This window comes from Nicotiana tabacum, chromosome 8 (genome assembly GCF_000715075.1).
Source record: "Nicotiana tabacum cultivar K326 chromosome 8, ASM71507v2, whole genome shotgun sequence".
Taxonomy (NCBI): domain Eukaryota; kingdom Viridiplantae; phylum Streptophyta; class Magnoliopsida; order Solanales; family Solanaceae; genus Nicotiana; species Nicotiana tabacum.
In genome coordinates this window covers 142,726,229-142,798,317 of record NC_134087.1, presented here as the reverse complement: position 1 = coordinate 142,798,317, position 72,089 = coordinate 142,726,229, and the positions used below count along the sequence as shown (strand labels likewise).

General features: G+C 39.1%; 2 protein-coding genes across 4 annotated transcripts; both read left to right on the top strand.

Moving 5' to 3' along the window:
- Positions 1-42,574: 42,574 nt before the first annotated feature.
- On the top strand, positions 42,575-44,858 carry LOC107786261 (uncharacterized). Of its 3 annotated transcripts, none has more exons than XM_016607707.2 (4): positions 42,575-43,120; positions 43,253-43,571; positions 44,278-44,336; positions 44,499-44,858. In XM_016607707.2, the coding sequence occupies exons 2-4, from the start codon at positions 43,309-43,311 to the stop codon at positions 44,528-44,530; spliced, it is 354 nt and encodes a 117-aa protein (XP_016463193.1). In that variant the 5' UTR covers positions 42,575-43,120; positions 43,253-43,308; the 3' UTR covers positions 44,531-44,858. The 3 variants fall into 3 exon arrangements, with proteins under 3 accessions (XP_016463193.1, XP_075076989.1, XP_016463195.1); XM_016607709.2 differs by having other exon boundaries at positions 42,590-42,676; XM_075220888.1 differs by having other exon boundaries at positions 42,575-43,571.
- A 24,410-nt stretch (positions 44,859-69,268) lies between these two features.
- On the top strand, positions 69,269-70,874 carry LOC107761944 (uncharacterized). Its single transcript, XM_016580242.2, has 4 exons — positions 69,269-69,895; positions 69,965-70,097; positions 70,176-70,451; positions 70,852-70,874. The coding sequence occupies exons 1-4, from the start codon at positions 69,269-69,271 to the stop codon at positions 70,872-70,874; spliced, it is 1,059 nt and encodes a 352-aa protein (XP_016435728.2).
- The last annotated feature ends 1,215 nt before the right edge of the window (positions 70,875-72,089 follow it).

Here is a 72,089-nt window from a genome sequence, read left to right as displayed (position 1 = left end):
CCTAAAACTAACAGTGATTAAAAAGAAAATAGAAAGAAAAAATTGAAAATGGGATTGTAGAATAGATAAGATGAAGAAGAAGAAGATAAAGAAAAGAGAAGTAGAAGAGAGGAGTAGATGAGAGCCAAGTCACCTGTATGATCTTGTGCTTGAGAATTTTGAGTGTGAGCAGTTGTGTGAAGAGCAATAGCGTGATAGAGGAGAGGGAATTTTTGAGATTTGGGGATAAAGGTCAGAGAATACCTGATGGATTGAGAGATTAATTCATTAACTTGCCCGATTTTTCCGCACATGTGGTTGAGGAAATGATTCTGCACAGTCGCTTTTGCGACAACTTTATCGCACCTGTGGTTGGTTGCGTATCTGCGCATAGAAACACACTTCTGCGGAAGCGCACCTGCGTGATTTGCTCCGCAGGTGCGGTTACACCAGTGTTCAGTAGTCCAGTTTTGGGCAGCTTCTGCTTTGGGTTGTTCCAACATCCTGAACTCCTTAATTCAACTCCAAATAATCTGAAACTTGGCAGATTAGTCAAAAATAATATTCTAAGCTATTCTAAAAAAGAGAAAATTTCAAAAATGACTAAAGTTTTTGAAAACGATGGGTTGCCTCCTACCAAGTGCCGCATTTAACGTCATGGCACGACGTGAATCAATTTTACCACTTTTCTCGCCACTTGGACGAAATGAATTGGGCACCAAACTTGGAATCAAGCTTATGACCACGAGTAGTGGGGGTGGTAAATAAATGATCAAGCCAAGCATTAATTTCTTCATTTTGCTCTTCTTGGCTTTCATGTGAGGAATGTCATTTTGCCTTCTTGTTCCCTCAAATTGTAAGATGTATGGCATTTGCCTTTCCTTCTCGCAATCTCTTATTGACTCGTGTAGTTCAATTCCCATATCATCACAATTCCAATGTTGAAAAATTCTTGGAATGTGACATCAAACCTCCAAATTGCAATTCTTCCCGAATTTTGACATCCTCTTTTTACCACGAACTAGAGTCAATCTCAATCAAATTTTCATTTACATTGGTTGGCTCTAATTCCATATTTTTCTTGGCATCACTAACAAGCATGGAGTTAGTTGGCAGATGTTCAATTCTTGATTCCTCAAAGTAAATCTCACTTTCTTCCTCGTAGTCAGACTCTTTTTGACTTTTTTCCACACTCTCAAGTTGGTGGGCATAGTGAGCCTCAACCAATATTTTCATTTGATCTTCCAAAGTGCGGATATGTTCATCATTTTGAGTCAAGCCTTGTTTCAAGTCCTCGAATGCAAAGTTGCGCTTCTCCTCATTTTCAAGAATGGTCTCCAATATGAGCATCATTTTCTCATTTTGATCAAAACCAAGTTTCACACTACTCGAGTAACCTTTTCACACCTATTCCCTATGGGATTCGACCCCAACCTTATTGGGTTATTATATTTGACACTGACCGCCTTACATTATTTAACTAAAGTGTGTTTGGAATTGCATAACAAGTGATAATTCTCTTACATTCCTAATAGCCTACATATTGTTCTCTATGGGATTCGACCCCAACTCATAGTTGGGTAAATTATATTGCATGCGACTGTGTCCATTTTCTTTTTAGTAGTGAATTTGGACGTCATCAAAATAGGTGCCATTGCCGGGGAACAATTTGGCGTAATTTGGGTTGTTTGAGAACTAAACGTAAGTGCTTTTGTCCAAACTCGTGAATATTTGTGTAATCAATTTTTCTTACCTTGTTCTATTTTTCTTATTTGTTTCTTGTTTATTTTCTTAATTTTTGAAAAAATGGCATCATATAATGAAAATTGGTCGGATGGTAGTTGTTCATACTTTGATGACCCTTGTCCTTATTGTGGAGGACCACACTCGTAAAACAATTGTTTAAATTCTCTCGGTGGCAGATTGTGCGCACAATATCAAACCCATGAGTGGAGTATTTGTGATAAGTGTGGTTGTCAAAATGGTCATTGGGAGTATTGTGCTTATTTGTCCTTCCCTTCCATGATTCTACTTTTTGTGATGAAATTTAAAGGGATATGGAGGTGGAAGAAATTAAGCATGGTCAAAATGGAGAGTTCAAGCTCATGTTAAAATGCCTAATTGAAGGAGGAAACAAAGAGCAAAGTGCCTTGGGGGAGCTTTTAGAAAATATTCTCCAAAATGACCTGGCGGTTGAAAGGTTGCACTCACAAATGGGAGAAATGCTTTAAGCTTTAGAGGTCCAAAAAGCCTCGGAAGTTAATGATAGCCAAGAATCTTCCTTAGATGTGGAAGCCGAAAATCCTTCATTGGCACTTTATTCCGTTAGCGTAACAAGAGAATGATATAATTGTGATTTAAAAAGATAACTAATTTTGCTGTAAGAATATGATTAATTTGATTAAAGAAACCAAGGTTGTATCCCCATCAATGAAATTTAATGCTATTGGTGTTAATATGATATATTTCTAATGGAAGGTCCTTTGATATGCAAATGGTTTTTAAATGACTACCCAATATTTTTCAATGGTTGGGTAGTATTTTCTCTTTATGATTTTTCCAAATATAAAAGATTTGCAATTTAAGAACAACCAATTTATGCCAAGTAAGACTCACTTATTCCTAAGTGATTCTATTAAACAAGATTTAAAGTCTTGAGTTTTTTATATTCATTTGGACCAAACCCTACCCACTTTTCCAAGTAAAGAAAGAGTAAAATGGAATAAGTTAATGTTTGCAACCACCAACCATAAATAAAACACAAGAAATGAATAAATATCAACCAACCATTATATATATATTCAATGTTAAATATCCATTAATATTACACCCATTTAGGGTCCACAACCATATTATTTAAAACTAGCTACTCATGCTAGAAAACAAGAATAAAGCAATTAATAAAGTCATAAAGCTTACAAAAGTGCAAGATTCTCTCTTCACAAGCTTCAAAATTAATGCAATATTCAATAATTTACCACTCCGTTTCCTCCATTTCTACTTCTTTATATCTTGTTTAGCTGAATTATGTGGTATCGGGTCGGTTGGTTCAGGTTCGGAGTGGTTTTGTAGAGGAATGAGACATTTAGTCTCTTAAGTTGGTCATTTAGTTGGAAAAGTCAACCGGATGTTGACTTGTGAGTAAACGATCTCAAAATTTGATTATTATGATTCGGATAGCTTCGTGAGGTGATTTGGGACTTAGGAGCGTGTTCGGAATGTAATTTGGAGGTCCGTGATAGTCTTGAATTGGCAAAACTAGAATTTTGGTGTTTTCGGGTTGGTAGTAGAAATTTTGATATTGGGGTCAGAATAGAATTCCGAAAATTGCAATAGGTTCATTGTATCATTTGAGACGTGTGTGCAAAATTTCAGGTCATTCGGACGAGGTTTGATAGACCTTTTGATTGAATTCGTAATTTGGAAGTTTTTGGAATACTTAGGCTTGAATCCAATGTTTTGGTGTTGTTTTGAGCATTCTGAAGGCTGGAACAAGTTTGAACGATATTATGGGATGTGTTGGAATGTTTGGTTAAGGTCTCGAGGGCCTCGGGTGAGTTTTGGGAGGCTATCGGACCAAGTTTGTGGTTTTGAGAGTTGCAGATTTTCCCTTCAGTTCTGTTACAGAGGTTCCTTCTTAGCGATCGCATAGAGCATTTGTGGAGGAAGTCAAGTTTGTTCTTCGCGTTTGTGTATTAAGGGCTGCGATCGAGAGAGTTGATCAGGTAAAGCATCGGGAATGCGTAGGTTAAGTCGTGTTCACGTAAGGTTAAGTGGACCAAAGCTGGACCACGCATTTGTTCATCGCGAACGTGGTCCCTGGTCCGCGATCACGTAGGAGTAAGGGAGTTGTGTATCGCGTTCGCGTGAAGAGCGACACATTCACATAGGGTTATTTCTGAGCTAGGAAAAGTTGTTCTTTGCGATCGCGATAGTCTTCCTACGATCGCGATTAAGGAAATTATACCTGGGCAGAAGGTTTAAATAGAGGTCTTCGCGATTATTAGCCATTTTTCACCATTGTTGAGCGGTTTTGAAGCTTTTTGAGAGGGATTGAAGAAGGATTTGAAGGTAAACACTTGGAGGTAAGATTTTGGACTCAATACACGAATCTATGGTAATTTCGAACTAATTAGACATGAAATTAGTGGGATTTAAAGCCTAAAATTGGGGAATTAGGGCTTTAAATTGGAGAGTTTAAATTGGGGATTTGAGGGGCCATTTTTTGGTCCGATTTTGATGTTATTGGTATGTATGAACTCGTGGGAGGATAAGTATTCCATTGATGTGATTTTTATCGGATTCTGAGACATGGGCCTGGGGGTCGGGTTTGACCAATTTCGAGATTTGTGATGTAATTTGATTATTTTGCGGTGGGCTTTGCTCCCTTAGAATATATTGATGTTATGGTTCTAATTTTGGTTAGATTCGGGGTATTTAGAGGCCTAATCGAGAGGCAAAGGCACCGCGGGCTAGAGTTTGGCTTGGCTTGAGGTAAGTAACGGTTCCAAACTTGATTCTGTGGGTTCGAAACCAGAACTATGTGTTCTATGATTACTATTGAGGTAACGCAAATACCAAGTGACGGGCTTGTGGGCGTGCACCATGAGAATTGTGGCCTGGATCATTCCATGGCACCGCTTAGTAAATCTTTCTTGTTGATATCCATGTTTCTATCATGTGAATAAGTAAATGTGCTATGAAATCATGTTAGATATCTTGTTAAGGATTCACGCCAATACTGTTAAGACCCCAGAGGTCATTTTCTTGCTATCATATCATTGGTTTCATTGATATTTTATACTCAGTCTTATTCATGCATATTATATCTTGTCTCAGTCTTAGTTATAATTATTTGACACATCATATCATTGCTCGGGCTAGATTCATGACATTGTGAGCCCGTGAGTGTGAGAGTGGAGAGTGTTGACTGAGTGAGGCTGAAAGCCTGATTATGAGTGATATTTATGGGATTGGGCTACACGTCGCAGCGGTTATATTGATTATTATGATTGCGCTTGGGCTATAGGAGCCCCTCCGGAATCTGTAACACACCTCTAGTGAGCGTAATTGATGATATTGAGGGATGGATCTTCCCTGGACATGGATCTTGTCCGAAGTATTTATAGCTGGAGATGGATCTTCTCCATAGGGCTAGAATGGCCTTCCTCGGTACTGGATGACTGCGGTTAGTGACGTATATATTTCGGGATGGATCTTCCCTAGGCCGGATGGCCATATACAGTACCGAGTGGTTGAGCACTTGTGAGTGGAGGTACATGGAACATTGATCATGCTAGTTGTGCATTGGTATATAGAGAGTTCCTAAGTTTTATACTCCGTACTATTCAGACTGCATTTATTTATTGTTGAGTTCTTACTTGAACTGCAAGCATGTCTACTTTTCTATACAGTTAATGATATTACCTATTGAGGTTTAGTTCGCCACTACCTATCAGCCCATAGTTTGGACTTGTTGCTTACTGAGTTGGTGTACTCACGTTACCCCCTGCACCTTGTGTGCAGATCCAGTTATTTCGGGCTATAGTAGCAGTTGTTGATCATATCGGTTGGAGACTTTTTCTTGGAGATTGCGAGGTAGCTGCCTGGCGATCGCAGTTCAGCCTTTTCCTTCCTTATCTTCCTCTTAGTACATTTGTTGGATATTCTCAGACTATGTTAGTTTTATCTATTTCGAACAGTTGTAGTATTTTGCTCATGACTTAGTGACACTCGAGGACGGGCTTGTATTTCTTTTCGCTTGTTTGATTTCTACTTTTACCTTTTATCGGATTTCTGTTAAAAATATTATTTTTCTTAAGTTTTAAATGAAATATGGAGTATTCGGAAATAAGTTGGTTGGCCTAGTTTCACGACCGGGTCAGTTTTTGGGTCGTGACATGTTGGTATCAGAGCCTAGGTTACATAGGTCTCATGAGTCATGAGCAGGTTTAGTAGAGTCTCGCGGATGGGTACGGAGATGTCTGTACTTATCCTCGGGAGGTTGCAGAACCTTTAGAAAAAAAACTTCACACTCTTGAATTTTTGTCGTGCGAATCTGTTGATTCTTGAACTAAACTTCTGTTATTATATTCTCTCATAAATGGTGAGGACACGTGCTACCGATCAGGATGGACGACCACCAGTTGGGGCCACTAGCGGTTGAGGTCGCGGTCGAGGCCGTGGTAGGGGCAGGGGTGTAGCCCGTAAAGCAGATAGGGCAGCACCTGCAGATCTACCAACCGCCCCAGTTCATAATCAGGCTCTAGCGGGGGATGCTCCAGCAGCACCAGCTCAGGCACCGTCTGTGCCTATTGTTATTCCGGGTGTCCAGGAGACCTTGGCTCATATTCTAACTGTGTGCACCAGTCTTGCTCAGACGGTCGCCGTTACTACCACAACAGCTACTTCTCAGGCCGAGAGAGGCACTCAAACTCCTGCCGCCCGTACACCCGAGTGGGTTGTGCAGGGACTGTAGACACCGAAGACACCACTAGCCCAGCCGGTTGCACCTGCTCAGGATTATGTAGTTCCAGTTATACCTGATGACGAGCAACGTCGATTGGAAAGGTTTGGTAGACTTCAGCATTCGACTTTTAGTGTGTAGAGGGCGAGGATGCCCAGGGCTTCTTAGACAAGTGTCAGAGGATATTACGTACATCAGGTATTCTAGAGACTAGTGGGGTCTCATTTACTACTTTTTAGTTTTCTGGAGCTGCCTTTACTTGGTGGGAAACTTATGAGAGGCGTAGGCCTGTTGGTGCAATGCCCCTTACCTGGCAGCAGTTCTCCGCTGTTCGAGTAGTTGCGTCAGGATGATATGACTGTGATGCAGTATGAGATGAGGTTTTTTGAGTTAGCCCGTCATGCTGTTTGGTTGGTTCCCACAGACAGGGAGAGGATCAGGAAATTTATGGATGGCCTCTCTTATGAGTTACAGATTTTTATGACCAGAGAGAGGGTGTCTGGTGCTTCTTTTGAGGAGGTGGTTGACATTTCTCAGGAGATAAAGTCGGTTCGCCGCCAAGAGAGAGTTGACAGGGAGGACAAGAGGCCTCGAGGATCTGGTAGTTTTGGTGGTGTCCCTTTGGGGGGTCAGTTTCAGCACGGCAGAGGCCATCCATTCAGACATGCTCAGCCAGCCCATTCTGGCCACCGTGGTGGATAATCTGGTCATGGTTCTCACAGTTCATAGCAGGGTCACTCATCTCTCAGTGCCCTTCCAGCTCAGAGTTCGACTTAGGCACCATCAGTTCAGGGCTCATATATGCCTGGTTCTTTTAGTGGGCATCCCGGTGCGCGGGGCTCCCTTTAATCCCTACCACTATTTGTCGGGAGAGGTTGCTTCAAGTGTGGATATTTGGGTCTTATTAAGAGGTTTTGTCCCCGTCACACGGGAGGTTCATCTCAGCAGAGGAGTCAGCCTTTGACTTTAGCACCAATTACTTCCCCACCCGCTCAGTCAGCTCGGGGTGGAGGTCAGTTAGCTAGGGGCTGCCCTAGAGGGGGAGGCCGATCAGGTAGTGGTCAGGCCCATCTCTATGCCCTCCTAGCCAGACCAGATGCTATTACTTCAGATGCTGTGATTACAAGTATTGTCTCAGTATGCTACAGAGATGCCTCTGTATTATTTAATCCTGGTTCCACTTTTTCATATGTGTCATCATATTTTGCTCATTATCTGGATACGCCCCGCGAGTCCCTTGTTTCATCCGTTCATGTATCTACTCCGGTGGGCGATACTATTATTGTGGACAGTGTATATTGATCGTATGTGGTGACTATTGGGGATTTGGATACCCGAGTGGACCTCTTGTTGCTTAGTATGGTTGAATTCAATATGATATTGGGCATGGATTGGTTATCTCCATGTCATGCTATTCTGGACTGTCATGCTAAGACAATGACACTAGCTATGTTGGGGTTGCCATGGATTAAATGGCGAGGTTCGACAGATTATGTTCTCAGTAGAGTGATTTCATTTTTGAAGGTCCAGCAAATGGATGGGAAGGGTTTTTTTTCTTATGTGGCCTTCGTAACAGATGTTAGTGCAAAGACTCCTACCATTGATTCAGTTAAGGTAGTAAGGGACTTTCCGGATGTGTTTCCTGCAGACCTGCTGGTCATGCCACCGGGCAGGGATATTGATTTTGGTATTGATTTGGTGCCGGACACTCAGCCCATTTATATTCCACCGTATCGTATGGCACCAGTGGAGTTGAAGAAATTGAAGGAGCAGCTTCAGGAACTCCTTGATAAGGGATTTATTCGGCCTAGTGTGTCGCCTTGGGGTGCGTCTGTTCTAATTGTGAAGAAGAAGGATGGCACTATGAGGATATGCATTGACTACAGGAAGTTGAACAAGGTCACAATCATGAACAAGTATCCTTTGCCTCGTATTGATGATTTATTTGACTGGCTTCAAGGAGCGAGGGTTTTCTCCAAGATTGATCTCCATTCAGGGTATCACCAGTTGAAGTTCAGGGACTCGGACATTCTTAAGATAGCTTTCAGGACCCGATATGGTCATTCTGAGTTTCTTGTGATGTCTTTTGGGCTAACCAATGTCCCAGCAGCGTTCATGCATTTGATAAACAGCGTGTTTTGGTCTTATCTCAACTCGTTTTTCATTGTATTTATTGATGATATTCTGGTGTACTCGCGTAGTTAGGAGGAGCACGAGGAGCATTTGGGAGTTGTGTTGCAATGATTGAGGGAAGAGAAGCTTTATGCAAAGTTCTCCAAGTGTGAGTTTTGGCTCAGTTCAGTGGCTTTCTTTGGACATGTGGTGTCTAGTGAGGGTATTCAGGTTGATCCTAAGAAGATAGAGGCAATTCAGAGTTGGCCCAGACCGTCCTCAGCTACAGAGATTCGAAGTTTTATTGGTTTGGTGGGCTATTACCGTCGGTTCGTCCAGGGATTTTCATCTATAGCATCACCCTTGACCAAATTGACTCAGAAGAGTTCTCCTTTCATGTGGTCGGATGAGTGTGAGGCGAGCTTTCAGAAGCTCAAGACTGCCTTGACCACAGCTCTAGTGTTAGTTTTGCCATCAGTTTCAGGTTCATATACGGTGTATTGTGATGCTTCGAGAGTAGGTATTTGGTGTGTGTTGATGTAGGAGGGTAGAGTTATTGCTTATGCTTCTCGTGAGTTGAAAAACCATGAGAAGAATGTATACGGTGGAAATCGACGGCTCAATTTCGTGGCATCTCGAGGTTTTCCAGTAATCAACTCCGAGAATTCTCGACAATTCCACTTCGAGACAGTATGAGTAACGACCGGACCCGAGGCAATAAAATTAACGGTCTCGGGGGATCAGGGTGAAGTTCCCAAGGCATGTGCATACAGTTGGCTAGGTCTAGTGGTCTAGTCGGAAAAGCGAATCAAGGCATTAAATGGTTGTACCAGCCCATATCTTTGCAATTAATGTATTTGTACTATGTTGGGATCTCCCCTCCTATATAAAGGGGATCCTTGTCATTTTGTAAGGTTCTATTACTCCACACTAAATATACAAGAACATTCTCTCTATCTAACATATTCTCTTGATCTGGTTACTTCATTTATTGCTCGTATTTATTGTGATTCTATTCATCATTCATCATTTATTGCTTATTATTGGCCATAAAGAGCCGCCCCAGATCTATTTGTAACTGTTATTCGCCATCGACCGCTTTCGATATCTCCCCGCCAAGCTTCGGACTCGACCCTGAGGCCCTCGAATAGGCAAGATCGAGGCCCCGATTGGCAGCGATTCGGTTTGATTCACCTCGTTCTTAAGATCTTATTTCATTTCTAAGTCTTTCGCAGAGCATCTATTGCCTAACAACTAGCATAAAAATAGATCGCGTATTTTTAGAACCACTAAATCAAAATTAATTGTTATTACCATTTTCACGGTAAACAGTTTGGCGCCCACCGTTGGGCAAAAAATAATAGTGATTATTTTCTTGTTGGTTTAACTACATAACGCAAGTTATCTTTCACGCTTTTTCTTGTCCAAGATCTTTGATTTCAGGTAAAAAAGTCCGACTCAGTGAACAACAATCTTGAGAACGACGGAGAAAATGGCGTAGACGTTCCAGGTGCTGGTGTACCGCCGTGAAACCCTGAGAACACTCCAGAACCGATCCTCGTGGATGCGGTCTCACAAGATGCTCAACACATCGATGTAAGCTCCCACACTAACTGGAGCGCGCACTAAGGAGACCAACAAAAAGCTCGAAAAACCCCGGCTAGGGGAGAACGGGAGGTGAGCCTTCACATTATTTTTGAAATGTTGAAGGCACAACAACTAGCAATTGCTTAGCTGCATAGTCACCAGAAAACTTTGAGCATGATAGCTCCGGGGACGGCTCCCCCGGTCGAGCAAGTACTGTGAAGGTCAAGTAATAACGGGTCAGTAGCCGACCCCGCCATCGTAAAAATGCTCGAGGACCTCATAAAGAGGATCTAATCGGGCGAGATAAGGATAGACGTCAATGACAAAAAGGTCAAAACCTACAACACCAGGGTCGACCAAATTCCGAGTGCACCCTCGATCCTGAAAGGTGTGGATTCGAAGAAGTCCATACAAAGGCCGTTCCAAGAGGAAGCGGCTCCAAAAACCATTCCAAAGAAGTTCATAATGCCATACCTTCCAAAATACAATGGGACCTCAGACCCCAATGAGCACGTTACTGCTTACACTTGCGCAGTGAAGGGAAACGACATAAAGGACGACGAGATTGAGTCCGTCTTACTAAATAAGTTCGGGGAAACACTCTCGAAGGGGGTCATGATGTGGTATCCCAACCTAGATCCTAACTCCATAGACTCATTTTCCATGCTGGTAGATTCCTTTATAAAGGCACATGTCGGTGCCATCAAAGTAGCAACAAGGAAATCTGACGTCTTCAAGATCAAGCAGAGGGGGAGAACGAAATGCTGCGAGAATTCGTATCTCGCTTTCAAATGGAACGGATAGAACTACCGCCAGTCTTTGAGGACTGGGCAGTACATGCCTTCACTCAAGGTCTGAATGAGTGAAGCTCGGTGGCTTCGAAGCAACTGAAATAGAACCAGGTCAAATATACCACCGTGACTTGGTCGGACATTCACAATCGATATCAATCAAAAATGAGGGTCCAGGATGACCAACTAGGAGCCCCTTCGGGCTCGGTATACCCAAACTGGCTACCGACGAAGGAGCCAAATCCAAGCAAAGAAAGGTACCAACCATACCCCGAAGACAAGAGGAACGCCCCAAGGCGCAACATATCCTGCAACGATCGAAGGATGGACCGAGGTCAGAATCCTCGGGGACTCATTAGCAGAGCTGGCTTTGATAGGTAGACAGGGTCGGCGGAGGCACCTCGTTTGTCAAAATACAACTTCAACATCGAAGTATCAAACATTGTGTTCGCCATCAGTAAAATCAGAGACACCACATAGCTGAGGACCGCACAATCAGATCCTTCACAAAGGAAACATAACTTAGTGTGTGAATTTCACAACACGTACGGTCACAAGACCGAAGATTAATGACAACTCCGGGAAGAGGTAGCCCAACTACTCGACAAAGATCACCTTTGAGAATTCCTCAGTGATCGAGCCAAAAATCAATTCCGGGAAAGAGAGGCGACCAAAAAGAACGAAGCAAATGAGCCGCAACATGTTACCCATAAGATCTTTTAAGGTGTCGATGCCTTGTAGGAACCCACGGTCAAGAGAACGAAAACTTCCCTCACCAGGAAGAGGCAAACTCGAGACTCTATCTCGGCCTCGTAACGGCGCACTGGGAACTTGTTTTCCTGTGGATACATTTCAAATTAAACTTGTACTTGTGGATCCAAACAGCTCGTCCAACATTATCAGGTTGAGGGTGGTAGAGCAGATCAGAAGCGAGCGAAACAACAAAAGGGGAAATCACCCTTCCAGTTAACGTGGCCGGCACAATCCAAAATGCCAAACTCCATGTCATTGAGGGAGACATGAGGTACAACGCCTTGCTCGGAAGGCCGTGGATACACTACATGAGAGCAGTACCTTCCACCCTCCATTAGATAATGAAATTCCCCACAAGGATGGGATTAAGACCGTCTACGGGGAATAATATACGGTAAAAGAAATGTCTGCGGTACACGATGTGGCTCCAACACCGGCACCTCCACCTTCGAGGGAGTCAAAGGATAAGCAAATAGTAAAATAACAATAACAAAATACACTCCCGGCTATCCCGACTGAACAAAGTAGGGGATCATACCGCGTCCTCATCACAAGCAACTAAAACATATCAGGGCTCGAAATATCGTCGGCGCATCGTTCGCTAAGGTATGACTGTTTCCTTTCTTTTTCAATTATATTCTACGCTGACCCGAGTGCAGGTACCCGATCGAAATGGCCTAAGCACTCTCCAAGTCGAAGGCCTTAGGTTTCAAAAGCATGTGTTGCACTCTTTTCCTTCGACCGGGATCCCGAAGAGGGTTTTTACCGGCAATGTTTTTAACGAGGCAACATCCATATGCTACCTAAGAAAGACTCAACAAGTATTCAAGGCTTCCTTTTGCAATCAACCTCGAATACTGGGAGGCATCCCCCTGGGAGGTCACCTACACGGAGAAAGCCAAGACACATCAAGTGGGGTCTTGATAGGAAGATAATGTACCAGGCCAAACGGTCGAACGAACCGTGTCCGTATAGAACAACTGAGCCCTCAAACAGCAAAGATATGTATACTTACACCAAGTAATCAAAGAATACTTCACAAAAGTATTTTGCGTGTCAAGAAAGCTCGACATTTTTTAAAACAATGGCTCCAAAGCCGAAAGATGACCCGAACACTCGGGAACTGGTGTCAAAAACTCAAATGACCTTCGGGTTCGAAATTCCGAAATTGTAAGCCCTCAATGAGGCAATACCAAGTTTACAAGTAATGGCTCACGAGTTAAGAAACCCTCGACGACTTGGGGACTGCCGTCAAGCGCCATCTCCATCAACCTATCAAAACCCGAGACTGTAAGGCCTCATGCGAGTAGCCTCGGTCTTGTAAGACCTAGATAAGGAAACAACAATACCTGTAAGACCTCAAACAAGGCATGAACCATACTTGTACCAAGTATCCAAAACTGTAAGACCTTAAAGGCATGAAAAACTTGTAAGACATTACTAAAGGCTTCAACCTGATCTCAAAGTTTCGGCTATATATCGAACTTGTAAAACCCCTAAAAAGGCATACCCTCGATATAGATGCCAAAACTATTTCACTCGGGACTTAAAAGGCTCCGGCCAAACACAAATGACTCCGGTCACAAGGCTGTACCAGCTAAACTAATGCGACTCGGGGACGCCCGATCGTCGCTATAAATCTCAGGCCTTCAATTACTCTGAATATACTTCGGAAAGAACCGGTTAAATAGGCTACCCTCGATATAGGCAAAAGAGCTTCGACCATGTCAGCTCCTAAACACTGGCTTCGAGATACTCAGCCTCCGAGCCAAACCTCCGAGGTGCTCGATCATTGCCATATAACGACTCACAATCGAGGTTTTCATTAAACCGTCGAAGAGTCAAGCAAACACTATTTCAAAAAATCCTTATCGAGTGAAAAATAAAACCTACATAAAAGGTCGCATCAACCCAAGGCATAAGAGCCACTATCGCCAGCCCACATATATAAAACGTCGTACCGACCCTACGCATAACAGCCTAAGGGACAGCTTGCAATTTAAAAACTTAAGGGTCGAATGAGCTCGAGTCGTAACCCAATTCGGAGACCGAACCCAAAACAGTTAACTAAATTTGTTTAAAGGCAAAGGCGTAAGACCATTGTCGCCAGACCACATATATAAAAGGTCATACCCACCCAATGCATAAGAGCCTAAGGGCCAGCTTGCAATTCAAAAACTTGAGGGTCGAATGAGCTCGAGTCATAACCTAATTCGGAGACTGAACCCAAAACAGTTAACTAAATATTCCTAAGGTCAAAGGCGTAGGAGCCATTGTAGCCAACCCACATATATAAAAGGTCGTACCGACCCAATGCGTAAGAGCCTAAGGGCCACCTTGCAATTCAAAAATCTTGAGGGTCAAACAAGCTCGAGTCGATGCCCGACTCGGGGACTGAGCCCAAAATAGTTGGCCTAAATATGCCTAAGAGCAAAAGCGCGTAAGGGCCTATGGGCCAGCCCAATGAGCCTCAAGGCCATACCATGAATCTAAGGATTCCCTTCAACTCAAAGACAAGTTTATATGGCTAAAATCAAAACAAAAAGAAATGCAGGAGAAACAAAACCGCGATGTTTTCCTCTTTATACATACACGCAAAAAAATACAAGCTCCATTTACAACATACTTCAAAAGTACTATGTATAGAATTAGAAAAGGAAATCTACGTCCCCCTTGGGGACTATGGCTCGTCGGCCTAATCCTTGCTATCCTTGGCATTGGACAGAAGGAATTTAGCATCGTGTTCTTCCACCCTAGCTTTCTTGATCTCTTCCGATAGGTCGAAACCCCTGACATGAATTTCCTCGAGGGTCTCCCTTTGAGATTTACACTTCACATACTCTTTACTATTGTCCTCACGATCAAGAGATTCCCTCATCTCAGCTCTAGCATAGGCAGCGCCCTTCAAATAGGCCGCCACTTTTTGGTCAGCCCTAGGGCGGCTTATTACGGCCTCAGCTCGGGCATTCACCACCTCAGCCTTCTCCTTCAAAAGCTCAGACTCGAGCCTTGTGATCATATTCGCTCGGGCAGAATCATTTGCAGGAGCGTTCTGGATCTGCACCTCAAGGGCAGAAGCCTTAGACAAAGCATCCTCCTTAGCCGCAACTTGGGCATCTACTTGAGCCTTCAACACGTTAAGCTCACGTTTGGCCTGGCCAACTTCGCCCCAAAGATGTTCCAGCTCCTCCGCTTTGCTCTCCAACTGAAATATCAAAACATTAATCTCTGAAAATGAATGGGGGGCATACATTAACCTGAAATACATGTTACATGTCTTTTGAGACGGCTTTAGCAATTCCGACTTCTATCCGCCTCACACCGCAGGTATACTAGCTCACCTTCCTTTCTCTCACAAAGGATTCTAAGGTATATCTCCTTATCTAAAGCTTTCTGCATCCTGGCTTCATGGCGAAGCAGCTCGCACTTAAGTTTGTGAAAGATCTGCAAAGTAAAATTCAATAAGAAAGGAATGGCGCAAAAATGAGATAAGCATATACCGGCTACCGAAGCCTACTATAAAGCCAAGCCGCTGAGCCTCACTAAAGGCTGAGCCAATGTCTGACGGCCAAGTACCCCCCGAATCGTCCTTGGTAGAAAAATAGGAAGGCGTCACATGACCCTCACTCCTTAAAATACCTTCGATGGGAACGGGAAATGATCTTTCAGAAAAATAGGCTTCCGAAGCTGAAAGATCGACCTAATCGCCTCTTTTGAACCTCAGAAAAGGACTCGGCCCACCGTGAGCATCCTCACACCTCAGAGACCCTTTCCATTTATTGTTAACCCTCTACCCCAAGGTTGTCAGTCTCTCCTCCTCCTCCAGGGGGCATGATCACATTTCGGTAAAATCTCCAACACTTGCGGCGATAGAGTTTGTGCGTTAAAAGGGAAGGTACCTTTCTAAGGAAATAAGCCACTAAACGCCTACCGTGATGCTTTACCTCCCATCTCCCCTTGGACAGATCTCACCACCTGCGCTTATCATAGGTCGAACAAGCTGCCAGCTTGGGGGACCATTCGACCAGATCAGGGATCTCGTTCGGCAACCAAGGAATCGCTACAAAGAATAAAATAGAAAGATGCATTCATGGAGTCCGCCCCCTCCATGGATAAAGCGATAAATATACATGTATGCCACATACGTGCAAAATTCCATTTCTTAGGAATGGCAAGAACTTTCCAAGGATAATGTCGATTGTCCGTGCTCGAACAAACCAGCTCATCCACCCACAGTCCTCGTCCTCTTCGTCTCTAATGGAAGGGGACCGAGTGGATCGACATCGCAGGGTAATTAAGCCCCGGTAATGCAGTGGCCGATGTAACCTAACGAGATGGCTGAGGGTGAATTCATGCCCGACCTTATTTGCAAAGTACCTTATCATCAGCACGACCCTGTTAGGGGGAACCGACATAAAAGGATGCATATACACACTCAAAAATCCCTCGACATGGGTCATGATATTGTCCTCTGGGGAAGGTACCTATAGTACCACTCCTTATCCCCATCCGCAATCTTTTCTAATCACCTCGAGGTGTTCCACCCTTATTGATGAGATAAACCTCGATACGTGCACCCGATGCCCCTGAACATTGGGAGGTTTGTCCAATGTAGAGTCTCTCCTCGAAACAAAGCACCTCGAGGCTCGTTCACCGAGTACCGGCAGTGTACCATCGACCGGACACGGAATAGAGGCAAAACTCCCCTCTCTTTGATGGGCGGATGTCGATGTAGCATCCATGGCTACGGTAAAATAGGAAGAGGAGGATGAAGGTTTGGGCCAAGGCTTTAAGATGAAACAGCGAGAGAACTATCACAAAGAACAATGCTCTATGGAAGAAATAGTTACTCTGAATAGCAGAATCTCCATTTGAGAAGTAAGCAAGCAAATATATAAAGGCAGGCAACGACTACTCACCTACCCAAAGGACCAATTAATTCTGGCCATGGCAGCATCACCTTTTGTGGGAAATGTATTGGCAGGACCACCCCGGGGGTCCCACTATTAGGTCACATGAAGGTTACTATCGCGCAAAGTTCGGGAGGTATCGAGACCCCGTAGGTTTTCCTATTATCACAAGCATTAACCCAAAGGAGCTGTCGACCTAATTTCGACACAGAATTCGATCTCGGGAGCCCCAATTGCCCCGAGCACGAGCTCCAAATAGCCAACATCGAAATTCAAAGGCTAATTCCGCATGAACGATGGAATATAAAAAATGGAAAAACTTGAAGCAAAAAGATTCTCTTGCATTGCCTAAAATCATTTACATGGGGCGTCTTTATAAGACTCATTTCCCCGGGAGTACATACACAAAAAGAAAGTTGAAAATCTAAAACGATGCAGGCTTACTCTTCATTGCCACTACCCTCCAAACCATCGGACCTTCGTCCAAAGCACTTAAAAGCTCCCAATTTTCCTCCGATTCTCGGGCCTTCTCGACCTCAGTTGAGAGATCGACACCTTTGGCACTGGCTTCCTCTAAGGCTTCCCTCCTCGCCTTTGCACCAGCATGATTGACAGTCCGAATCAGTTTTTGCTCGTCCTTCTCCAATATAAGTGGCAATATTTCCTTCAACTTGGACTTGGCCACGGATAGCATGGCGATCTCTTTTCGAGCATTTTGGAGAAGGCCCTAACTCGACATCAATTCCAAGGTCACTGCCTCATTTTGTTTCCTCAGCTTGAGGATCTCCCCATTCTTCTGCCCGATTTGTAAAAGAAAAGGTAAGTCAGCAAACCTTGAAATTGTGGGAACAACGAATGGGTTTACGAGTAACGAATTACCTGTTCCACAAGGCCAGCCTTTTCTCTAAGTACTCCCTCCAAACTCGCCCGAAGTACTCCCAGCTCTTTCTCCTTTCGGGAGAAGAGGCCTCCGACTCCTGGAGTTCCGAGGTAAGCCTCTCGAGCTCCTTTTCACGGCATGAAAGCTCCTCTCGGAGCCTAGAAAGGGCATGGTCATACATCTCCTTAGACTACGGTAAAATAGAAGAGTTATACAAACGAGGAATAATGCTCAGGACTGAGGAGATATACAAAAACAACTATCACCTGCCGTTGTATTACGCCCCGCAATATTACATCGATATTACGTTCGACAGTATTATATTATAACAATATTATGCTCTGCAGTAATATATTACGATGATGTTACCCTCTGCAGTAATATATTATGATGATGTTACGTCCTTGTAGTAATATATTACGATTGATGTTGTGTCCTACAGTATTAAGTTACGACAGTGTTGTACCTAGCAGTATTACATTATGGTGATGTTATACTTTATAATAATAAGTTACGACAATGTTGCACCCTGCAGTAATGTACCTTGAATTCGTCGTAAGGCAATTGACATCAGTCCAAGGAAAAGATTATTTGGGGATTATAAGTATTATAAGTGATGAGTAAATTCGTGAAGGTAAGAGGGTAAGTAATATCAAAAAAATTGAATTTTGCCGAAGTTTGGCATGTTGGGATAAAATACGGCCCGAGCTAAAATACCTGGTATCTATGAACTAGTGTTATACAAGGTACTACATGGCCATGATAGTAAGGTGTATAAAGAGTATTAAAAGTGAGTAGAATTTATGGAATTTGAGATAGTTTTTAATTATGTGGGTAATTGATTAATTAATGGATAATGAAATATTACCTAGTTAATTAATAATTAGTGGTGGATTAATAAAAGTATTGGGATAAAGACTAAAGCAAAAAAAAGAGATCATTAATATTGGATGACTCTTGATCTTTGTTGAATTAACGTGGCAACTTTTGAAATTATGTTGGCCTAATCACCAACTTTGGAAAGCTTAGTCATTGATATCTCTTTTTTTTAAAAGGATGTAAAGTTGTTTAGCAAAAATAACGTACAAGAATCCTTTACAAAGTCTTAAAAAGGAAACATTTATCTTCTTCAGCAAACTTTTACATTGTAAGTAAATAATTTCAAAATGGACATCAGCTTCAATCCATCAAGATCTCAACGAGATTTAATGAAACCAAAAAACATTCCAACGAGATTTCCTAGCACTTTAGCAACGTGAGATTTTGCGATTCTAAAGGAGTACGGTGCAACCTTTTCCAAGAATATCATACGGATTTTTTCCTACTCCAGGTATGTTAAGGCTATCCCTTCTTTCTTTTGGCATGATCCATACGATACGAACGAAATGTGCAAATGCACAAATTCCATGAATGACTCTATTCATAGAAGTATTAGAGATATCTATGTTCTTGAATTTCCGTGTGTCATAATATTTTATCATCTGTTCATGGGTCTCAGAAAAAAATACGAAAGATGAAAAGAGTTTACTTTATGATATTACACAAAGGCAAAATGGTCTTATGAAGCTCTGAAAGATTTTATTAACGTACTTTTCATGAATTGCATTCATGTGCATTGACCCATGACCAGATAGCATTATATACGTGTATATATGTATATATATATATATATATATATATATATATATATATATATATATATATATATATATATATATATATATATATATATATATATATATATATATCTGTGTGTGTGTGTGTGTGTGTGTGTGGAAAGGTTATGGCGTTATATACGCACGACCACCTGATCAGCTGGTATATGATGATGATGTTGCTCACAGTGGCTGAAATATGATTCAAATGGCATTATATACGCGTATATATGTATATATATATATATATATATATATATATATATATATATATATATATATATATATATATATATATATATATATATGTGGGATATGGGAAAGGTTATGGCGTTATATATGCACCACCACCTGATCAGCTGGTATACGATGATGATTTTGCCCACAGTGGACGATATGATATGATGGGATGCCATCAGAGGCTGATGATGTTATGAAATATGTACCTATGCATGATATGACATTCATACGCATATGCATGATGCTAGAAGTAACTTATGGTTTACAAAGTTATTCAGACTTACAGGTTGAGTCATGTACTCCATATTCCTTCCATGTCTCTTATGTATTTATTTATGTGCCTTACATACTCGATACATTATTCGTACTGACGTCCCTTTTGCTTGGAGACGCTGCATTTCATGCCTGTAGATCCCGATAGACAGGTGGAGAGCCCTCTAAGTAGGCTATCAGCTCAGCGGAAGATGTTGGTGCGCTTCATTTGCTTCGAAGTTGCTCGTTTGATTATTATGATTTAGACGTGTATTGTTTGGTAAGGCGGGACTCTGTCCCAACCTTTATGACATTTATGTACTCTTAGAGGCTTGTCGGCATATGTCATGTATATAAAAGATTGTACGGCCTGGTCGGCCTATGTTTTGAGTTTATAAAGGATCATGTTGGCCTATTAGGCCCGTATGTCATGTATATATATTGATGTAATAAGAAAGATACGTTACGTTGGTACTCGGTTGAGTAAGGTACCAGGTTCCCGTCGCGGCCCATCGGTTTGGGTCGTGACAGAAGTGGTATCAGAGCAGTTCTGTCCTATGGGTCTACAAGCCATGTCTAGTAGAGTCTTGTTTATGGGTGTGTTGTGCACTACACTTATAAGCAGGAGGCTACAGGGCATTTAAGACTATCACTCTTTCTTCTTACTCTAAATCATGTGGTAGAGCTCACTTATAAAAATTCAAGTCCCGAGCTTCTACTTTTATTCGTAATAAGATGATGCCTACGTTCAGAAAGATGATCGATAAGAGATATAGTTGTAGAATTGTTGAATTAGAGGAACTCGACTTTGTATCATGTTTATGATAAGTAAATGTGAGGTCTTCAGCAGATCATGTGCGTACTGAAAGGTGTAAGCCTCTTGATAAGGAGCCTTAAGGCAAGAATGCCTATCCACCTTTATGGCGAAAGACAATGAGAGATAAAGAAGATAAATACAAGTTTCAACAAGCAAAAAAAGCAACATGAAAAAGGGTACGAGGCGCCAGTTAATGAAGGTTAACATCGTTTATAATTGAGGCAGAGGAACATAAGCTTTTTGAGTTATATTCAACAGTAACAGAGGTATGTATAATTGGCTGCACCCATTTCAATTATGCCCTATGGGGGCTAACAGGTATAGTTAAGAGAAGGATGGGATATCAAGATCCGAGTGGGGTTAGAGTAACCCAAATTGGTAAACGGATTACTTTCATTTGTTGACATTTTCGAAGGATATTGCAAATGCGCTAATAGATCTCTTTATGAAACACCTAGATGGTGCACTCTAAAATAGTACAGCTAGATATGAGTGCTACAAAGACATGCACAATAAGCCTTGAAGGGATAAATATTACCTTAGTGTTGCTCATGCCCCTAGTAAAGCGAGAACGTTAAGCAACTTGAAGAGCCACTAGATGGAGCAAAGGAAAGCTAAAAGCGAAAGAATGTCGTATTGAAGTTTTCACAAGAAAAGGGATATGCAGAAATATTAGCAGAATAATAAGAAGAGGGATAACAAAGCATTATGAATAAGGTGTGATACATGGATGAAAATGGTAGAGTGTTACAAAACCTATAGTCAAATGAAGGAAGAGACGAAAGGTGATGGGCCTTAAGACAACGAAAGAGTATAGGCCATAAGGTTATATACTCATTTCGAGAAATAAGTTCGTGACTCCAACGCGACTACCAGAAGGGAGTGTTAATCCCTAGAGTAACAAAAATTAGTATGGACTGGTAAACAAGATAAACTAAATATGAATTAGGGACTGAATGATTGGAAAGTACTCGGCATCATGGGAATTTCATATTTCATTTCAGCGGTAATAGAATGGACCACAGAAGAAGATTCATGATGAATTCAGAGAATAGTCATTCAGGGAGACGCTTCCCTAGAGCAAGCAATGTGAGCAAAGTTAAGCTTAAGAGACTGTATGTGCCAGTTACGCTATGTGTCACCCTCGCGAATAAGGGAATTTTTCATCCTTGGTACAGAAGAATTGCCACAAGGCAAGTAAGGATCATTGATGTTGAGAAACGACGCCAAATATGAAGAGGTAAAACATTTATAGGTAGATCCTCATGGTTTCATATTTTAGTATACCCCTAAAGGGGGGAATATAGAGTAATGTGGCATTAAGTCAGAATTAAGTGGTTCTAGTGACTATGGAATGGTAAATGAAGAATTTGATAAATGAAAGAGGAATGAGATGGCACTTATCCAAATCTTATAGATACACTACGATTCAAGAATATTGTGCAAGCACGACGTCAAGGAGAGGAAGTAAAGGTTCCTGCCCGAGCTATTATTAATAAATAAGGAGCCAGTACGAGACGTAAGTTAAAACAAAGTAAATAACCAAAGAAAGATTACGAGGAATATTGATATAAGAATGGGCCAATAAGTAGTTAGTAATTGGTCAGGAAGATCTCAGTTATGGCTAAACAGGAGGTTACAGACGAGTCATCAGATCGTATAAGATAAACATAGTAGAACCCAACATGGAGAATTCAGCCTCGGGGAATATCATTATAATACTTGAGATATATTCAAACAAGAGTCGAGGTAGTTAAAGGTACTATATGAGTGTTATGGGGATAAAAGAAAGTGTCACTGGGAAGGCAGTCAAAATATCATTTCAGAAGCAACCATATAAGCATAAGGGATGGATGTAAGCAACTACAGATGATTATAGGCAAGTAAGGACATCAGAAAAGGTCCTTAATAAGCTCACAGCTTTACGAGAGTCAAGGGTTCTCCCTAAGTACTACAACGAAAGACTAGTTGAGGAGATAAGAAAGAAGACTTCAACCTAAGCACAACGAACTAAAGAGGAAATGGTCATGTAACAACAATCTCGCAACAACATTGTAAGCATTCCAAAGGAAAGTAACACCTACCATGGCTAATGAACGGGAAGTAAGAGTTAAAAGTAATATTCGAGATCATATGAGTACTATAAAAACTCTGGCAAGTGTGGGCACTAAGATAAGCTAAGTATGGACGCAACGAGGGCGCAGAAAGACCAGGAAAAGTAATAGCTTACGTTGAAAGAAAGATAAGATGGAACAAAAGAATTATTTGATCAATGATCCAAAGTTAGTACGTTATGGATACACTCAAGATTTTGGAGCATTATCCAGGCAGCATATTTGTTGACAATCATACAACCATAGAAGACTCCGGTATAAGTTAGAAGAAAAAATTAAGCTCAGGGCATAGATAAAGGATTGAACTATTAGAAGATTGTATCATGGATATTCCATAACGCCCATGAAAGGATAAGGTAATAACTGATACCATGAGCCACAAATTGGAAAATAGATTAAGCCTATGTAAAGGTTGATCAGAAGGAAGAAGAAACTAAAGAATTACATCACCAAAGTAAATCAGGAGTCTGATTATTGGACCTAGAAAAATTATAGAAGTTGTGCTGAATCACTCTTAATATTAGATGTTCAAGAGAAATAACACAAACACCATAATCTATAATGACTCTACAAGGAAGCTAGTTAGAAGAAGTACCAGCCTCATAAGAAGTCAGTACGAAGCTCCCACTAGATTGTGCATGTACCAGAGGTGTGAGTATTATAATAGAGCTTCAAGTTATGGATGTGAATTACGCCTAGGTGGAAGGGAGGTTATGAAGGAGATAAAAGATATGATACGAGATTTTAAGTAAGTAAGGTAAAAGTGAACAACATACGAGATACTCAAACACAGAAAGTTGTGAATAGTCCATACTCCGGATAGAAGGTTATAAGCACGGGGATCCAATAACCGGGAATGATAGCGGCATCGTCAGTGGCATGTCTTCCAACCTATGGTTTCTAAGTACTAAGAGATCTAGTTAATTGAGTAGAGAAGAGTTGGAGACGATGTGATCTATCATTTGACATTCCAGAATAACATAAGGAAATTTATAGTGCAAGCAAGTTGAAGGAAAGTTGCGAGTATTATAAATGGATATTTATAGGTCGCAAGCTTAAGTATGGTAGAGCGACAAAGTTTTAAGAAAACATGAATAAGAATGAGGAAAGGCAAGTGAAAAGGTGATGAGAATGGATAAGTCCTAAGGATTAAGTTCATGAAAATAAGAGAGATAATGGTTTCTCTAAGTTATTGAAAGTTCAGTATAGTCTAAATGAACTCAAAGGATTCTAAGAATAATAGCATTTAGAAAGAATGAAATGTTGACCTAGTAATAAAATGAAGGGATAATTGACAGATAAAGGATGACGTTTGGGCCTTCATTTGAATAATGATTTGAAAAAAAAAAGAGAAAATAGATGAAGAGAAGGAGAAAAAGATTTCGCTGGCGACACAAAATCAAGATACCCCCATAAGGTGAATTACATTGAGATACTATAAAATATAATTATGGAAATCACTTCAAATATTCCTCAATACAACGTAAGCCATAGTTGTAATGTATTACGTAAGAAGTTTCAAGTCTTCAAGTAAAGGATTATAGATCAACATTGAGGCAAATCAACAATGGTCAGATATAAGTTACAAAGTATGACATTAGATTAGTCCATGATTCTTAAGACGAACAGTAATGAAAGGGGCATTAAAGGACTGAGATTTATACCTAAAGGGTAGGCAATAAAAGTAACTGGGAACTGGGTAAGCATACCTCAGTAAAGGTAGATTGAAGCAAAAATTATGGTATAGTATAACCCATGTAAATGCAATAAAGTCATGTGAATGGGTAACCAGATCTATGAAATAAGATATCGCCATATTCGCAAGTTCTACAAAGTATCGAGCAAAGGACTTCAGTATACCTATAGAGGCCCAGAGAGGTATCCTATTAAGCTTTGTATATAAAAAGTAAGGCCTAGAGATTGACTAAAAGATAAAAGGAAAAAGGAAAGATGAATTGCATAAGTGCACCTATAAAGCCAAGGTCATATAGGCTGCATGACAAGAGGTAACAGAAGTTGCAAGATTTGGAAGATTTCGACCACATGTCATGATATGAGAAAAAAGACTAAAGGGGGAAATACACTAGACTTTAGATTTGTTCACAGAGCAACTGCTTAAATGGCAACAAGAGTATTAAGGTATTCACAAGAGTTATAAGTTATGAAAATGATAAGAGCATCAATCAACATTCGAGGACGAATGTTCCAAAGGAGGGAATGATGTTACGCCCTGCAATATTACATCGATATTACATTCAGCAGTATTATATTACGACAATATTATGCTCTGCAGTAATATATTATGATGATGTTACCCTCTACAGTAATATATTACAATGGTGTTACGTCCTACAGTAATATATTACGATTGATGTTGCGTCATGCAGTATTAAATTACGACAGTGTTGTACCCAGCAGTATTACATTACGGTGATGTTACACTTCGCAGTAATAAGTTACGACAATATTGCACCCTGCAGTAATGTACATTGAATTTGTCGTAAGGTAATTTACATCAGTCCAAGAAAAAGATTGTTTGGGGATTATAAGTATTATAAGTGATGAGTAAATTCGTGAAGGTAAGAGGGTAAGTAATATCGAAGAAAACAAATTTTGTCGAAGTTTGGCATGTTGGGGTAAAATACGGCTCGAGCTAAAATACCCAGTATTTATGGACAAGTGTCATACAAGGTACTACATGGTCATGATAGTAAGGTGTATAAAGAGTATTAAAAGTGAGTAGAATTTATGTAATTTGATATATTTCTTAATTATGTGGGTAATTGGTTAATTATTAGATAATGGAATATTCCCTAGTTAATTAATAATTAGTGATGGATTAATTAAAGTATTGGGATAAAGACTAAAGCAAAAAGAGATCATTAATATTGGCTGAATCTTGATCTTTGTTGAATTAACGTGGCAACTTTTGAAATTATGTTGGCTTAATCACCAACTTTGGAAAGCTTAGTCATTGATATCTCATTTTTTTTAAAATGGATGTAAAGTTGTTCAGCAAAAATAACGTGCAAGAATCCTTTACAAAGTCTTAAAAAGGAAACATTTATCTTCTTCAGCAAACTTTTACATTGAAAGTAAATAATTTCAAAATGGAAAACAGCTTCATTCCATCAAGATCTCAACGAGATTTCTTAGCACTTTAGCAACTTGAGATTTTGCGATTCTAAAGGAGTACGGTGCAACCTTTTCCAAGAATATCATACGAATTTTTCCTTAATCCAGGTATGTTAAGGCTATCCCTTCTTTATTTTGGCATGATCCATACGATACGAACGAAACGTGCAAATGCACAAATTTCATGAATGACTCTATTCATAGAAGTATTAGAGATATCTATGTTCTTGAATTTTCGTGTGTCATAATATTTTATCATCTGTTCATGGGACTCAGAAAAAAATACGAAAGTTGAAAAGAGTTTACTTTATGATATTACTCAAAGGCAAAATGGTCTTATGAAGCTCCGAAAGATTTTATTAACGTACTTTTCATGCATTGCATTCATGTACATTGACCCATGATCATATGGTGTTATATACACGTATATATGTATATACACGTATATATGTATGTATATGTATATATATATATATATATATATATATATATATGTGTGTGTGTGTGTGTGTGTGTGTGTGTGTGTCTGTGTGTGTGTGTATATGGGATATGGGAAAGGTTATGGCATTATATACGCACCACCACCTGATCAGCTGGTATATAATGATGATGTTGCCCACATTGGCTGAAATATGATTCAAACGGCGTTATATACGTGTATATATGTATGTATATATATGTATATGGGATATGGGAAAGGTTATGGCATTATATATGCACCACCACCTGATCAGCTTGTATATGATGATGATTTTGCCCACAGTAGCCGATATGATATGATGGGATGCCCTCAGAGGCTGATGATGTTATGAAACATGTACATATGCACGACATGACATTCATATGCATATGTATGACGCTAAAAGTAATTTATGATTTACAAAGTTATTTAGACTTACAGGTTGAGTCATGTACTTCATATTCCTTCCATGTCTCTTATGTATTTATTTATGTGCCTTACATACTCGGTATATTATTCGTACTGACATCCATTTTGCCTGGGGACGTCGCATTTCATGCCTGTAGGTCCCAATAGACAGGTCGAGAGCCCTCCAAGTAGGCTATCAGCTCAGCGGAAGATGTTGGTGCACTTAATTTGCTTCGGAGTTACTCATTTGATTAGTATGATTTAGACGTGTATTGTTTGGTAAGGCGGGACAGAGTCCCTACCTTTATGACATTTATGTACTCTTAGAGGCTTATAGGTATATGTCGTGTATATAAAAGATTGTACAGCCTGGTCGGCCTATGTTTTGAGTTTATAAAGGATCATCATATGCATATAATGATGTAATAACAAAGATACGTTACGTTGGTACTCGGTTGAGTAAGTTACCGAGTGCCCATCGCGGCCCATCGGTTTGGGTCGTGACACATTGGAACCTCTCCGCTGCCTTGATGGCACCGGAGGTGTTAAGGTCGATGTCCTTGCTGACATCATCAATATCATCGAAAATGTTGCCAAGTGTACCTCCCCCTTAAGAGGAACCCCCCACGTTGACAGTATTCGGGTCCTAAGCATCTCTTAACTCCCCAGAAGAGAACTGAGGGCCCAAATTAAGACCACCCAGGGAATCAATGTCGCCAAGGGGCAACTCCTGCTCCCTAAAAGCTTCGAGACCAGCCGCTATTGTCTCCCCAGCAAGAATCGCACCACACTCGGTCACAAGATTAGGGACCACATTCACACCCTCCTCGAGTGTCTCCACCCTACGAAACTGATCCAAATCGGTCGTTCCTAATTTAGTGGCCTCCAGTCGGGGCACATGCGGAACTCTCGCGCCCGACCTTATTCTTTATACCAAACAGCACTGACCCTCATCATCATCTTCATCCCTAGTATCGGGACATGCTCCAGAAGCTGAAGTCGAGGTCCCGATGGCATCTCGAGGCCTGCATGACATAGGTTTCTTTGCCTCAAGGGAATCAGCAGTCGCCTTGTTCTTCCTTTTCTTGCCCTTAGCAGGCTTAGAAGCCTCCATCTCACCACCGGAAGGTGGTATCATCCATACACCTTCGCCAAGGCCTGCACAAACACATCGGCCGACGTTTATTAGCACAAAAGATATTGGGGAGAAGCATAAGATTAAGACACAAGTGTTGAGAAGAACTTTACTATGATTCTTGGCCACCCATCGTGTCTTAGCCAGGTCGGGCCAAGACTGGATGAGATATGGGAATGAAGAATCCAACCGCCCGATCCATCTCGGCAGATCGTGAATCGCTTCGGGGTACCAAGCGGCAGCTGCAAAGACCAAAGGGAAATCATTTTTTAAAAGAGGGGTAAGAGGGTCACAGAGCATGTTCGAAGGAAAAGTACTTACGCTGTGTATTCCAGTTCTCCGGGAATGGCATCCTCCCAGCCGGGATGATGTCCTAGGTCCTCACTCAAACGAACCTACTCATCCACCCTCGATCCTTGTCCTTATCGGGGCTCAAGAAAAATGATTTTTTGGATCGGTGAGCTTAATCAAACCTCGATAAAATTGAGGGCTATATAATCTGATCAGATGGTCGAGGATAAAGGTCTTGCCCTTGATCCCATCGGAGAAGTGACGAAGCATGTAGACTATCCTCCAGAAAGACAGATAGATTTGACCGAGCGTCACTTGGTACTTGTCACAGAAATCGAGAATCACCGGATCTATCTCCATGGAAGGAGAGTTAGAGGAATCGACTATACCTAGAGTGAACGCGTAAGTATATACATAGAGTAAACCAGTTGTGTGGTCTATTATGCTCTCATTAGAACAGGGAATCTCAACCAGTGTTTCCTTCCCCCAACTACAGTCTTTTTTCACCCTCTCAATGTCGGTCACAACGCTAATGTACCGGGACACATATTTGCACCGGCCCGGTATAGATGATGTTTTGTCGACGGAAAAGTACATTGTTCAGCGGTGGGTATCACTTTGGGCTTTCCTTTGGATGTTCAGGATGAAGAGGCAACCTCATCTTTCTGAGGAACTGTCTTGGAAGTTTTAGCCATGATAGTGGCAAACCGTTTCTGAGAAAGTGGGCAAAGGATCAAGAATGGAGGAAGAAAGGGTGCGAAAGGGAATGGCTTTAGCCTTGGAAATATGAAGATATTGTAAAAGTATGGATTGTCAAACGGTTGATGCATTTATAGGAAACGTGTGGGCAACAGAAATAACAAACCAATAGTGGTTTGTGGAATTCTCGATAGTCGTGTTTGACAGCAACCCTTGTGCGGCTTTTTGAGTATGGCATTTAATAATCTGATGGACTAACATCATGGCGATAATGCTTATGGAGTAGGGGCTCATGATCGTTTCCTATCACTTTGTTCTAGGAAACGCATGGACTATCTGTATACGGTGGAAATCGATGACTCGATTTCATGGCATCTCGAGGGTTTCCAGTAATTGACTCTAAGAATTCTCGATAATTCCACTTCGAGACAATATGAGTAACGACCAGCCTCGAGGCAATAAAATTAACGATCTCGGGGGATCAGGGTGAGGTTCCCAAGGCACGTGCATACAGTTGGCTAGGTCTGGTGGTCTAGGGGAAAAGCGAATCAAGGCATTAAATGGTTGTACCAGCCCATATCTTTGCAATTAATGTATTTGTGCTATGTTGGAATCTCCCCTCCTATATAAAGGGGATCCTTGTCATTTTGTAAGGTTTTGTTTCTCCACACTAAATATATAAGAACATTCTCTTTTCTCTCTAACATATTCTTTTGATCTTGTTACTTCATTTATTGCTCGTATTTATTATGATTCTATTCATCATTTATTGCTTATTATTGGCCATAAAGAGCCACCCCTGATCTATTTGTAACTGTTATTCGCCATCAACCTCTTTCGATAGCTCTCAGCCGAGCTTCGAACTCGACTCTGAGGCCCTTGAATAGGCAAGCTCGAGGTCCCGATTGGCAGCGATTCGATTTGATTATCACCTCGTTCTTAAGCTCTTATTTCGTTACTAAGTCTTTTGCATAGCATCTAATGCCTAACAACTAGCTTAAAAATAGATCAAGTATTTTTAGAACCACTAAATCAAATTTAATTGTTATTACCATCTTCATGGTAAATAAAGAACTACCTCGTTCATGATCTAGAGTTGGCTACCAATGTTCACACGTTGAAGATTTGGAGGCATTATTTGTATGGTGTGTCTTGTGAGGTGTTTACTGATCATCGTAGCCTCCAGCACTTGTTCAAGTAGAAGGACCTCAATTTGAGGCAGCGGAGACGGTTGGAGATGCTAAAGGATTATGATATCATTATCTTGTACCATCTGGGGAAGGCCAATGTAGTGGTTGATGCCTTGAGTAGGAAGGCGGTGAGTATGGGCAGTTTGGCATATATTCCTGTTGGGGAGAAACCTCTCGCAGTTGATGTTCAGGCCTTGGCCAATTGTAAGCACGTGATTTTTGACCCTCCCCGAGGATTTTCACATTTTTTTAGCATAAATATGTAATTAGGTCTAATATAGCCATTTTAACTATTTTTACTTTATTTCGTTGCAAAAAGAAAAATCACAAAAATACATATATAAATTTTAGTTTATGTATTTCTCATAAACTTGAAAAAATACAAAAATTGCACTTTATTTTGTAATTTATATAAATTCGAAAATTACAAAAAATATATAGTTCTATTAATGTTTGCAGTCATTATAATTTTGAAAAATACAAAAAATATTACTTCATATTTTATCTTTATATATAAAAACGAAAATTACAAAAATAGTTTTATTAATATTTTGTAGCTATTTTAAATCTTGAAAAAATATTCAAAAAAGAAGATATAGTTTTGTTTAAATATTAGTCTTATTTTTGGTAGTTATTTTGCTTGCATAGGACTACTAGTTGAGCAACGTCGTGTTCCTATTTCTCGGGTCCGGGCAAAAGAATAATATTCGGGTTCAAACTACCCGGTTTTAGGCCTAATTTTCGGACCTAGCCCATAATAAACCGAGTCCACGACACGTGGGGAACCCCACCACGCGTGGGGGACATATGCCTTGAACCCCACCACGCGTGGGCTCATATTTCTTGGCACACACGGACATTTTGCTGAACAAAAGAGGAGGACTTTGAAAAATTTGGAGGGAGGTACTGTAGACCTTCTTCTTCCTAAAGAAGAAGAAGAAAACCTACTGTGAGAGGCTACCAGCCCAACTCCATCACCACCGTCCAAACACCACCCCGTCTCCTCCCAACTCCGTCACCCTCTTGTCCGAAACCACCGTCGACCACTACCCACGACGACCCCCGTCGACAAACACCCAAAACCCTACAAAAGAAAAAACGGAACCTTACCCTCGCACCCACTGTGAAACCACCATCAACAAACCACCATTCCCTCCGTCACCTTCACCAACGCCTGAAACCACATGCGTCCACGTCCAACCAACGACCAAACGACCACCTCCATCGACGCGCCAACCACTGCTCGTCGCCACCACCAAACGACCACCCTCGTTCCACCTCCAAACCCTCCCCAGCTGACCCCTCTCAGTCACGACCCCTCCAGCTTCCAACCAGCACCACGACCAACAGCTTCCCCCCTTGTCGTCAAATAACCAGCTCCCCGCCATCACCAAACACCAAAACCAAAATAGACCCTTCCACCACAACACAGTAAACCCGTCACTGACCATAACCTGCTGCCCAACCCGTCGTCAAACACCACCGCCCTCACGTCCAAGAACCAGAAAAAACCTACTCGTCGCCATTGCCCAAACGACCCCTCCCTCCTTGCCACGACTGACCGGAAAAAAAAAAACACACGCACACGCCAGCTGAAACTTAACCAAAAACATTCGAAAAGTAGCCCAGAAGTTCTGTCCAGGGTGAGGTCGTTGAGGTCGTCTTTGGTTAGTCGAGGTCCGGTACGTCGAGGTTGTTGTCCGAGGTTTCGTCGCAGGTCCAACGCATCGGACGACAATATCAAGTAGGTCATCTCTATCCGTGTCCTTCATATTTGCTGTTTCAGTAGTATGTACATGTGTTAGTTGAAATACAATCCTAGTTCATGCGAATAGTATGCAAGTAAGCGAGACATATACATATGATGTTTGTAAATTGCTATTTCTTGTTAATTAACTCTGTGTGGCATTGAAATTTGGCCGTGAATGTCTTTTCCTTTGTTTCGTTATTTTAAGCAGTTATCCGACATTTTGTTTCTTCATGCTCAGATTATTGTTATCCAAATATTTGCCACAATAGGCGTTTGTACACATTCTGTAAGATGTTAGTTATTTTAGTTTGGCTTAATAATTGTTTGCACATGTAGTAGTAATGTTAAAATTATAGTAGTGATTTTAATTCCGCGAAAAATACTCGTTTCATCAAATAAGTTCAATTTATAACCCATGATCTCGCGAAGTACCTAAAAACGTAGTTATTTTAGTCTTGTCCTTTTTCTAAAAAAAACAAATAAATAAATAAAAATGAGACGAGCCTCGCCAAATAAAAATACAAGCTGCGGGGCCCTCCAAATGTATATACTAAATACTTAGATTCCGGGACGGGCCGTTTTAGCAAATTCACGGCCCTACCCAAAATAATAATGCTCTAGTTGCTTTAGGCGCGCCTTTAATAATTTAATTTTCCTAAACTCGGGTGCACATTTATGTGACCCAAATCTGAATCTCAACGGAATTGAAACGTGTCTCTAAATCGTGTGTACATTGATTGTAACGTGGTTCGAGATGCATGTCCACGACGTTGCAAATTCTTTTAAAAAATAAGAATGAGATGAGCCTCGCCGAATAAAAATACAAATTGCGGGGCCCTCAATAAATACTTGTTTTAAAATTACTTAGAATTCAGGAGGGTCGTCTAGCGAAGTTCACGGCTTTCCCAAAATAATAACACGATAGTCTCTTTAGGCGCGTGTTTAATAATCTACTTTCTTAAACTTGGGTGTGCATTTCATGCGACCCGAATCCAAATCTCAAAACATCGAATAAAACGTGTTCCGGATTGTGGGTGCATTTCATGTGACGCAGTCCAAAGACGTGTTTTAAGCGATGTTCACATTTCTTTTAAAAACAATAATAACAAAGCAGTTAAAAGATAAAATTTGCACATAAGTTCATATTTGTATAAAATCAGATAATCAAGCCGAATATAACAGTTGAGCGACCGTGCTAGAACCACGGAACTCGAGAATGCCTAACACCTTCTCCCGGGTTAACAGAATTCCTTATCCGGATTTCTGGTACGCAGACTGTAATATGGAGTCATTCTTTTGCTCGATTCGGGATTAAAATTGGTGACTTGGGACACCCTAAATCTCCCAAGTGGCGACTCTGAAATAAATAAATAAATCTCGTTTCGATTGTCCTTTAATTGGAAAAAACTCCCTTGCGCCCTCGCGGGTGCGGAAAAAGGAGGTGTGACAACTCTGGCGACTCTGCTGGGGATAAGCCCAGAACCACTGGTTCAGGGTTAAGAATTCGAGCTTAAAATAATTGTTATTATTTGGCTTTATTTATTATCTGATTATTATATGTTTAGAGCCTAATGTGCTAAATGCTGCTTTTACCACTTTGATATTATTTGAACTGTATATAAACTGTGCCGAAACCTTTCTCTTGTTACCTCCGGGGATGTGCTTACTGGTTGAGACTCCCTATTCTGTTAGTGTCATACCCTGAATAAAAGAGGCTCGGAAAGTTTCTAAGTCGGCTGGCCTTTTGGTTCCCGGAAAGGAGCTCCTTCCTCAGCTCGAGTTGTCCGCTCGGGTACACTGTCTAGAACACCTACCCAGGTTTTTGAACCTAGTATAACAAAGCCACATGCCGGATCCCTAGTAGGAACGTTTATTTGCATCATGTGCATTTGACTTAGGGGACTCAACATAGGGGTTGGGTCCGTCTAGGACAAGCAACCTGAAAATAATAGACCATCTTATGGCATCCTATGTGCTACATGTTGTATTTATTCAAGGGTGAATGGGTCATTTGGCGGATCAATGATATTTGCGGACAAATGACACTCCTTATCATGCTGATCACGTCAAATAAGAAAGTTGCACGATTTTTTAGATAAGCATGTTATTATGTTAATTAAGCACATGGGGAACATTGTGGAATTCAAAAAACCTTGGAATTCCCTATGTCCCCCATGCTTCACATGTTGGGAAAAGCGCACGGGGAACATTTGCGAAATCCAAGATGTCTTGGAAATCCTTATGTTTCCCATGCCACATTTTTGAAAATAATAATAAATATAAAAAAATAAAAATACATATAAAAACAAAGCATGAAAATTCAAAAGATTTTGTATGTTTCTATCATTTTCCACGGATTAAAAAAAACGTGAAAAAAAAATGAGAAAACAACAGTGTAGAGATATAACTACTTATTTTTATAAGAAAAAAAAAACGAATGTCCGAGTAGTATTGAAACTCTGCCGAAATTTTGAAAATGAAAAAAAAATGTCTTATTAGTTTGTTATATTAAAAGCAAAGGAAAAATAGAAAAAAAATCATCATTGTTCTGTCAAAAAATATAGAAAAGAAAATAGTTTGTTTTGCCATGAAAATGAAAATGAAAAAGAGTCTGGTTTTTAAAAAATGTTTTATTTTATTTTATTTGTCTATGAAAATGCCAAAAATAAAATAAAAAGAGTCAGGCGTTGAACGTGATTTTATTATTTGTTCCAAAATAAATATGTATATAATCCAAAAAAAAATTCAAAAAAATTTTGATTCTTCTTTAAAAATTCAAGCATTTCTTTTATTAAAGGAAAAATTCCAAAAAAAAAACATTTTCTTTAGAATAGGAAAAACAAATGAAAAAAGAAGGAATGTTGTTTACGTTAGTTAGTTTGTTTGTTATGAATGAAAAATAATAGTTTGTTTGTTTGTTATATAAAAAAAAAGAATAGAAAATGGAAAAGGGTCATCTCAAAAATAGTTTATTTGCCTGAGCTACGCGGGTTTGATTCTCACCGGATGTGAGATACGTAGGCAACCCTCATCGGGTCCAACCCCCCTTTTTTGCTAAAATAGGCAAACACAAATAAATAATAATAATAACAAAAAAAATATGTCAAATTTTAATTTTGTCAGAAAGAAGTCGGGTGACGCTGTTTTGTCAAAACATAGCCGAATGTTCTCGAAAGGCACGTCGGAAGGCTGACTTTGCATAAACAGCCACCTTCGGGTCATTTTTTATTTTGATCCAGTTGACCCACTCAGCCTTAAAAAATCTTTGTCCCCGAGGCGCTGAAGGGCCGTGTTTGCAACACCAGGTTTTTATTATAATTTGAAAAAAAAAACAAAGAGTCGGCGGTCAGGTGAATACCGTTTGAATTTTGTCATAATAAGCCGAGCCAACTTCGGCCGCGTCTTAAACCATTCTTGCCGAAATAGCCTTAGAGTATCTTTCAGTTGTCGAAAGGTTATTTTCGTAAAAGAAGGGACAAGTTTGTAAAGCGTTATAAAATAATCCTCCTCGGCCTCAAAATTCATGTGAAAGTTGGAAAGGGCCACGTTTGCAAAAGCAACCATTTGGTTAAAATTAGCAAATGGAGGAAGCAAGTTGGCCATTTGTTTTTGAAGTTTGTAAACCTTTTGATTAAAATAGGCGGGTTGTTTGATTTTCAAGTTTGTAGGTCATCTTTAAACCTTTGAAACCCAGTTTGTTTTAATATGAAAAGTGAAAAAAAATGTTCATTATTGTTTCTCTTTTATTGGTCCGAACTACGCAAGGTCTGATTCATGCGGGACATGATACATAGGCAATCTCCATAAGATTCGACCACCACAAAAAAAAATTAATAATAATAATAATAACAATAAAAAAAAGAATAAATAAATAAAGGAAAGTGTGAGAAATTTTCAGAGGGGCACAATTGTCTGACTGCTTAGGTGCATTGTATCTCTGATATATGATTGTCTGTCAAATGCCCTAACACTAACGTTGATGGCTTCCCTTTGCTTTGTTCATATATAGAAAAGTGGTTGGTTGTGGTAACTCCTCTCTGCAAATCAAAATCAAAGGACAATGGCCTAGAACCGCAGAACCGAGTGGGTCGGTACTGATGACCGACAACAATTGATCGAACGGAACAGCGGGTTGGTAAAAGAAGTGAAAATGCTGAGACAGCATGTGGCAGACATGTATCAGGCATGGATAACAGGAAAAGCACCACCCCCTCCACCGCCAAGTCTCTTGAGCTCGGTCATTTCCCAAGCACCCAACACCATAATGGAAGATCCCCCATACTCTCCATCCCAACCCACTTATGGTAGCTTTCCCAGCTACCCGAGTAGCTCCATCACTCCTCAATGCTTCTCCGCTCCCCAACACCACTTCTTTCCCCGCCATACTTCACTTTCCAGGCACCCGGCTCCACAAAATGCCTACCCACCTACACAAGCCTACCAAAAGCCACCTGGATTAGGTTTCCGGCCCTGTCAACATGCAAGAATGAAGAGGCTATTGAAACGAGGAAAGACTCTCACCCCTATCGGAGTATCTTATACCAGTCTGTTTGGAAGGCTAAGGCATGCTGGCTTGATTGAGCCACTCCCCGCATGTACTCCAGATCCACTTGCAAGGAACTTTGATCCGGCAGCGCGATGCGCATACCACTCCAATTTCGTAGGGCACAACGTTGAGGGTTGTCGTACTTTGAAAAGGGAAGTGGAAAGAATGATCCAAGAAGGGCGGATTGTGATCAATAACAGTGACATGGAGCACTCGAACCCTATCGAGAACTTGTTGACAGAGGGTGACGATGTTGAAGCGGGTAATGGTCTTGGCAGTATTGATGCAAAGCTCAGTGGCTACGATGCCAAGTTTGGTAAAAGGGGAGGACGCTCCGTTCCTTGGTTAGCAAAAGAGAAGCTGGTTGTGGCTTATTTTGTTGTCATTTTTGTTGTCCGGATTATTCTTAGGGTTGTAATCCGAATATTTTCTTGTGTCAAACCTTCCTATCTTTCCATTTTGGCATATCAGTTTGTTTAAGTTTTGTCGAGTCTGTGTTAGGATTTTATTCTGGTTGTTTTGTTTGTTTTTATTATTCAAACCATTTCGCCGGTAGTCTAATACAAAGCCGGTCTTTTATTATTTCCAGTCATCTCTTTGTTTAGTCCTTTTGTCATTTTGTTCAGCGCCGATTCTAGTAACATGACATGCGCACACAGTTTGGGCCTAATCTTAAAAGTTAATCATAAAACCCCGGAAAGGCGATCAGACCATTTAAAGAAAATAAGGACGGTTTGAGATTATTCAGAGCTCGAGTCATGTGGAACTGGGGCAAGTTAAGCACAAAGAAAACCGTTAAATGCAAGATTCGCCAAATTGGCATGAGGGTCGGTCATGATAATGAGAGTGTCGCCCAACGGTGCTTAGAAATGACAAAGGAAAAATAAAATGTTTAACATAATTGTCAAGTCCAGCACCATCAGAAGAGACTACAAATTTAAAGTGTGTTGTTTGCACTTGGCATGTTTTGAAGACTGAAATGACGAAGGCATTTTGTTCTGCTACCTAAACACTTTATCCTTCGTTACCCCTTTTGAGCCTTATTTATTTTCTTTCATACCCCTCGTTCGGAATCAGTAGCAACGACTAGAAAACACAAGCGTGACAGGTAAATAAAAAAAAGAGAAGAAAGAAAAGAAAAACAACAAAATGAAAAAAAGAGAAAAAGAGAAAAGAAGAGAAAAATGATAACAAAAAAAAACAAAGGAAAGTCAAATGAAAAAGAAGAGGGGAATTGGGAACTACGTTTGACCTGATTCCTCAAAGAGGATACGTAGGCGCTTCACGGCTCGGTCATAGTTTTGGAAAATGAAAAAAAAATCAATTAAAATATCCCCAAGCAAGAAACTGGGGCAAAAGTTGCGTTTGTTGTAAATAAATCTAATTCCGAAGGTTGTAATTAATAACCCAAAATTAATGCATTTTTTGAGCCTTTAATACCCTTTTTTTTCTAGCCCTATCCAAAACCCACATTACGGTCCAAAGAAAGACCTTCCGATCAGTCTTCAAAAGATGTCAAGTCAGACAAATGAAGAGTCTTACCGGCGAACATAACATTATGTTCCACAGCAGAAAAGGGCTCTAATCTCCAACAGAAAGAGTCATGCCGGCGACACTCCAAATCCCCAGCTGGAAAGTGATACAAATGAGAGAGTCTTATCGGTGAAAACCTTCACAGGCACCATAAGGCGATGAAAGCTGAGAGAAAACCCAAAAATGAGAGAGGCTTGATAGTGAAAACCCTGCGGGCACTACAAGTCGAATAGGATTGGGAATCTGATGGGGAATGGCCAATTTAAGGTCTCGAAAGATGACTAACGGTGGAGGATAGGCCACATATGCATGTCATGACCATTAGAGTCGGTATCTGCGTTTGATAGGTTTTTATTTATAGTTTCTTTTGTTAAAAGGTCATCTTTTTCCTTTTGTCCTTTTATTTTGTTCCCTTTTATCTTTTTTCCTTTCATAGAAAAATCCCCAATAGAGTCTGTTTGGTCAGAACAAGTGTGAAATGACTTCAAATATGCCATCAGCTTTGCAAGATGAGATCTGACTAGTACATCCAAATGGTATAGTCAGCAAGGAACAAGCGCGGGGCCAGTATCAAAAAAGATATCCCTAGCAAAAGGGAATTGACAAAAGGATTGACGAGTGTCAAGAGGGATATCCTTGCCAAAACCAAGGTTATAAACCTCAAAGACAAGGCCCGTGAACAAAGCAAGGAGAGCAGTGAGCATGATTTGGCGAAATCCATACTAGACTAAAAGGTCGGGGAAATGCCAGTTTCCAAGCTATGCCACAAAAGAAGAGGGATATCCCCAGCAGGAAGAGATTATCCCCAGCACATAATATCATCCCCAACAAGTCGCTGAATGCAGAGCAAGGAAGGAGAAAAGGAAAAGCCATCCCAGTAGGAGTATCACAACCAACCACCATGTTTTAAACTAACAAATTTTGTTTGATTTGAAGCAGGTAAAGGAAATGGCATTGATGCCAGAACTGCATGCCACAAGGGATATTATCAAACTGGGGCAGAAAATTTTCCTTCCATTTAGAAAATTTTCTGGAAGTCAGGTACCCCCAGCTGATAACATTTTACCCAACAGTGTTATCCCTAGCAGGTAAGTAAATAATTCCCCAACAGTGTTATCCCTAGTAGTTTCAAGGAGTCCAACATAAGTTTGGTGAAAATCGGTATCCTCAGCGGTTAGTCTTCGAAGGAAGAAGTTAATAATAATAATAATAATAAAAAAAAAAGAATAATAATAAAATTAAAAAAAAATGGGGAAGGTAGAAAGGGAAAATTCATCCCAATCCCCAGCAAGTATTCGAGGTAAGACATTTTCAAGTCTTAAGGATATTTTGGGTTCATCCGCCCTCGAATAGGATATTTTGGGTTCATCCGACCTCGAATAGGATATTTTGGGTTCATCCGCCCTCGAATAGGATTTTATTTTTTCTAAGTTGTTTGTTTGAAGACAGGCACCCACCTGAATAACGAGAGGAATACTTTTTGTCTGTTCATTTCATATTTTAGGCGCCCACCTGTATAACAAGGGAATACATTTCACGTCTTTTCCAATAGGAGACGCACTTCCTAATTTGAAATCATTAAAGTTTTTACCCATAGGAGATGCATTTCCTCCTAAGTTTGTTTCACTTTTACCCATAGGAGACGCATTTCCTCCTAAGTTTATGTTTTACCCATAGGAGATGCATTTCCTCCTAAGTGGTTGTTAAAGATATAAAAAAAACAACAAAAAATGACCTAGTCTGATGAACCTTCTCCTAGGATCAAAATTTTAGTCTGACGAATTTTTCTCCTAAGATAGAGACCTAGTCTGACGAACCTTCTCCTAGGATCAAAATCTTAGTCCGACGAATTTTTCTCCTAAGATAGAGACCTAGTCTGACGAACCTTCTCCTAGGATCAAAATCTTAGTCCGATGAATCTTTCTCCTAAGATAGGGACCTAGTCTGACGAACCTTCTCCTAGGATCAAAATCTTAGTCTGATGAATCTTTCTCCTAAGATACCAAAAAGAAAAGACCTAGTCTGATGAACTTTCTCCTAGGATCAAAATCTTAGTCCGATGAATTTTTCTCCTAAGATAGAGACCTAGTCTGACGAACCTTCTCCTAGGATCAAAATCTTAGTCTGATGAATCTTTCTCCTAAGATAACCAAAAAACAAAAAATGACCTAGTCTGATGAACCTTCTCCTAGGATCGAAATCTTAGTCTGACAAATTTTCTCCTAAGATAGAGACCTAGTCTGACGAACCTTCTCCTAGGATCAAAATCTTAGTCCGATGAATCTTTCTCCTAAGATAACCAAAAAACAAGAAAAGACCTAGTCTGATGAACCTTCTCCTAGGATCAAAATCTTAGTCTGACGAATTTTTCTCCTAAGATAGAGACCTAGTCTGATGAACCTTCTCCTAGGATCAAAATCTTAGTCTGACGAATCTTTCTCCTAAGATGCCAAAAAACAAGACCTAGTCTGATAAACCTTCTCCTAGGATCAAAATCTTAGTGCGATGAATTTTTCTCCTAAGATAGAGACCTAGTCTGACGAACCTTCTCCTAGGATCAAAATCTTAGTCTGATGAATCTTTCTCCTAAGATATCAAAAAACAAAAAAAAACAAAAAAAAAGAAAAGAAAAACGTTTGAAAAAAATGAGTCATTTTCCTAAACCCAGGCGCCCACCTGTATAACGAGAGGAATACATTTCAGTATTTGCATTTCATGTTCCAGGCGCCCACCTGTATAATGAGAGGAATACATTCCAGTCTTTACATTCAAGTGTTGAAATTGGGAGCCCGCCCATAGAACAGAGGCATACATTCCAGTCTTTACTTTCAAGTGTTGAAGTTGGGAGCCCGCCCAGATAACAGAGGCATACATTTCAGTCTTTACTTTCAAGTGTTGAAGTTGGGAGCCCGCCCATAGAACAGAGGCATACATTTTAGTCTTTTCATTTCAAGTGTTGAAGCCAGGCGCCCACCTGTATAACAAGGGAATATGTTCCATGTTTTACCAATAGGAGGCGCGTTTCCTAGCTTGGCTTTTTCAGGTTATATATTATTTTAGGAGACTCACTTCCTAAATTGAGATTCTACTCGTAGGAGATGCACATCCTAGTCTAGTCTTTAGTTCACTCTCAACATTGCATCAGTAGGGTCGGTGGGTTACGATTTTTCTAACGACTCACAAACCTTCCCAGTGCAAACTGGGTTAGGAAATTTCATTTGTGTTGTTTGTTTTGGTTGTCAGGAGCCTGCCTGTGGAGCGGAGGTTGTTGTATGCCGAAGATTGAAGAAGTTAGGGGTCCGCCTGTAGAACAGCGGAACATCGTTCAAAGTCAAGCCGCAACCCATTGGGAAGCAGAAGGCTACAACAAAAATCCCCAGCATTCAACCAAGTTATAAATAGCAGAAGCTCGCCTCAAGAAGGCGAGTCAACAGGCTGAGATGGTCAACAAAAGCTAGTCACAAAAACAAAAACAAAAAATGAATGAATCCAAAGCACGGAAGTGGAGAACAGATGTGATCTGCTCAAGAACTAGCGCCTACAACTAGCAAGTATCAAGGTTCAAATCCAAAGTCTGTATGAAGCACCATTCAACACTCAAGATCAAGTTTCAAAAGACTTAGAGATAGGAATTCTTGTAACTAGTAGCTAATAGGTTTAGTTAGTCTTTTTCAGTTATCATTTTTGATGTAATGGCAGGACCACGGACCGGAACCTCAACGGAACGGCACCTCGATCGGCTCTTCACCTCGGTACACTTTACCATCTCTCGCATTTTCGAACTACACGTGGCCTGATTCCTGTATAACCAAGGATATGTAGGCAGCTCAGATACCAGGGCTCGGTCACATTCCCTCCCTTTCCTTAAGTGTAGTCCGTCCAAGTAATGGTCGGGTCAAAAACACGTCTAGTCGTTCTTTGTCGGAAAACTCTTCGTGTTTCCAGTCAAAGAGGGGCAGCTGTAAGCACGTGATTTTTGACCCTCCCCGAGGATTTTCACATTTTTTTAGCATAAATATGTAATTGGGTCTAATATAGCCATTTTAACTATTTTTACTTTATTTCGTTGCAAAAAGAAAAATCACAAAAATACATATATAAATTTTAGTTTATGTATTTCTCATAAACTTGAAAAAATACAAAAATTGCACTTTATTTTGTAATTTATATAAATTCAAAAATTACAAAAAATATATAGTTCTATTAATGTTTGCAGTCATTATAATTTTGAAAAATACAAAAAATATTACTTCATATTTTATCTTTATATATAAAAACGAAAATTACAAAAATAGTTTTATTAATATTTTGTAGCTATTTTAAATCTTGAAAAAATATTCAAAAAAAAAGAAGAGAAGATATAGTTTTGTTTACACAAATTCACACATGTCCACACCTCACTCTTTTCTAACTATATGTATGAAAACATTAAATTAATGTAAACAAATCTAAACAAATGTGGACAATGGAAACAAGTTTATTACTATTTTTAACAAGAAAAAAAATCTATCTATAACATGAAAAGAAAGTATTATTAATAATATTTTTATTTAGGGTGGGGACGGAGCGGGGGTAGGGTGGGGTGGGTAGGTGGGTGGGTGTGTAAAAGAGTTTTGGAAAATGTTTTCCCTTCTCTTGATAGGGAAAACGTTTTCCTCCAATTGAAGAAAAATGAGTTCATGAGGAAAATATTTTCCAAAAGATTTAAGCCAACCAAACATGGAAAAATTGGAAAACATTTTCTGAAAAATATTTTCGATCATACCAAACACACCCTTAATCTACAAACAATTGTGTGGATGGTGTAAATAGAAGTACCTTATCACTATTTTGCTTTTTCCGGTTTTAAAAACACTGAATTTCTAAATCAACATGTACTTAGAGGAATAGTAAGATTGTGATATAAAATACTGTAAAATACTAAGGTTGAGAAATTAGAAAAACTGTAGGAGCTCTTAGTTAATATTGTTGGGGTAAATCTTCACTCGGAACAACCCTCTAGTGATATACAGTTGTACATCATGTTCTTCTCTTTTCCCATCTTTTGGTAAAATATAAAAATGAACCCGTGTAACTGTATCGGGATAACCTTTTTCTTTAAAATGAAACTTTCAGAATTTCTGAGTTCACTTTGTTTGCCTCGAATGAAAATCGTTGCCTGTTGCTTGCAGTTCGAACGAAATAATCCTTGTTTTACTTGGTGTTGTAGTTAAGTTGAGGATATTGTTTTGTTCTTATCACAAAGGAAAAGTTGAGGATATTCGTTGTTTCACTCATAGTTTTGTTACAAAGAGAAACTGAAAGCTATTCTTCAGCTTTTTGCAGCAAGTGATGAATGGCTACATGGATTTTGCTTGGCATCTCTAGATTTCTACGCAATTACTGTAGCAGTTAGTTTTAGCTGCGAGGCAGACACTGTAATAATAGCTGATAGTAGTGCATTTTATTCCTTTCAGCACCTTGGTGGGATTGATTACGCATGGATGTTTCATGATTCATCTTTCTAAACTAATATCTAAATCAATGCTGATTTGTGTAATCTTTTGCAGGTGACAAAAAAGTTCTCTTTGCAGACAAGGTTCTGAAGTTCACAAGTTCAGGAAAGATGAAGCGGCGCATTCTTCTTATGACTGATTTTGCCATTTACATTGTAGATCCAGACATTGATGCACTTAAAAGGCGGATTTCTCTGGCAGCCGTTGAAAAGCTCTGTTTGAGTGAACTAAGTGATAATTTCTTAGCAATAATTATCCCAACTGAGTATGATCTACTGATGGCCAGTACCCGGAAGACGGAAATTGTAACCGTCTTAGTAGACGCTACCAAGAGTCAATCCGACTACGAACTTGAGGTGCTACTCTCTAATAGGTAAGTGAAGTGCCATTTTCTTATTGACTTTGAACTCCTCAATTCTTCTTCATCTGGCTTATCTGACCTTCAAAAAAATATGAGCTGCAAATGGATGCATCTGCAGATATTATCGAAGTAGTTTAGTCTGTATTGCTGAAGAACAGTGTATGAGATTATGATCAAGGGGCCAAAGACTTGAAGTCAGAATGTTTTAGCTTGATTTCATGCCATGCACATATACTAGTGAATACTGTATCTTGCTTTCATACTAAGGATTTCAATATTGGTTGTAGAAAAATACTCCTACCTGATATAATGAGAAATAGATCCTTATCAGAAAAAGAGAAAATAGCTGATGTGATCCATTCTGTCATTCGTATTAGAGTGGCATCAAATTAATCTCCTTGCCTAGCTAGAATATATAATGAGTTTTACGACGGACAAGACATATGCAAACTGTGCATGATGATAAAATCTTAATCATGGGAACATGTATGTAGATGATAGGACGGTTGAAATTGCTTATTCCTGAAACAGAAAGAAAGAGGGTGCTTGGAGCATCTCAAAACATGTTGCTCTTATTTTTTTGCTTCCTTTTTCCTATGATGCACTATCTGTCTTTTTGGCTCCTCCTCTACCTCGCAAAGTTTGCCTGTTTAATCTTGGGGAAAATGTCTTATGTTATTGTTATTTGTTCATATATTTATACCATTTCATCTTGCAGGCTTGAGTACAATGCAACTTCTGAACTAGTAAAAGAAATTGACTTTGAGGAAACTGAAGGTCAGTGTTAGCTTAAGCTTATGACATTCTCTCTCTATATATATATTCTTCCTGTACCCTTAACTTTTACGGTAGCAGGTTTAGTTTTGATCATTGTATCTTCTGCCTTCAGCTAAGTGGTTTCTCGTGATTCTAAAGTTTTGAGAAATCTTTTGAATCCAGGGGGTGTGAGAACAAGAATTGTGCGAAAGTGAGTTGCACCTTTGCATGTTGGTCTGACAACATGAACTGCTAGTGCACTAGAATGCCTGCAGCTGTCCACCTTGCCATTCCCAAGGAGGAACCAGCTTGTATCATTGCTTGTATAAAGGTGATTGTCCTTCTATTGAGAATTAGATTGATTAAGTTGATTTTTTCATCTCGTTCAGCTGGTTTTCTTTGCTTTTGTTTATGCCTGTTTATTCATTATGTAGCTCGTTGCCTTCATGTAAATCTTTTAACTCGTTTCTTTTATTTCTTTTTGTTCAACTGCAATTTTTTTAAACGGAAAGAGTCATATTTATCCATCTACTTTAAAAGATTGTTCATATCTACCCTGCATTTAAGTACCTTATACTTTCTTAGTTGAAGTTGTTATATTGGTTTTTTCTTTCTTTTATGAATGTTATAACTCCTAATTTTTTGGTAGCGGACCTCTTTGATAGTTTGGCCGTTACCCCCGTCTAACTCAACTATTCGATTATATGCTATTATGATTACAAGAGAAAGGAGGGATGACACATTCCTTTACCATCTGGCGGTTGAAAATAAAAGTGCTTTTAGATACACGGCTGTTAGGCTCATATAACCCTACAGTTACACATTCGAATATAAATACCCTCAACCATTGAGAGATCTAGACCCATATTAAAATTGACACGTGATTTTTGATTTATTCTATTCTATATGACCAGGAGGTCACGGGTTCAAGTCCATGAAAACAGCCTCTTGCAGAACTGTGCACAATAAACTCTTGTGATCCGGTCCTTTCTCGGACACAAACGCATATCGCGCGTGAGCTTAGTGCATCGGGTTGCCTTTTTATATTTTCTCCCTTGGTTGATATGAAATTGAGATCAGAAACGTTACTAGAGTGATATGTTAGCAAATCAAAGCAGTGAAATGAGTAAGTCCTAAATTGAGGAAGGCACCACAGTCCCACTATATTCTTTAACAAATCAAAACCGACATACTATCCAAGCAGAAAAATCAGCTTTGCCAAGCCGAGAATTACTGAAATGAAGATAGAGAGACGTCACATTCCCAAGTTTTCTTTAGAATCTGAAGGGAACTGTATATATTGGAACTTAAAAAAAAAAAAAAAAAAAGAGCCGACAAGCAACCTAATAAAGGAGTAAATTTTATGTGTGGTCATTCAACTTTATGTTTATTACCCAAAAGTTACTTTTATTTCTTTTGTTACGTAAAAATCTGTGTTCATACCCAAAAATCACTTTTTTTATTTTGTTATACAAAATTCATTTTAATATGCTCGAGTTATCACAATAATCACTTTGACCAGATTTTACAAACCTTTCACTTGAAAAGTTTATTATGCCCGTTACATTATAAATCCTCTCACTCTATGTAATACCATCTATATTATATGCTATATGATATAATTTTACCCAGATATTTTACTTATAATTAAAATAACTTAATATTATTTTATTTATTATTTTTATAATATTTTTGTACATTTAATATTTTTCTTAATATTAATTTTCAACATATAAGTAACAGTACCGTGAACAAATCTCAAGTCCACATTCTTAATCATGCTTAATGAAATATGTTTAATGAAAATTAAAAAATCAAAACTCATTGATTTATCATCCAAGCCATACTCATTAATTTAATAAATAAAATACCCACATTTAGTAAAATGACACATCAGATTAATACTTTTAAATAAATAATATTAACAGATAAAGCTTTAAAAAACTTAATATTAAGCACAAATATCTGAAACTTCTTTTAAAATTTTTATTGACTATAAAAACTATCATTTGTTAAACAAATCTATTTTTATTATTTTAAGTAAATATTAAACAATAAATATTTTTTTATCATTTTTATATTTAAAATATATCTATCATGTTTGTATATGATTAGACAAATTTAGTGCCATAAAAAATTAAATGTATGGATATATTATAAAAAAAAAATTTAAAGTTATTTTAGTTATATGTATAATACCTAAGTAAAAATATGTTATATAGTATATAATATAAAAGGTATTACATAAATGAGAGAATTTATAATATCAAAGACATAATAGACTTTTTAAGTTAAAGTATTATAAAATCTTGCCAAGGTATCTTTTGTGATAAATAGAGCATAGTAAAATAATTTTAATGTAACAAAAGAAGACAATGAACACAAAGTTGAATAATTTTTATGTAACAAAAAAAAAAGTAATTTTTGTGTAATGAACACAAAGTTGAATGACCACATAAGCATTGAGCCCTAGAATCCAACTCCAGGCAATTAACGGTTATAATTTTGAAGTTATACTAAATACAAGTGACTCCGGTCCAGATTCTGCAGGCAGATCTTAGCTCATCCCAATTCAGAGACTCGAGTGATATACTAATTAACACGAATATCAAGAAGATTGTTTGTCTTCCATTTAACTACCAATTGGTAGTCAGGAGATAATATTCCGCAAACGTAGAAGTGCTAAGAACAAAGAAAATCAGAGCCTAGAAATGTTAATCATGACTCAAGTTCTACTTGGTTCCCACCTTTTCCTCGGAATTAACGTATGAAAGAACACGGTGTTAATTATAAGTTTCAATAATAAAAAATAATACATTATATTTGGTGTAGGATCTCAAGAAATACATTAAAGGGATTCAAGAAGCAGTACCAGTCAAAAGTAGATCAAAGGAAAGAATCAATAATCAGCAACGCAAAAGGAAGAAGAAGCAGAGATCTTGCAAAAACAGTCAATCAGTGATTGACGGAAGCAAACAAAGAAAGGAATCAGCGATGAAAAAGGAAAAAACAGCGGAGATCTGGCAAGGATAATCAATCAGAGACTGACGGAAGCTATTACGGGAAGATCCCAAATCAAAAGGAAATGCAATCACTGAAAATCAATCAAGGGATCCAGCGGATATGACTCAAGTACAAAAGAGATATGCTCAGCCGATGGAAAGCTCATCAAGACCATAAATCAAGGAAGATTAATGGGAACTTAACCTTATTCTTGGAAAGAATCAATCTATGATTCCTTTCAAGGATCAAATCCCTTTGGTTTGCAATATCTCAAGATTCTTGAAGGCCTCATAGAAAGTATACATATACAAACGTTCCGGACGTGAAAAAGAACATACTTTGATCGAATCATCTACCCTTTTTTTGTTCTACTCCAAACAAGCATTGTAGTTCCTTTAGATCTGCTGCGTAATTAGTTAGAGACGAAAAAGAGATAAACATTGGTGAGGCATTGTATCAAGAAAAGAAAAGAGACATAGAGACTAAGTTGTTAGTGTAAACTACACCATTCATTCTATACTCAGAAACATCGATCACTGAAAGAGAACACCCTTGCAACCCAAGGGGGCTGGAGTAGGATTCACATTGAATCTGAACCAGTATAAAAATTCTGGTGTCTTTATTTCCTACATTTTATTTCTACATTTACTATTATCCTGTTCTTAATTCTAGTCGACTAATTGGTAAACTAGTCAACTACTTATAAAAGTTATTAAAAATAAGCAATTAACCACTCTCTCCTCTTGTACTTTCAATTGGTATCAGAGCTAGTCTCACACTTCTTTGCTTAACAGCATGTGAGAAAAGATCATGGCAAATCAAGTTATTGTGGGAGCACTCTTTCAAGAAGGAACAACGCAAGTTTGGCCACCATATTTCAATGGACAACACTTTTCTTACTAGAAAATGTGTATGGAAATATATGCAAAGTCTTATAACGTCAAAGTTTGGCGAGTTATCAAAAAGAAAAACTACCCACTACCAGCAGCTGTTCGACCACCTGCTGATCCGAAGATATAGATAAATACACAGACAAGCAGATGACAGTTATCAATGTTAGTAGTAGGTTTTAAGAATAACTATCTAATGGACTTGTTTACCCTAAAATTTGGATAAAAATTAAACTTATAATGTAGTTTTACGGATACATAATTTTACCTAATATCAATGGATAAACGTAAATATAAGTGATGCAAATTGACAATAATACAAAGCAAACCAGTATTTGGTTAATGCCCTCGAGCTTGGTGAAGTAAGAACAGTTAAAGAGCAGCAAGTTGACGAGCAAAAGAAAGAAATATTACATTGCTTTCATATTCGTGGATGTAGTGTCCTTACAAATGATGGGGGCTCCCCTTTATATACTAGAGGAATCCTAATTATGGTACAATTCTAATTACGAAAGTAAATCCCATGATTGGTACAAATAGCCGCCATTGATTTGATCTATTGCAGGATTTCCACCGTGATTCTCGACCGGTTACGGATATCTCGCCTTTCCGTTATTGCACTTCACTCGAATCGGTCATGCCTAGTCCTGTTTGTTGCTGGCCTCGGTCTCGACGGATGTCACGCCCCAAAAATCGAGGAGTGCGACTGGCGCTCAATCGAACAAACCCGACTGAGCAAGCCTGTTAGGTTTCATTCTACCCAAACTAATTCATGAATAAAGAGGAGATGAACTCCATTGATCATACATTGTAAATATTTCATTAACAACTTCCATTTTTTTTCATTAGCAGTTTCAACCATAATGTCCAAAATATTACAATTTTTATAGTTATGATGAAAAATATATTTGCCAAATACTAGTATTTCTAATTTTATTTCCAATATCAAACACCATCCACAACCTGTCTACGGAGCCTCTAAATACAACTGAAGAGTAATATGGAAATGCCGACAGCAAGGCTCCGGCTATACCTCAAAATATAAAGTACATGATGGACAATGATACAGGACCCCGAAATGAAGTGGGGCTTACCAAATCGGCTGAAAAGAGGATGCGCCACTAGCTGTGACCAACATTGTCTGCTATGGAACCACCTACATCCATTTATAGATCTAGTGCATCCAACAAAATAGACGTTAGTACTGTCGAATAGTACTAGTATGTAAAGGCAAACACCAATCTCAGTAGAATGAACAGTGAAACAAAGAGAGGGCAGTCATAATAATCAATAAGTGCTACACAGAAAAACTAAGGTTGATAATCTTAGTGCCAAGTGCCACAACTCACAATGCCACCGTGTTCTTACACGGAGTCCGGTCTAGGCCCAACCGGCTAAGCCATCTCAAGTGAGACATAACCATATTCACAATTTGATCAATAATGCCACCATGTTCTTACACGGAGTCTGATCTCGGCCCGATCGGCTAAGCCATCTCAAGTGAGACATAACCATATTCACAATTTCATCAACAATGCCACCGATATTCTTACACGGAGTTTGATCTCGGCCCGATCGGCTAAGCCATCTCAAGTGAGACATAACCATATTCACAATTTCATCAACAATGCCATTGTGTTCTTACATGGAGTCCGATCTCGGCACGATCGGCTAAGCCATCTCACTTAAGACATATCCTCTTTCAATTTTTCAACTCAATTCACATTTCTGTTACACCCCACAATATTACGTCAATATTACGTCCTGCAGTATTAAGTTACGGCAGTGTTCTACCCAACTGTATTACATTACGAAAATATTATGTTTTGCAGTAATAAGTCATGACGATGTTGCACCCCGTAGTATTGTATGCTAAATTTGTTGTAAGGTAATTGACAATCAGTCCAAGGAAAATACTATTTGGAGATTATAAGGATTATAAGTGATGAGTAAATTCGTAAAGGTAAGAGGGTAAGTAATATCGAAGAAAATGAATTTTGTCGAAGTTTGGCATGTTGGGGTAAAATACGGCCCGAGCTAAAATACCCGATATTTATGGACTAGTGTCATACAAGGTACTACATAGCCATGATAGTAAGGTGTATAAGGTATGTGGAAAGTGAGTAATATTTTAAGTAATTCGGGGATTTTTTTTAAATTATACGGGTAATTGGTTAATTACCGGATAACAAAATATTACCCAGTTAACTAATAAGCGGACAAAAATTTAATCAATTGTCCCAAGAGGGAACGTGGCAGCCCCTCACTTTAGTATAAAGTGAGTCATTAATTCATGCTTACATGTGTCTAAGAGATAAGCATTAAAGTCTTTCCAAGACTTTATGGCAAGCGTTATTTAAAAAAAAAGGAAATAAGGATCTTATTTTGAAAGTCAAAAGCAAACCTTGTTACATTCTATTGAAATGAAAAGGCAGAAGCTTTTCAACGTCCAAAACCACACTCCTCAATTCATTAAATTTGGCATTTAAGCCATACTCGTTCTGCAAATTCAAAAAACGCAGAAGCCTAAATCCAATTTTTGGGTTCTAAATTTAATCCACGGAGGTTTCCAACGGGATAATTATACGGAGTTATTCCTACTCCAGGTATGCTAAGGCTATCTCTTCTTTCTTTTGGCATGATCCATACGATACGAATCGGAACGTGCAAATGCACAAATTCCATGAATGACTCTATTCATAACAGTAGTAGAGATAGTTGTGTTCTTGAATTTCCGTGTGTTATAATATCTTATCATCTGTTCATGGGTCTCAGAAAAATACGAAAGTTGAAAGAGTTTACTTTATGATATTACTCATAGGCAAAATGGTCTTATAACATTCCGAATGATTTTATTGATGTACTTTTTATACATTGCATTCATCTACATTGACTCATGACCAGATGACGTTATATATGTGTATATATGTAAATATATGTATATGGGATAGGGAAAAAGGTTACAGCGTTATATACGCACCACCACCTGATCAGCTGGTATATGTTGATGTTGTTGTCCACAGTGGCTAAAATATGATTCAAACGGCGTTATATACGCTTATATGTGTATATAGTCAAATGGTGTTATATACGTATATATATGTATGTATTCAAATGGAGTTATATACGCGTATATATGTATATGTATGTACTCAAACGGCGTTATATACGCGTATATATGTAAATATATGTATATGGGATATGGGAAAAGTTATGGCGTTATATACGCACCACCACCTGATCAGCTGGTATACGATGATGATTTTGCCCACAGTGGCCGATATGATATGATGGGATGCACTCAGATGCTGATAACGTTATGAAACATGTACCTATACATGACATAATATTCATACGCACATGCATGACGCTAAAAGTAATTTATGATTTACAAAGTTATTCAGACTTGCAGGTTGAGTCATGTACTTTAGATTTCTTCCATGTCTTTGATGTACATACTTATGTGCCTTACATACTCGGTACATTATTCGTACTGACGTCCCTTTTGCTCGGGGACACTGCGTTTCATGCCCGCAGGTCCCGATAGACAGGTCGAGAGCCCTCCAAGTAGGCTATCAGCTCAGCGAAAGATGTTGGTGCGCTCCATTTGCTTCGGAGTTGCTTGTTTGGTTAGTATGATTTAGACGTGTATTTTTTGATATGACAAGACTCTATCCCGACCTCTATGACATTTATATATTTTTAGAGGCTTGTAGACATATGTCGTATACGTGAAATATTGTACGGCCTTGTCGGCCTATGTTTGAGTTTATAAATGATTATGTTGGCCTACTAGGCCCGTATGTCATGTGTATATAATGATGTAATAAGAAAGATACGTTATGTTGGTACTCGGTTGAGTAAGGTACCAGGTGCCGGTCGTGGCCCATCGGTTTGGGTCGTGACAAAAGTTGTATCAGAGCAGTTCTTTCCTAGGGTTGTCTACAAGCCGTGTCTAGTAGAGTCTTGTTTATGGGTGTGTCGTGCACCACACTTATTAGCAGGAGGATACGGGGCATTTAGGATTGTCACTCTTTCTTCTTACTCTAGATCGTGTGGTAAAGCTCACTTATAATATTTCAAAATTCTATTTTATTCGTAATAAGACGATGCCTACATTCAGAAAGACGATCGATAAGGGATATAGCTGTGGAAGTGTTGAGTTAGAGGAACTCGATTTTGCATTTTGCATATGATGAGTAAATGTGAGGTCTTCGGCAAATCATGTGTTTAGTAAAAGGTGTAAGGTTCTTCATAAGGATCTTTAAGGAAAGAACACTTATCCACTCTTACGGTAAAAAGGAATAACGGAATCAAAAGTTAGACACAAGTTTCAGCAAGTAAAAGAAGCAAGGTGAAGAAGGGTACGAGGTACCCAATTAATAATAATTATCATTATTTATCATTCAGGAAGGGAGGTATATGCATATTGAGTTAGCTTCAACAGTAATAGATGTACGTACAATCGGTCACACCTATCTCAGTCATGCCCTATGGGAGCTAATGGATATGGTTTAAGAGAAGGATGGGATAGCAAGATCCGGCTGGGGTTAGAGTAACCCAAAATGATGGATGGATGGTTTGCGCTAATTTACATTTTGGAAGGATATTAAAAAGGTGATAATAGAACTCCTTATGAGATACCTAGATATGGCACTCTAAAATAGTACAGCTAGACATGAGTACTACAAAGACATGCACTAGAAGCCTGAAAAGGATAATATTATCTTAGTATGGCTCATGTCCCTAGTAGAGAGAACATGATAGGCAACCCAAAGAGCCAGTGGATGGTGCAAAGGGGAGCTAAAAGCAAAAGAATATCTTGTTAAAATTTTTAGAATAAAGTGATAGACGGAAATGTACGTAGGAAATAAGAAGAGAGCTAATGAAACATTTAGAGTAAGCTGTGATACATGGATGACAATGGTAGGCAACAAAGATAACAGTATTCCAGAGTCGATAGTCAAGTAAAGGAAAAGACGAGAAGTGACAGGCCTTGAGATAACAAAAGAGTATAGGCCATAAAGTCATATCCTCACTTCGAGAAACAAGTTCGCAACGTTAACGTGGTTCAAAAGAAAAAGTTAGACCCCAAAGTAATAGAAGCCAGCACGGACTGGTGGAAAAAGATAAACTAAACATGCATTAAGGACTGAGTGATTTGATGGTGGTCAGCATCATGAGAACTTCATATTGCGTTCCGGCGATAATAGAATGGACCATGGAGGAATATTCATGAGAAACTTTGAGAATGGTTATTCAGGAAGACGCTTCCCTAAAACAAGCAATGTGAGCAAAGTTAAGCTTAAGGGATTGTATGTGCCAGTTACACCAAGTATCACCCTCGTGAGTAAGGAATTTTGTTATCCTTGGTATAGAAGGATTTCCGCAAGGCGAGTAAGGGTAATCGATAATGTGAAAAGAAGCCAAAGATGAAGAGGTAACATATCCATAGGTAGATACTCGTGGCTTCAACTCTTAGTACTCCCCTAAAGGTGGGAATATGGAGTGATGTGGTGTTAAGTCAGAATTAAGTGGTTCTAGTAGCTACGAAATGGTGAAGGAAGAATGCAATAAAATATAAGAAAGGGATGATATTGCACTATTCAAAGCCTACAGATAGGCTACAATCCCAGAACATTATGCAAACACGACGTCAAGGAGAAGAAGTGAGGCATTCCTGCCCGGAATGTTATGGATAAATAAGGATCTAGTGCGAGACGTAAGTTAAGACAAAGAAAATAACCCAAGAAAGATTATGTGGAATATTTATATGAGAATGGGCCAATGAGTAGTTAGCAGTTGTTTAAGGAAAAGCCTAGTTACGGCTAGACAGTAGGTTATAGGCGAACCAATAGATCGTGCAAGATAAACATAGTAAAACCCAATATAGTGAATTCAGCTTCGCAATAATGTTATTGTAATACTTGAAATATATCCAGATAGGAGTCATGGTAGTTAAAGGTACCGTACGAATATTATGGGAATAAAAAAAAGTGCCACTGGGAAGGCAGTCAAAATATCAGTTCAGAAGCAACCATACAAACACAAGGGCATGGAGGTAAGCAACTACGGATGATTACAGGCAAGTAAGGACATCAAAAAGGTCCGCAATAAGGTCATAGATTTACCAGAGTCAAGGGTTCTCCCTAAGTACTACAATGAAAGACTAGCTGGAGAGATAAGGAAGAAGGCTTCAACCTAAGCACAATAACCTAAAGAGAAAATGGTCGGGTAACAACAATATCGTAACAACTTTGTAAGCATTCCAAAGGAAAATGGCACCTACTGTGGCTAATGAACAGAAAGTAAGAATAAAAGTAATATTCGAGATCATATGAGTTGCATGAAAACTCTGGCAAGTGTGGGAACTAATATAAGCTAAGTATGGACGCAACAAAGGGGCAGAAAGACCAGGAAAAGTAATAGCTTACATTAAAAGAAGCTAAAATGGAACGAAAGAAATTATTCGATCAATGATCCAGAGTTGGTTACATTACGAACTCACTTAAGGGTTCGGAGTTTTATACATGCATCATATACAGCCGTAGAAGATTCTGGTATACGTTAAAAGAAAGAATTGAGCCCGGGTCATAGATGAAGGATTGAATTGTTAAAGGATTTTATCATGAATATCCCTTAGCGCCTATGAAAGGCTAAAGTAATAACTAATACCAGGAGCCGTAGGTCGAAAGATATCTTAAGCCTACATAAAGGCTGATTAGAAAGAAGAGGAAACTAAAGAGTTACATCGACTAAGCAAAATAGGAGGGACCAAGAGAATTATAGACCTCAAGATCACTCTTAAATAGCAGAGGTATAACAGAGATAGCACAGTAGCCATATTTTATAACGGCTCAACGATGAAGCCAACTGAAGAGTACCAGCCTCATAAGAAGTTAGTATGAAGCTCCCACCGAATTGTGTATGCACCAAAGGTGCAAGTATTATAATAGAGCTTCAAGTTATGGACGTGAATTACACCTAGATGGAAGGGAGGTTATGAAAGAGATAGAAGATATAATACGAGATTTTATGTAAGTAAGGTAAAAGTGAACAACGTACAAGATACTAAAATGCAGAAAGTTGTGAATAGTCCATACTTCGGATAGAAGGTTATAAGAACAGGGATTCAATATCTAGGAAGGATAGCAGCAGCATCAGTAGCATATCTTCCAGCCTATGGTCTAGGTATTGAAAAGCCTGATTATGAGAGTAAAGAATAGTTAGAGACAATGTGATGTCTCACTTGATGTTCCAGAATAACATAAGAAAATTTATGGTGCAAGCAAGTTTAAGAAATTTTATAAATGGATATGTATAGGTCTCAAGCTAAAGTGTGGTAGAGCGATAAAGTTTTAAGGAAGCATGAGTAAGGATGAGGAAAGGCAAGTGGAAAGATGACGAGAATAGATAAGTCTTTAGGATTAAGCCCATGAAAATAAGAAGAGTAGATAGTTTCTCTATGTTATCCAAAGTTCACTATAGCTTTAATGAACTAAAAGGAGTCAAAAATTAATAGCATTTAGAAGGAATGAAATGCCACCCTGGTAATAGAATGAGGGTCAAATTGTGATAAATAAAAGATGTGTTTGGGCCTTCGATTGAGTAATGATTTAACGAAGAAAAGAAACGGATCTTATAAATTGGACAGGATTAAAATACCCACGAAAGGTGAATCGCATTGGGATGTTGTGAGGTATGGTTATGGAAGCAAGGTATCGCCCCAGGTGGATCAATCTAATCATTTCAGACGTTCCCCGATAAAACGTGAATCCTAGCAGCAATATTACATAAAAGGTTAAGTTATCAGTGGTATATTGTAAATCAATATTGAGGTGAATCAACAACGGATGGACAAAAGCTACAAAGTATGAGATAAGATTAGGTCGTCATTCTAAAGATGAACAATAATAAGGAAGCCTTAAAGGACTTAAATTTATACATATGGAATGAGCAACGAGAGTAAGCTGGGACTTGGTAGCAGACCTCAGCAACGATAAATTAAAGTAAGAGTTATGGTAGTAAATTCATACGGATGGTTAAACGGACCTTTGAGATGAGATTTAGCAATATTCGTGAATCCAACAAAGTATCGAGCAAAGGACTTCAATATACCTATAGAGGCCTAGAGAGGCATCCTATTAAGCCTTGTATATACAAAGTAAGGCCTACAGATTGACTAAAAGGTATAAGGAAAAAGGAAAGATGAATCACATAAGTGCACCTAAAAAATCCAGGGTCATACAGACCGCATGACAAGAGGTAACAAAAGTTGCAAGATTAGGAAGATTTCGACCACAGGTCATGATATTAGAAAAAAGACTAAAAAGGGGAATACCCCAGACATTAGATTTATTCACAGAGCAAATGTTTGATTTGAAAGAAGAGTATAAATGTATTCACAAGAGCTATGAGTTACGAAAATGATAAGAGCATTAGTCAACATTCGAGGACGAATGTTCCAAAGGGGGGAATGATGTTACACCCCACAATATTATGTCAATATTACGTCCTGCAATATTAAGTTACGGCAGTGTTCTACCCAACTGTATTACATTACGAAAATATTATGCTTTGCAGTAATAAGTCACGACGATGTTGCACCCCGTAGTATTGTATGTTGAATTTGTAGTAAGGTAATTGACAATCAGTCCAAGGAAAATATTATTTGGAGATTATAAGGATTATAAGTGATGAGTAAATTCGTGAAGGTAAGAGGGTAAGTAATATCGAAGAAAGCGAATTTTGTCGAAATTTGGTATTTTGGGGTAAAATACGGCCCGAGCTAAAATACCCGGTATTTATGGACTAGTGCCATACAAGGTACTACATAGCCATGATAGTAAGGTGTATAAGGTATGTGGAAAGTGAGTAATATTTTAAGTAATTCGGGGAAATTTTTTTAAATTTTACGGGTAATTGGTTAATTACCGGGTAACAAAACATTACCCAGTTAGCTAATAAGCGGACAAAAATTTAATCAATTGTCCCAAGAGGGAACGTAGAAGCCCCTCACTTTAGTATAAAGTGAGTCATTAATTCATGCTTACATGTGTCTAAGAGATAAGCATTAAAGTCTTTCCAAGACTTTATGGCAAGCGTTATCTAAAAAAAAAGGAAATAAGGATCTTATTTTGAAAGGCAAAAGCAAACCTTGTTACATTCTATTGAAATGAAAAAACAGAAGCTTTTCAACGTACAAAATCACACTCCTCAATTCATTAAATTTGGCATTTAAGCCATACTCGTTCTACAAATTCAAAAAACGCAGAAGCCTAAATCCAATTTTTGGGTTCTAAATTCAATCCACGAAGGTTTTCAACAGGATAATTATACGGAGTTATTCTTAATCCAGGTATGTTAAGGCTATCTCTTCTTACTTTTGGCATGATCCTTACGATACGAATCGGAACGTGCAAATGCACAAATTCCATGAATGACTCTATTCATAACAGTTGTAGAGATAGTTGTGTTCTTGAATTTTCGTGTGTTATAATATCTTATCATTTGTTCATGGGTCTCAGAAAAATACGAAAGTTGAAAGAGTTTACTTTATGATATTACTCAAAGGCAAAATGGTCTTATAACATTCCGAATAATTTTATTGACGTACTTTTTAAACATTTCATTCATGTGCATTGACTCATGACCAGATGGCGTTATATACGCGTATATATGTAAATATATGTATATGGGATAGGGGAAAAGGTTACGGCGTTATATACGCACCACCACCTGATCAGCTGGTATATGTTGATGTTGTTGCCCACAGTGGCTAAAATATGATTCAAATGGCGTTATATACGATTATATGTGTATGTATTCAAATGGCGTTATATACGCATATATATGTATGTATTCAAACGGCGTTATATACGCGTATATATGTATGTATATATATATGTATATGGGATATGGGAAAGGTTATGGCGTTATGGGAGAGGTTATGGCGTTATATACGCACCAGCACCTGATCAGCTGGTATACGATGATGATTTTGCCCACAGTGGCTGATAATGTTATGAAACATGTACCTATGCACGACATGATATTCATACGCACATGCATGACGCTAAAAGTAATTTATAATTTACAAAGTTATTCAGACTTGCAGGTTGAGTCATGTACTCTAGATTTCTTCCATGTCTTTGATGTACATACTTATGTGCCTTACATACTCGGTACATTATTCGTACTGACGTCCCTTTTTCCTGGGGACACTGCGGTTCATGCCCGCAGGTCCCGATAGACAGGTCGAGAGCCCTCCAAGTAGGATATCAGCTCAGCGAAAGATGTTGGTGCGCTCCATTTGCTTCGGAGTTGCTTGTTTGGTTAGTATGATTTAGACGTGTATTGTTTGATATGGCAAGACTCTATCCCGACCTCTATGACATTTATGTATTTTTAGAGGCTTGTAGACATATGTCGTATACGTGAAAGATTGTACGGCCTTATCGGCCTATGTTTGAGTTTATAAATGATTATGTTGGCCTACTAGGCCCGTATGTCACGTGTATATAATGATGTAATAAGAAAGATACGTTATGTTGGTACTCGGTTGAGTAAGGTACCGGGTGCCGGTCGTGGCCCATCGGTTTGGGTCGTGACAATTTCTTTCCTATCTTTCGTTACGTGGAACAAGCAGCCTTATTTATTAAGTCTTTCTTGGCACTTGAACGCATTTTACAATTCAAATCCTTCCCTTTTTATACGTTCGAATAACAGTATCATTCATGTCAATAAGTCCTATTACATAAGACATTGCACGCATAAGGGAAAGAGCTTGGAAATCATAATCACGTTCTCAAATAGCATGATTACATGGTAAACATTTAGAACAATTACAGAACGTAAATCTTTCAATCCAACACATTAATGCAATTAATTCTAGCATGATCAAGTCAAAACTTACACCAATTATTCGAACACTAAGAGTTCGATGCTAAGAAGAAGAGAGTTAGCCATACATACCTCAATAGAGCTTTTAAGCAAATTTTCCTTTTAGAAGTCATTTTAAGATAGTTGAGTCGAGGCTCACTTCATAATCTGATTCATATATTTCCCCATTTCATAGGCATCACTAGGCACAATTATAAACGTTATCCATACTCTATTTCCCCAGTTCATTTAATTCATTTTCAAACATCTTCATAGTTTATCAACTACTAGATACACTCAATCAAGACATTTAGTACGCATACGAGCGTTAGGAGTATTAAGCACATCGAGTTTTCCTTACCTAATCGGTACACCACTTTTAATTTAATCCACAACTCAAAGCCATACCATTTTAATAAGAAACCCATACTTTAAATATCTATCATTCAATATAAGGCTTGTTCGGAATGATCAAGTTTATGAGTTTATAGGGGATAATCTGGAACATAGAAATTAGGGATTTTGAGCCGGTCATACTTAAACTTACGGAAACTTTTTGGAATTTAATTCCAAGAGAGAAAGTTTAGAAAACATACCTTGTTTGAGCTTTCCTTAAGTTACTACAATGCACTAACGCTTCTAGCAATAATAATCTATAGAAAGATAGCAAAAATCGATTAATAATTAGAAAAATTTCCCATGGTGTAACTCTCTTAGGAATTTCATCAAACACCTAACATGTGAAATAGACTACAAGGATCTACAATGGAAATTCCTTCTTCCCTCAACCAATTTCAACAAGAACAACCCCAAAATAGTTCTTTAATCCCACATACTATAGTCTAGTGTCACATGCATGGCCTATTTCTAACCCCACAATATATTTTTGAACTCATAATCTCTTATATGAAATCTTAGAAGTAGGACTTACCCAGAAGGATACTGAGCTAGAGATGAGCTTTCTTGATTCTTGAGAATTTGTGCAAGATTGGGTGATTGGAGGGCTAGGTTGCCTCTTTCTCTCTCTAAAATGCTCTCACCTCTCTCTATATTTAGTAGAAAATTGCCCCAAATGAAGCCCCAAAGTTTATTTATCAAAATGGGGTCGGATATGAAAATTTCCAAAAATGACCCCCGAAGTCAATTATGTGGTACAATTATGCTATAGCATAATCGTTTTGTGGGCAGCAGAATTGCAGTATAATCATTAATCGACAACATAATCAATTATGCGACAACATAATCAATATGCGACAACATAATCAATATGCGACAGCATAATAGTTTGCTCGTCTCTACTCCACTTTGTGATGCTTATGCGGTCCGCGGAATCGTTTTACGGTCACAAAATTGATCGCAAGTCTAGCCTTTGGTAATTTGATCATAACTTTGTGTAGGAATATCTAATGACGAACAGTTTGAAGCATTAGAAACTAGACTCGAAGATATTTTATTTGATAGGTTGTTCATCACATAAATATCGTATACATATATAAATATGCTCGTCCAAAGTTTGGACTTGTGCGAACTCATTTGGAATTTTAGCCTATTATATAATTTTCCAACTCGACTTAGATATAGGCCTCTCAATAGTCCCCACATTACTTATTATATGACTTATACACTTATTTACCATATCCAATTGATATACATCATTTTAATAGAACATAAAGTATTGTAATTAGCCTAACTGGCACCACGAAATCCTAAATTACTTAAGAGAAATTTTTTGGGGACTTACAACGGACATCTTGATTCTTGAACTCAACACCTCATCTTCGTGCTATAGCCTGATCCATTGTGAGGCTGACACTCGACGTGATCCCCTAAACCCGATTAAATAGCAAAATCGGGCAAGATTTTAACCGTATACAGATAGGCCCCTCATTTCTTGGAGTGTAATGAGAAGAAACGAACTGAGTCTTTGATTTTATACTTAGACCAATTATGATGTCATTCTTATGACGTAAGCGACAAAAACGACCGAAGCGTCACGTCGGTACGGTTCCCAAAATCATTAATTACCGTCAGTTGATGGTCGGCCACTAGTGCCCTTGAACCATCACCATAAATCCTTAAATAGGTCTTCTTCTTACTTCTTTAAACTTTACTATGAAATTTTCTTGTACTAATCTTAAGAATCCTTCTGAGTTTTTCAAGTTTTTCTACAAGTCTCCAAAGATCTTCACATCTCATTTAGCCTCTCCGCTCTTGCACAATTTCTAGGCCTCGTTACCAATCTTTCTTCAAAACTATAAATCTCGTCTTCTTCTTTTTCTAAATCTATACCAAAATGGCAAAAACATCAAAAATCGTTCCCAAAAGGAAAAAGCTTCTTCATCGCGGGCAGGTCGGCGACAAAAATGCCGGTGGAGCCACGCATCAAGGAGTGCGTTCCCGGGGCATGCAATCTCACTTCTGATTTCAAGATCGTGAAAACCTCGCAGGTCCCTGGCCGATGTGAGCTGATGTTGAGATATATATGCTCGATAACTGAGGATGGCCTGAAGCAGGTGAAACAATATTGCCACTATGAAGTCAAATAAGTGGTGATTCCGACGCTTGAAGAGGACATCACCTCCCACGTGAAAGGGTTCTTGAGTGTTTACACTTACCCTATTATACTGGGTCCCGTTGACCCTGTTATCCTCGAGTTTTGCTGCCAATACCAAATAACCCTGGGACAGATCCATCCTTCTTTCTGGTGCATTGTTATTTTGCTTCGATTCTTCGTGAGCAAAGTCGAGAGGATGCCTTTTACCCTCGATCATCTCATTAGAATGTACAACCCCGGTCTTTATCGAGGAAGACTAATAAGGCTTCAGCGTTAAGCTACCAAGGTGCTGCTCTCAAGCATAGATGAGGACAAGGATCGAGGATGGATGGGCCTATTTGTCCGAGTAAGGAATTCCGGCATAATTCCAGCCGAGAAGATGCCTTTCCCTGAAGAGTGGAACATGAAGAGTAAGTACAAACCCACCTATAGCTTACGTTTACCACTTTGTTTCTTTTTCCTTTCTGTATTGACATCTTTTCCTATGATGCAGTGGTTTCTTGGGTGCCAAGTGCAATCCCGAACCTTGAAGGTTGTGTTCGGAAGCTGACCTCGACCTCTTCGTACACTAAGTGCTCGTGGCGTGATTTGTCAAGGGGCCGATGGGAGGCCAAAAATCATGGTAAGCTTCTCTATCCGTGTTTGATTCCCTTTTAAGAAATGTTTCTTTTTTATTTTCACTTGATTTCCCCCCATACAGGCCTCAGAGACAATGCTGTCATGAGGTCGTCCCCACTTGGGGAAGAGGAGGCCCCGAAACCGGCTAAGGATAAGAAGAGGAGAAGGGTCTCGCCTTCCGATACTCCAAAGCCTAAAAAGAACAAGGCTCGTAAGTCAAAGAATGACACTGCCGCTCTGCCTACTGACGTAGCCCAGAAACTATGAGATGAAGAAAAGGAGAAAGAAGATGCTGACTATAAGCTGGCGGCTCGAAAGAGGGGGAGCGCCGAAGCTTCAAAGGTAGCGGTGAAGGTCGAGGAGGCTCATCTTCGGACCGAGGAGATCTCGGAAGATGGTCCGAGAAAAGTCCACCAGTCATCGGAGGCTAAAGATGTCTCCCGTCGTGATGAACAATCGATGAGTGTACCTGTCCGTCGTGACGAACAATCGGCGGATGTGCCTGAAGGGTCCAGTTCTGAGGCCCTTCGAGAAGGAGAGAGCGCCCCAAGTGTCTTGCTTGGGGCAATCAACATTGATGATTCGCCGCCCCTCCCCACCTTTTCTACGGGGAAAAATCAGGAGGTCTAGGCTATGGAGACCCCCACTATGGGAACGACCCAAGAAGGGGATGACTTATTTCGTGGCTACTTCACGGGGGTTGATGATGTTTCCGATATGGATGTATCGATCATTTTCGATGAGGCTCAGTGACTCCTGAACCAAGTAGATTTCAGCCTCCGCTATTAGTTTTACGTTTACCTCTATTTCCTTTTGCCTGATTTTCTTACTTTCTCTTTAGCCCGTGACGCTTCATTAGGAAGCATTTTCCAAATCCGGAGCTGAGTTGAACCAATGTGAGGCCGATCTCAAAAGGCTCGCGAAGGAGAGAAATGCCCTCAAACTCTTTAGTGGGCAAAAAGAAGAAGAGATTAAGGACCTCCGAGATGAACTGGCCAAAGCTCACAAAGAGCAGATTGACTTGATCGAGCAGGTAATGAAGAATTTTCTTAGAAGTTTGGTGTGTCGATTTGGGGATGGCAACTAATACTTTGATCCAACAGGTTCAGCAGAAGACCAAAAAGATCGAGCAGCTTCGCGAGGAGGCTAAGATGAAAGAGGCAGAGACTTTGGGGTAGAAGTAGAACATGGACCATCTCATCTCGGAGAAAGATACTGCTCGAGCCCAGCTATTTTCGGTTGAGCGTCAACTCCAAAGCATGAAGGAGGAGAGCTTGTCCCGAGCCAAGAAAATTGAGGAGCTTGAGACTCGGTTGGTTGCTAAACTTGTAAAGGCCGCATCTGAAGTAGAAAAAGTAAGGGCTGATGCAGAGGCGGTCGTAGCCGTCTACCGAGCCGATGCGGAAGCAGCTAACGCTCGAGCAAAGTAAATTTCCGATACTGCTCAGGTTCAATCATTATGCGTTACCGAGCATGCCAAGTTCCAATCTCGGAGAGAGACTCTAGAAGAGATTCATGCTCGTGGTTTAACCTTACTGCCGATATTGAGAATGCGAAAGTTCTAGAGGATGAAGCCAAAGCTTTGCTCTCTGATTATGATGACTCTGGGAGCGCGAGCGGAGAAGATGAAGATGAAGCTCCCGGGGAAGATTAGGAAATTAGAATTTTTTCTTCTTTTTCGGATTTTTGTGTAAGACCCTTATTGGTCTTTGTAAATACTTTTACATATATGAAAGATCCTTTTTCTTTCCAATTTGTCTTTGATTTCTGTTTTGTGGAAAATCTATTTTGCTTTCGCCTTATGATAATTCTAATATACTTTAGGTCTTGTGAGAAATTTGACTCACTTCGTTGCCTTGTGAAAATTTTGTTGAAATTGGATTGCTATAATCTCTATAATCGAGTGAGTACTTGCTCGAACTCGGAGTAGTAAATACCCTTGGGTTTTGGTTAAGCGAGGGCGGGTCCTCGAGCTCAGCAATGTAATGTCCCTCAGGCTCTTGAATCGGACCGATATGACCTCCAAAGAGTAGCTTTTTCCCTTTTTTCGGCTTAAAATTTTAATCATATAAAAATTTGTTATGGCTTACCATGGGATAGATCTGTACCCATTAGGATTCAGTGTTGTCGAAAACATTTGTTACGCCTTAGCATAAGTTTGTTCAATTTGGTACCTCTTAAGGTTTTCGAGGGTTGATGTTCTCGAAACCCTATGTATATTTGCCGAGGGTAGCCCTTTTTTAATCGGTTTTATGAAAATATTTGAAGGCCTGTTTGATTAACGATTTCAGACATCTCCGAACCGTGTTAGTTTAGCCATAGCCTTTAACTTGATATTTGCCCATTGGGCTTGTTTCTCGATTATACTTCAAACTTGTTCGAAGTATCACTCACCGAGTGGGGTGGCCGTGGCCTATAAAATTGAGGATCATTTTTTTAAGGTCTTAATATTTCGAAGTTTAATAATTCGAGCATGTCAATTTTCGGACGATGGTCCCCGAGTACGAGGTTAATTGCTCGAGCTTTAGTTACGATTCGCTCTTGAGCCGGTTTGTGTAATATATCGTAAGTACGAAATTGTAAAGTATAAATCTCAATAAGGAATGGAACATTTGATAAGCAAAAAGTACTTCTTTTAATGGATCATTCATACATACATGTTTTGTCATTACGGCTCGGGCAATTTACATGGGCACGGTTCGTTTGACCGTTTGGCCCTTTACAAAATTTTCCTATCGAGACCCTGTTGACACGAATCATCTTCCTTGAAAACATAACATTCGAGTGTGGTGCCCCCCAGTATTCGAGGTTAATTGTAAAGAAGCCTCAAATACTGTTGAATTGTCCCCAGGTACCACAGATAATTGTTGCCTCGTTAAAAAACTCGTCGGAAAAACCCATTTGGGACAAAAATCGATCTAAGGGAAAAAGAGCACAATACGTGCTTTAAAACCTGAGGTCCTTGTGTTGAAGAATTTCCCGATGTCTTTGATCGAACAACTGTAATAAGTTAGTATCGAATATAAACAAAAACGGGAGAGAGTCATACCTTAGCAATAATATCGTTTGAGGAGTGATATGTTTCAATTATTTGGTAGTAGTTCGTCGTTCATCATGCCAAGCTTATAAGATCCCTTTCCGATGACACCGAGGACCTGATATAGTCCTTCCCTATTTGGGTTGAGTTTCCCCTTGTTTGGATCTCGAGTGTTGAGGGTGACGTTTCTCAAAACTAAGTCCCCTGTTTTGAAGTGTCGAAGATTGGCTCTTCAATTATAGTATCTTTCTATTCGTTGTTTTTGGGCGGCCATTCGAACGAGGGCGGCTTCCCGTTTTTCGTCTAGAAATTCGAGGCTTGTATTCATAGCCCCGTAATTTGATTCTTCCATTGTGTATCAAAACCTGACACTTGGTTCCCCAACTTCGACTGGGATCAAAGCTTCGGTGTCATATACTAAGGAGAACGGTTTTGCCCCCGTACTAGATTTTGTCGTTGTCTGATATACCCAAAGGACTTCGGGCAAAATTTCTCTCCATTTCCCCTTAGCATCGTTCAACCTTTTCTTTAGGTTTTGAATGATGGTCTTGTTCGTTGCTTCAGCCTGTCCATTCACACTAGGATGATACGACGTCGATAATATCCTTTTATTTTGTGATTTTATAGGAACTTCGTTATTTTGCTGCCAATAAATTATTTTCCATTGTTTCACACTATTTCAGCGGGTATCGCGAATCGGCATACGATGTGATCCCAGATGAAGTCTATAACTTCTTTCTCTCTGTCTTTCTCGAAAGCCTATGCTTCAACCCATTTAGAGAAATAGTCAGTCATAAATAAAATGAACTTAGCTTTACCTGGGGCAGATGGCAGAGGGCCGACGATATCCATTCCTCATTTCATGAACGACCATAGGGATAAGACTGAATGAAGCTGCTCCCCTGGCTGATAAATCATCGGTGCATGTCTTTGGCATTTGTCGCATTTTCGAATGAACTCCTTAGTATCTTTTTCCATACTATCCCAATAATACTCTGCTCTAATGACTTTGTGAACCAGTGATTCTGTACCGGAATGGTTCCCGCAAGTGCCCTCATATTATGGATCCAAGGTCTCCCGAGCAGCGTGTTGTATCTCATATCACCTTCGATTACATGGAACTTTGTTTTCTGAATAGTTCCAGCCACGTGCACTGGCAATATGATTTCCCCTTTTGTGGTTTCACTTGTCATGTTGAAACCGTTGAGCACTCGAGCTGCAGGCACGATTTGATCCTGAAGGCCGAGCTGCTCCACGACCCTCGATCGAATAATATTTGCCGAGCTACCTGGATCAACCATCAGACGTTTAACTTGAAAATTATTCATAAGGATAAATATTACCAGTGCGTCGTTGTGAGGTTGTTCGATCCCTTCTGCATCCTCATCGTTGAAAGATACTACATCCTAAAAATTGGATAACAATTAAACTTATAATGTGGTTTTAAGGATATGCAATTTTACCTAATATCAATTAATAAACGTAAAGATAAGTGATGCAAATTGACAATAATACAAAGCAAACCAGTGTTTGGTTAATGCCCTTGAGCTAATGAACCCTCGAGCTTGGTGAAGTAAGAATAGTTAAAGAGGAGCAAGTTGATGAGCAAAAGAAAGAAACATTATATTGCTTTCATATTCGTGAATGTAGTGTCCTTACAAATGATGGGGACTCCCCTTTATATACTAGAGGAATCCTAATTATTGTACAATTCTAATTACGAAAGTAAATTCCATGATTGGTACAAATAACCGCCCTTGATTTGATCTATTGCGGGATTTCCACCGTGATCCTCCACCGGTTACAGATATCTCATCTTTCCGTTATTGCACTTTACTCGAAGTCGGTCATGCTTAGTGCCAATTGTTGCTGGCCTCGGTCTGGATGGACATCTCGATTCTTGAACTCAACACTTCGTCTTCGTGCTATAGCCCGATCCATTGCGAGGTTGACACTCGATGTGATCCCATGAACTCGATTAAATAGCAAACCCGATTTTAATCGTATACATGACTAATAAACTAATGATCACTCCTTTTGGGTGGATCCAACCCGAGAGCAATATTCCAATCATTGTTGACGATGTTGTTGGAATTGCGTCGCTACAACCTCATGGTTGCACGTGCATCGATATACCTAAGGTGTGTAAAAGAATGCTTGAGAAAAAAAAGTGTATAAAAGGAATTTTTGTGCAAGTTAGGAGATGATGAATGTATGAGTATAACTCTTAAAAAATATGGATATGTTTTAAAAGGTAAACCTATAACTTTAAATCCAAGATCCGTATTTGATGGTTGTCAATCAGGTGAAGGACACAAAACACCTACGTCTCTGTACGGTAATAGACAAGATCGATGGATCAAAGAAAATGGGCAAAATACGAAAACATACCAGGACGCGCGACGACAGAAAGAAGAATATTCGTCCGAAACATGAGCGAAAACATCATGCGACTTCTCCGCTAACCTCTAACTTTACCTCCACAATAGTAACTACCACATACACAGGAACTCACAGCATCTTGGACAAACAAATCATAACAGTGGCGAACAATTGGCAAAGGAAACCTTAACCATCATTTTGTCGAACATCAAAAAATTAATACTCCTACTACGTTGTTTATACAACGTAACATACCATGACGAACAAAGATACTGGCACTCGTTCTTGTTATTAAAGAGTAGATTGTATTTGTTTGGCGATATTTTTGAGACTCGGCGTGTTTCTGTCCTCCTGGTTAGTACTTTGTTTTTGGTCTTGTCCTGTACTATTTATTTATTTATTTATTTATTCTGTAACTATGTCCTTCACTCCTTGCATGATATCGAAGTTGTTGGCTAGTTTTTATTCATTTCTTTTCCTTATAATGCTCCAGAATGTTGTGGTTTGCTGTAATTTATGCTGTTTAGTGATTGCATTTTGGATCTCGCGCTTGAATTTATTAATCTATACCGAGTATTTTATGACCATTGTATAGCCACGGGTGAATACATTCATTTAGCAACACATAATTAAACGCGAATTTAACTGATGTACAAAAATTTTACATGTTATAACCAGTTGTAGCAGGTTTGTTACCTTATTTTTCAGGTATTATTAGTTACCATTATTATCTCTAATATGACTTGATAGTGTAATAAAACTATTACACTATTTGTGCATAAAAGCTAAACTCATTAAACTCTCCCCATTTTCATGGACTCTTTCTTGTTTTCAGCTTCTTTCTCATACTCACCTTAAGCTTATAGTAGCAGCGTCGAAGGTAGAGTGATGCTCTGATCAGTTTTATTGACACGTACAAAAGATAGACTAAGTTGTTTAGGTATGGTCTTTCAATTAGCGAAATAGTTGAAAAGTTTCCTTACCTTCCTATGTTGACATAGAAAAGCCCCATATGACTGAGGATCGTTTTCACTCTCTGAAAAAGAAAGATGTTCTATTTGATGAAGAAGAAAAGATCAAAGGGAATGAGAGACAAAGAGCAGAGCATTTTTGCAGTCAACAAACACACGTGGCTCAATCTCAGCCTTAGAAGTAAAATAATGGCCCTATTCTCTCGGCTGTTAGATATGAGGAAAGGCAGCTATATATTAGATTTATTCTAGAAAGATCCAAGTATGTGCTTGGCACATGTGTGCACATGGTAGGGAATAAATCTATTATACAGTAATAGTACAAGTGCCAAGCATGTGCTTATCACATGTGTGCACATAGTAGGGAATAATTTGTTATACAATTACAGTACAGTGAATAGGAATAGTACAAGTATAAATAGGATTTTATTTTACACTTTTCTTTTGTAGCAATTACTTGTATATATTCAACTTTGAGTGATGAAGACAGTCAGTGGAAAATTCTCACATTTCACAGTCTTTTTCTTTCATGGTATCAGAGCAACAGTAGCTCGATCCATTTACAATCAACTATCAATCATTTTTTTTGTTCTTTCCCTTTTATTTTACCTTCAGCCATGACAGGAACTGAATCTTCACCCACTCTTCCTCTAGCTGGTTCAACCAGTAGTGGAGTCACAGCAGACACAAACCATCCTTATTTTCTGCACTCATCTGATGCACCTGGAATGACTTTGGTGAACTCACCATTTGATAGAAGAGGATATCCAGGTTGGAGAAGGTCTGTTTTAATTGCTCTGTCAGCCAAGAATAAGATTGGCTTCATCAATGGGGTTTGTGTTGAGCCAGATCTGGGATCTAAGGAACATCCTCAATGGAGCAGAACAAATGATATGGTCACTTCTTGGTTACTAAACTCCCTATCCAAAGAGATAGGAGACAGTGTGATTTACTCAAAAACTGCACAAAGCCTTTGGAACAGTCTTGAACATAGGTTTGTGCAATCAAATGGGGCCAAGCTCTATCATCTGCAAAAGGAAATTGCAAAATCAGTGCAAGGAAATAGCAGCATAGCAGGATATTTCACAACACTCAAAAGGTTGTGGGATGAACTGGACTCTCTCAACTCTCATCTAGGGTGTACCTGCAACTGCACATGTCAAGGGAAGACAAAGATGGCAAAGTTCTTGGAAGATCAGAGAGTCATTCAATTTCTCATGAGTCTCAATGACTCCTATGCTCAGGCAAGGGGACACATATTGATAATGAACCCACTTCCTAGCATAGATCATGCTTATTAAATACTCTTACAGGATGAAGGACAGAGGGAGACATACCTCAGCCCTCACTATCCAACAGATGGAGCAACATTAATGGCAAATACACAAAACAAGATCCCACAAAGAAATAACAATCAGAAAAGATGGAATCCACCACAAAAGTATGGTAATCAACAATAGAAATTCAAGGGAAGAAAGACCAAATTCAACCCTAATGTGAGTTGTACTCACTATATGAGGACAGGGCATGCAAGATCAGATTGTTATAGGTTGATAGGATTCCCTAAAGATTTTCAGTTCACCAAATCAGGCAACTATCAAGGAGCAGTCAAAGGAAATGTTGTGATGGGAAGTCAGGAAGGAGCAGAAATGGAAGTCACTCCAAATGAGGGAACTGGGAACAATCAGAATCAATTTTTTAGCAAAGAGCAGGTTTCAGAACTAGTGAATCTGATAAAACAGGTGCAGATTGGAGGAGCAGGAAATACAGGAACAGAAATTAATGCAAACGCAGTGACTGGTACTATACTTAAGTATTCTGGCACTTGTCTTGCTGCTTCTAACACTAAGACTTGGATAATTGATTCTGGAGTGTCACACCTCCTTTTTCCGCCCCCGCGAAGGGCGTAGGGAGTTTTCTCCAATTAAAGGACAGTCGAAACGGGATTTGTTTGTTTGTTTCAGAGTCGCCACCTGGGAATTTTAAGGCGTCCCAAGTCACCGGTTTTAATCCCTGAATCGAGGAGAATATGACTCTGTTTGTTATTCTGCGAACCAGAAATCCTGAGTAAGGAATTCTGTTAATTCGGGAGAAGGTGTTAGGCATTCCCGAATTTCGTGGTTCTCGCACGGTCGCTTAACCATTTTTATATTTGGCTTAATTATCTTGATTTACTAAATACCTTTTTTCTTGTTGCCAGATTTTATTACCGCTTTTGTTTAGATTGTTTACAATTATATAAACGAATCACGCGTACGTATATTCGTATTATATACCTTTTATAATTGTAGAGAATCGTGCCACGCATACGTGTACACAAAAAGGTTGATAATATTTTTATATTTTTATTATAAAAAAAATTATTTGATATTTGAAATTGTGCTTAAATTAAAATTAAGAACATTCGCCTTTCTTAAATAGTGAACCGCACATCTTGGGTTTTATGAAATTAATTTAATATCCTCCGACGAATCTTTTTTTATTAAAATTTTGGCTCAAAGTTGCGCGAACGCATAATCCGAACTGCCTTAAAAAAATGTAATTTAGGCCACGCGAACGTATCCCTAATTTCACAATATTCTTGATAAAATTCTCTACAAATTGTTTATTGCATCCACTTATTTTTATATGAAAGCCATAGAGAAACACTGATTTAGCGTCTCTAAATTTTCTTGAAAAGAATTCAAAAGTTATTATGTGTTGACCGCAAGTCTTATTTTATGCGTATGAATTATATACCTCAAAACTATTCAAATTTTAAAGAATTAATGATATGAAAAAGAAACAAACAACATGTAACTAAATAAAACTACCATTTTTATCGTGGATACAACATTAATATATCCAAAAATCGAATCGCATATAAAACTGGAAAAGAATTAATTTGATAAACAAATTAATAGTTTCTGAAGAATTTTCATTGTTATATTTAATGCGAACTCTATTTCTACATATCCTTGACATAAAATGTTGCAATTCGTGCTTATAAATCCCATATCCTTCTCATATACTTGTTTTTAGTCCAAAGTTATAATTGTTTGGTTAATTTGTTTACAATGGTAGATAAGAATCAAGTTGATAAGAAAGAGAACTATTATACAAATTGATTCAATAAAATTGCATCACATGCAATATAGTTGTACGTCTGAACCATTCCTAATATTCTAACCTCGTACCGAATTATATCAACTCACCTTTCACTTATGGTTATACATGTAACTGTTATCATGCCATGTACGAACAACATACAAGTTACATCAATCTAGTTTTAAATAAAATCGGACTTTTGTGACAAAATATGCTAGTAATGTAGTTTCTTGATAGTTCCATACTATTCCATACTTAGCCAACAATATCATAAGATTTAATTAATGGCTAGCTTTCTGCCATGTTCCCTATCTTATAATTTGAATATAGCTATACTTAATGAAATTCTGA

What these genes read in the sequence shown, in the direction of transcription:
- LOC107786261 (XM_016607707.2), top strand. Translation starts at nt 43,309, where the DNA reads ATGAAGCGGCGCATTCTTCTTATGACTGATTTTGCCATTTACATTGTA. An exon ending in GAGGTGCTACTCTCTAATAG is followed by an intron (nt 43,572 to 44,277) that starts GTAAGTGAAGTG and finishes TTCATCTTGCAG; the next exon opens with GCTTGAGTACAATGCAACTT. An exon ending in TGACTTTGAGGAAACTGAAG is followed by an intron (nt 44,337 to 44,498) that starts GTCAGTGTTAGC and finishes TTTTGAATCCAG; the next exon opens with GGGGTGTGAGAACAAGAATT.
- LOC107761944 (XM_016580242.2), top strand. Translation starts at nt 69,269, where the DNA reads ATGACAGGAACTGAATCTTCACCCACTCTTCCTCTAGCTGGTTCAACC. An exon ending in TCAATGACTCCTATGCTCAG is followed by an intron (nt 69,896 to 69,964) that starts GCAAGGGGACAC and finishes ATACTCTTACAG; the next exon opens with GATGAAGGACAGAGGGAGAC. An exon ending in TAATGCAAACGCAGTGACTG is followed by an intron (nt 70,452 to 70,851) that starts GTACTATACTTA and finishes TCTTGTTGCCAG; the next exon opens with ATTTTATTACCGCTTTTGTT.